This window comes from Pelophylax lessonae (genome assembly GCF_965119305.1).
Source record: "Pelophylax lessonae genome assembly, chromosome: 11".
In the NCBI taxonomy this organism is placed as follows: Eukaryota; Metazoa; Chordata; class Amphibia; order Anura; family Ranidae; genus Pelophylax; species Pelophylax lessonae.
The window spans coordinates 54,420,613-54,492,701 of record NC_138778.1 but is presented as its reverse complement, the minus strand read 5'-3'; the positions used below and the strand labels follow the sequence as shown (position 1 = coordinate 54,492,701).

General features: G+C 42.9%; 1 protein-coding gene across 1 annotated transcript; it reads right to left on the bottom strand.

Moving 5' to 3' along the window:
* Positions 1-14,614: 14,614 nt before the first annotated feature.
* On the bottom strand, positions 14,615-68,410 carry LOC309566716 (protein-glutamine gamma-glutamyltransferase E-like). Its single transcript, XM_082271979.1, has 13 exons — positions 68,282-68,410; positions 61,658-61,831; positions 53,905-54,150; positions 50,552-50,670; positions 48,153-48,281; positions 47,896-48,067; positions 43,433-43,571; positions 38,384-38,487; positions 34,988-35,230; positions 30,002-30,334; positions 24,179-24,336; positions 20,362-20,495; positions 14,615-14,840 (listed from the first exon to the last, which is right to left on the bottom strand). Exons 1-13 carry the CDS (start codon positions 68,286-68,288, stop codon positions 14,690-14,692), a joined length of 2,109 nt encoding a protein of 702 aa, XP_082128105.1. The 5' UTR covers positions 68,289-68,410; the 3' UTR covers positions 14,615-14,689.
* Positions 68,411-72,089: the final 3,679 nt, after the last annotated feature.

The window sequence follows — 72,089 nt, the reverse complement described above, 5'->3', positions numbered from 1 at the left end:
CCACCTAGCCCTGCCCCAGAAGTGGAAGAGATTGAGTGCAGCGATGCCCAACCACTTATTTCTCAAGATGAGTACATGCAAGGACCATCGCAGCACGTCTCCGATGATGACGAAACGCAGGTGCCAACTGCTGCGGCGTTCAGCATTGTGGAGACCGACAAGGAGGGCAAGGGTGAAGACTGGGTGGAAGATGATGTGGAGGACGATGAGGTCCTCGACCCCACATGGAATGAACATCATGCAGGTGACCTGAGTAGTTTGGAGGAAGAGGCGGTGGTCGCACAGAGCCACCAGCACAGCAGATGAGGGAGCAGGGTGCAGAAGCGGAGCGGCCGTGCCCTAGACACTACGCCCGCTACTGCCCAACGCAGCAAGGGAACGAGCGCACCAAAGTCAGCTCAAAGGAGTTCTCTAGCGTGGAAGTTCTTTAGAAAATGTGCTGATGACAGAGCTTGAAGCGAGGCATAAACCTTCTCAACCTGAGCACAACCTGCATGATCAGGCATCTAAGTGCAAAGCACGAGCTGCAGTGGAGTACACACCTTCAAAACCAAGAAACGTCTCTGGCTCATCCTGCTTCCTCTTCTGCTGTAGTCTCGGCCGCTCCAGCCACATCTGTAGTGATACCGGCACCTGCCACCCCGCAAACAGACGATCTGTCAGCAACACCACCACCTGGGTCACCAACAACCATCTCCACAATGTCCCGTGGAAGCGTTCAGCTTTCCATCTCCCAAACACTTGAGAGGAAGAGGAAGTACCCCCCTACCCACCCGCGATCCCTGGCCCTGAATGCCAGCATTTCAAAATTATTGGCCTTTGAAATGCTGTCATTCCGTCTGGTGGAGACGCACAGTTTTAAAAACCTTATGTCGGTGGCTGTCCCACAGTACGTCGTGCCCAGCCGCCACTACTTTTCCAGGCAAGCCATCCCTTCCCTGCACAACCAAGTGGGGGAAAAAAATCAGGTGTGCACTGCGCAACGCCATCTGTGCCAAGGTCCACCTAACTACCGATACGTGGACCAGTAAGCACGGTCAGGGGCGTTATATCTCCCTAACGGCACACTGGGTAAATGCAGTGACGGATGGGCCTGAGGCGGATAGCAATTTGGCGCATGTCCTTCCACCACCGAGGATTGCAGGGCGCTTCAGTTTGCCTCCTGTTCCTAACTCCTCCTACTCCTCTTCCTCATCCTCTACCGCCTCCTCATCTGGACAGCGTAACACCTTCACCACCAACTTCAGCACGGCCAGGGGTAAACGACAGCAGGCAGTTTTACAACTTGCCTGTTTGGGGGACAAACCACACACCGCGCAGGAGTTGTGGAGGAGCATGGAACAGCAGACAAATGAGTGGTTGCTGCCAGCGAGCCTCAAGCCCGGCCTGGTGGTGTGCGATAACGGGCGAAATCTCATAGCAGCTCTGGGCCTAGCCGGTTTGACGCACATCCCTTGCCTGGCGCATGTGCTGAATTTGGTGGTGCAGAGGTTCCTTAAAAACTACCCCGATATGTCAGAGCTGCTGCAGAAAGTGCGGGCCGTTTGTGCGCACTTTCGGCGTTCTCACCCTGCTGCTGCTCGCCTGGCAGCGCTGCAGCGTAACTTCGGCCTTCCCGCTCACCGCCTCATATGTGACGTGCCCACAAGGTGGAACTCCACCTTGCACATGCTGGAAAGACTGTGGAAGCAGCAGCAGGCTATAGTGGAGTTTCAGCTGCAGCACGCACGCGTGAGTCGCTCTGCGGAACAGCACCACTTCACCACCAATAACTGGGCCTCCATGCGAGACCTGTGTGCCTTGTTGCGCTGTTTTGAGTACTCCACCAACATGGCCAGTGGCAATGACGCCGTTCTCAGCTTAACTATCCCACTTCTATGCCTCCTTGAAAAAACAATTCGGGCGATGATGGAAGAGGATGTGGCACAGGATGAGGAGGAGGAGGAGGATGAAGAGGTAACATTTCCAAGGCTTTCAGGGCAGTCATTCGCAAGGGGCTCCGAGGGTGGGTTCCTGCACACACAAACGCCAGGGACACAATTGTCCAGCAGGGGCACAGTTCTGGAGGATGAGGAGGAGGAGGAGCTGGAGGAGGAGATGGAACCATGTTCACAGCAGGGTGGCACCCAGGCCAGCTCATGGCCATCACTGGTGCGTGGCTGGGGGGATACAGAGGACACGGACGATACACCTCCCACAGAGGACAGCCTTTCGTTGCCTCTGGGCAGCCTGGCACACATGAGCGATTACATGCTGCAGTGTCTCCACAACGACTGCCGAGTTGCCCACATTCTAACTTGTGCTGATTACTGGGTGGCCACGCTGCTGGATCCCTGTTACAAGGACAACGTACCATCCTTAATTCACTCACTGGAGCGCGATCGCAAGATGCGCGAGTACAAGCGCACGCTGGTAGACGCCATGCTGCTGGCATTCCCATCTGACAGCGGGGCCGCAGTGGAAGCACAAGGCAGAGGAGGAGGAGGAGGAGGAGGAGGAGGTCGCCAACGCAACCAGGGCACCGCCAGCACCTCAGAAGGCAGGGTTAGCATGGCCGAAATGTGGAAAAGCTTTGTCAGCACGCCACAACAAACAGCAGCACCAGCAGCTCAGATGGAACGTCTTAGCAGGAGGCAGCATTTTACCAACATGGTGGAGCAGTATGTGTGCACACGCCTACATGAAGTGAATGACGGGTCTGCCCCCTTCAACTTCTGGGTCTCCAAATTGGGCACATGGCCTGAGCTTGCCCTTTACGCCTTGGAGGTGCTGGCGTGCCCTGCAGCCAGTGTATTATCTGAACGGGTATTTAGCACGGCTGGGGGCGTTATAACAGACAAGCGCAGCCGCCTGTCCAGAGACAATGTGGACAAGCTCACGTTCATTAAAATGAACCAGGCATGGATCTGTCACGGAACCATGAACCAGACGTACAACAACAGAAGAGTGAAAATAAGAAGGCTTTATTAAAAATCAAGCTGTAAAGCAAAAGTCCAAACGGATGGCGAAACCGAGGCAGAGTCCTTGCGAAGCCAGAGGTCAGGAACCAGGAGGGTAGTCAGACGAAGCCGGGATCAGGAACCAGCAGGGTAGTCAGACGAAGCCAGGATCAGGAACCAGCAGGGTAGTCAGACGAAGCCGGGATCAGGAACCAGCAGGGTAGTCAGACGAAGCCAGGATCAGGAACCAGCAGGGTAGTCAGACGAAGCCAGGATCCGGGACCAGAAGCAGCAGCAGTCTTAGAAGCATGTGAACACAGGAGGACCAAGCAAGGAACTGAAGCCACAGACCTCCTATATATATGAGCTAGGCATCCAGCTCCTCCCAGTGGGAAGGAGGAGCCGCAGGGTGGGAGGCTACAAGAAACCCAGAAACCAAGATGGCCGCCAGCACATGTCAAACGAAGGAGAACAGCAAGAAGGTAAGACCATGACAGTACCTCCCCCTCAAGGGCCCCTCCTCCGCGGAGTAAAGAACGGTTTCTGAGGGAAGCGTGCGTGGAAGGCTCGGAGCAAGGCAGGAGCATGGACATCTGCGGAGGGAACCCAGGAACGCTTCTCTGGACCATAACCACACCAATGAACCAAAAACTGCACCCGACCGCGGACCTGGTGGGAGTCCAGGATATTGCTCACCTCATACTCCTCACGATTGCCCACTTGGACCGGACGAGGCCGAGGAACTGAGGAAGTGAAACGATTACACACCAGTGGCTTCAACAGGGAGACATGAAACACGTTGGAGATCCGCATGCCAGGAGGAAGCGCAAGGGCATAGGCTACCGGGTTTACCCTGCGAAGCACTCGGAAGGGACCAACAAAGCGAGGCGCCAGCTTGGGAGTGGGCACTCGAAGGTTGAGGTTGCGGGTGGACAACCATACACGGTCTCCGGCCTGGTAGGAAGGAGCAGGTGCTCGTCTGCGATCAGCCTGGAGTCTCTGGCGCTGCGCAGAGACCTCAAGGGACTTCTGGATCTGTACCCAAGAAGCACGTAGGACGGAAAGGTGATCCTCCACAGCCGGAATATCCTGGGGAGAGAATACCTCCGGTAACACGGCAGGTTGGAACCCATAATTGGCCATGAAGGGAGACGTCCCAGAGGAAGAGTTCACCGCCGTGTTCCTGGCAAACTCAGCCCAAAGCAGGAGGTCAACCCAATTGTCTTGGTGATCGGAGACATAGCAACGAAGGAATTGCTCCAAGGCCTGATTGGATCGTTCTGCGGCCCCATTGGACTGAGGGTGGTAGGCCGAGGAGAAGGAGAGATGAATCCCCAACTGGGAGCAAAAGGCGCGCCAGAACCTGGACACAAACTGACTCCCCCGATCCGACACAATCTCCTTGGGCAAACCGTGCAACCGGAAGACCTCCCTGGCAAAAATCGTGGCCAACTCCTGTGCAGAGGGTAACTTCTTGAGAGGAACACAGTGGCACATTTTGGAAAATCGATCCACAATCATGAGAATGACCGTATGGCCTCGGGATGCAGGGAGGTCCACAATGAAATCCATCCCCAGGTGTGACCATGGGCGCTCCCCGGTGGCTATGGGTTGCAGAAGGCCCAACGGAAGGTGCCGAGGGGACTTACTCTGGGCACAAACGGAGCATGCCGCTACATATGCGGCGATGTCGGAACGTAGGGAAGGCCACCAGAACAGACGTGAAACAGCCCAGGACAGCTGATTCTTTCCAGGATGCCCCGCGGTCTTGGAGTTATGGTAAGTTCGCAACAACCGAGTGCGCAACTCCTCAGGCACAAAACATCTGCCGTTGGGTCTCCCAGTGGGAGCACCAGATTGAGCCGCCAAAATCTGCTCACCCAGGGGAGAGGTCAGGCTGGTGCGAATGGCGGCCAGGATCTGATTCGGATGTATGACCGAAGTCGGAATCGACTCCTCCCTGGACAGGTCGGAGTACTGCCGTGATAAGGCATCCGCCCTGATGTTCTTGGAACCGGGTAGGTAGGAGACCACGTAATTAAAACGTGACAAGAACAGAGCCCATCTGGCCTGACGTGGTGTCAATCTCTTGGCCTCAGAAAGGTAGGTCAGATTCTTGTGGTCCGTCAGGATGAGGACCGGAACCACCGAACCCTCGAGCAAGTGCCTCCATTCTTTAAGGGCCTGCACGATGGCCAATAACTCCCTGTCACCAATCTGATAGTTGCACTCCGCGGAAGACAGTTTCCGGGAGTAAAACCCACAAGGAAGCAGAGGACCCTCTGGTGTTCTACGCTGGGACAGAAGGGCGCCTACTCCCGTCTCAGACGCATCCACCTCGAGGACAAAGGGCAACCCAGGGTTGGGATGCGACAGAATCGGAGCCGACACAAAGGCGGACTTTAGAGCCTCAAAAGCTCGGATGGCCTCGAGTGGCCAGACCTGGGAATTACTGCCCTTCCTGGTCAGATCCGTGAGAGGCTTGGCTAGCATGGAAAAGTCCCTGATGAACTTCCGATAATAATTGGCGAAGCCCAAAAAGCGCTGCAGGGAGCAAAGACCACTGGGTTGGGGCCACTGTAAGACAGCCGAAACCTTCTCAGGATCCATGGAGAACCCCTCAGCGGAAATGATGTAACCTAAGAAGGTTACCTGGGATCGGTGAAATTCGCATTTCTCAAGCTTACCGAACAGCTTGTTCTCTCGTAACCGTTGCAACACTCGTCTGACATCCAGAATGTGGGTCTCCATGGATTCAGAATATACCAAGATGTCATCCAAATAGACCACCACACACTGCTGCAACAGGTCACGGAAAACATCGTTAATGAATTCCTGAAAGACTGCGGGCGCATTGCACAACCCAAAGGGCATAACCAAGGATTCATAATGACCGGTCCTGGTGTTAAACGCGGTCTTCCACTCATCGCCCGCCTTGATCCTTACGAGGTTATATGCCGCCATCAGGTCGAGTTTGGTAAAGACCGTGGCCCCTTTAAGGCGATCGAACAGCTCGGAAATCAAGGGTATCGGGTAAGCGTTCTTGATCGTGATGCGATTGAGACCCCTGTAATCGATGCAAGGCCTCAACTCACCGCCCTTCTTTTTCACAAAGAAAAATCCAGCCCCTGCCGGGGACAAGGATTTGCGAATGTGTCCGCGTGAAAGCGCCTCCTTCACGTACTCCTCCATGGCCTCATTCTCCGCTACCGACAGTGGATAGACCTTGCCACGAGGAGGAACGGCACCAGGTTGTAACTCGATGGCACAATCGTATGGACGGTGCGGAGGTAGGGCAACCGCGCGCACCTTATCGAATACATCCCGGTACTCCTCGTATTCGGGAGGCAACAGAGAGTCCGAGGAAGTACACAGCAACTTGACAGGCCCATGGATGCAACTAGCCCCACACTGCGGTGACCACGAGAGGATCTCGGCCGATCTCCAATCGAAAGTCGGATTATGCTTCTGGAGCCAGGGGTACCCCAAGACCACCGAGTAGTGTGGAGACGAAATAACCTGGAAGCAGACCGACTCTCTGTGAACGGCACCAATGGCTATCCCCACTGGAAGGGTCTCATGAGTCACGTGTGGCGGCAGAAGGGGTCTGCCGTCTATCGCCTCAAGAGCCAGTGGAGAACCTCGGGCCTGCAGAGGAATGGAATTGGCGGCAGCGAACACACTATCAATGAACAAACCACCAGCACCAGAGTCCACCAACGCCTGGGTCGTCACTGAGCCCCCGACCCAGGAGAGGACAACAGTGATCAGTGGTTTGTCAAAACGGGGAAACCGGGGACGAGGAGACTCCACCCAAGATCTGCCCCCGACAGGATCTCAGGTGCGAGCGTTTCCCGGACGGTTCGGACATGCCAACCGAAAATGCCCACCGAGACTACAGTACATGCATCGACCCTCGCGTCTTCGGAGTACCCTCTCCCCCTCGGACAGGTGAGCAAAGCCCAGCTGCATGGGTTCACCCCCAGCCAAGTCATCCCCAGGAGGCGTGGGAGGAGAAGGAGGCACGGGTGGGACAGCAAAGGTAGGCGCCAATCTGTTAGGAGGCCTCCGCAGACTCTCCTTAAAGGAAGGTCTCTCCCTGAGTCTGGTGTCAATCAAAATCAAGAAAGAAATAAGAGACTCGAGCTCCACTGGTAGGTCCTTAGCTGCAACCTCATCCTTCAAGGCATCCGAGAGACCATGAGAGAAAGCAGCGACCAGAGCCTCATTATTCCAGCCCACCTCTGCTGCCAGGGTACGAAACTCAATGGCGTATTCAGCTACGGATCGTGAACCCTGTCTGATGGACATAAGGAGCTTCGCAGCAGAGGCAGCACGAGCCGGCACATCGAATACCCTCCGAAGAGAAGCAACAAAACCGGAAAACTCGGCAACCACCGGATTGTTGTTCTCCCATAAAGGGCTGGCCCAGGCCAAGACCTTGTCCGAGAGCAGCGAAATTAAGAAGCCCACCTTTGATCTCTCAGTAGGAAAGGCATGTGGCAGCAACTCGAAATAAATGCCCACCTGGTTAAGGAAACCTCGGCACTGAGTTGGCTCTCCCCCAAAGCGCTGTGGAAGGGGGGCAGAACCGGTCATACCCCGAAACACCGCAGGTGCAACAACAGGTGTCGGGGTAGACTCTGGCGCAACAACCGGAGCGGCAGTAGGAGCGGGCCCAGGAGCGACAACCGACCCATCGGCAACGGGAGCGAAATGAGCCGTGCGTTCAAGCAGGGTTTGCAACGCCACGGCGAACCGACCCAACAGGTGATCCTGCTGATCAAGTCTGGCAACCAGCGTGGGTAGCGAGGATAGCCCTGTACCGTCAGAATTCATGGCTTGGTCCTAATGTCACGGAACCATGAACCAGACGTACAACAACAGAAGAGTGAAAATAAGAAGGCTTTATTGAAAATCAAGCTGTAAAGCAAAAGTCCAAACGGATGGCGAAACCGAGGCAGAGTCCTTGCGAAGCCAGAGGTCAGGAACCAGGAGGGTAGTCAGACGAAGCCGGGATCAGGAACCAGCAGGGTAGTAAGACGAAGCCAGGATCAGGAACCAGCAGGGTAGTCAGACGAAGTCGGGATCAGGAACCAGCAGGGTAGTCAGACGAAGCCAGGATCAGGAACCAGCAGGGTAGTCAGACGAAGCCAGGATCAGGGACCAGAAGCAGCAGCAGTCTTAGAAGCATGTGAACACAGGAGGACCAAGCAAGGAACTGAAGCCACAGACCTCCTATATATATGAGCTAGGCATCCAGCTCCTCCCAGTGGGAAGGAGGAGCCGCAGGGTGGGAGGCTACAAGAAACCCAGAAACCAAGATGGCCGCCAGCACATGTCAAACGAAGGAGAACAGCAAGAAGGTAAGACCATGACAGGATCCCACGGGACTTTTCCGTACCTTATGCAGAATAGCAATGGATACCGACCTTACCCACCCATTGTTCCATTTTTGCTCTTTCTCACTCTTTTGGGGTGTACCCTCATTTAAAATTTGTGAAAAGAAGCAGTGTTGGCTACCTCATCCTCCTCCTCAGGGCCAGATTAACGTAGGGGCTATTGGAGCTGCAGCTCCAGGCCCCTACCTTTTATCTAGGCCCCGGGTTGGCCATATTCACTGTTACCGCTCTTCTGTCACTTGTAAACACAGAAGTCTGGCTTCTATGCTCGCTTCCCCAGGCAGCACCCTCAGAACCTTCCCACACATCGCGAAGGCCGGACAAGGAGGGACAGTTGCCGATGCATGGATGTGTTTATGGGCTTCAGAGACAGCATCCCATGTTGAATTAGGCATGCATGGCTGCACCCTTCCTCCTCTGGGTGCATGCCAAGACACGGCCCTTAAGGCCCTTCAAAATCCTCAGCACCAAGCCCATGATGCTCTTAATCCGGCCCTGGTCCTCCTCCACCGGCGCTTCCACCTACACCGCCCATAGGTGTGCGCAGCCTATTGCATTAAGGTGTGCACCCCAAAGTTGAAATACACATGCATGTGTTTGCCTACAGGTACATGGCCCCGATACATTACTCTCCCTGCTGGCAAAGAGAAATAGAGCAGAGCAGGTCCGAGGGAGATCTTTCCCATCTCCTCACTGGCAATGATATGTGCCCTAGGTGATTAGGGTGTGCCCAGGCACACCCGGCACACCCTGTGCGCACGCCTATGTCACCGCCACATCCACCACCACCTCAACCTCCCTCCTACTCCATATGGGCCTCGTCCTTCAGAGATGAAGAAGAACATTGTTTTATTTTTCTGTTTTTTTTTGTTGTTTTAAGTTATTTCCCTATCCACATTTGTTTGCAGAGCACTTGCCATGCTCTTAATTACGTTTTGCTGCCATTTGCAGCACTCTAGCCCTATCCTTTGGTGTTTTAGAGCCATTTTAGTGCCTTAAAGTTCGGGTCCCCATTGACTTTAATGGGGTTCGGTGTCCGGGAAAAGTTCGGTAAAAGTCCGGGACACGGACCCGGACTTTTTTTTAAAGTTCGGCCGAACCCGTCGAACACGGACATCTAGGTGTCCGCTCAACCCTAATTGTGAGTATTTGTAAGTCATTTGTTTTTATGTATCAATAAGAGGGTGTAATATGGTACTGCACTAGACTGGTGGGCTTTTTTTTTTGTTTTGTAGTGCTGAATATGAAGAAATACCCATAGTTCCAAGAGGGCTGCATGGCTTGTGAGCGCTGCAACTAAAAAGAGTGGAGAGCCTGTTAGACTCCTGGTAAAACATTCAAGCACTGGAGATAGCGAGGACAAATAATTTGCTTTGATTTTTAATGGCCATCCTAATTCTAGAGGAGTAACATGGTGGTACTGAGGGAAGGGACTAGGCATTAGCTGTTCTATCATTTATTACTACCTCTCTGTCTCTCTGACAAATATACAACAAGACAACTTATATTACAATGGGCATGCAGTAGCCCAGTAGAGTAGCTCTTGTGATATTTATATATTGTATTTTATGTATTTTAACTGGATAATAATAATTATTTTATGCTGAGTGTTCCATTTGCATGGTATGTCTGAAGTATATGTACAGCCAAAACTTTTTCTTTAAATTGTATTTTTATTAAATTTTACAAAATTTACCAAAGGCACAGGTTTACAATGCCATTTCAACAAAGATAATGATAGGCATAGCAAATCAAGATAAAAGTACATTGAAGCAGAACACTGGAAAAGTATGCAGTGTGCTGGTGAGCAACACTTAAAAGAAACCTAAAAAAGAGTCTGCTCTGGAAGCAATAAAAGTCCAAATGTCAGCTGCAGGATCTTCCCACTATGCGTTCTTCCTTGAGCTGAGATAATAACCTTTAACCAGGGGAAGAAGATAATAAAAGGAGAAGCAAGGAAAAGGGAACAGGTATAAGGGGGGAAAAACTAGGACAGAAAATAACAAGAACAGGAAATAATACAGAGTATGTCAACCTGTAAATCATCAGAAAATATAACAAATTAAGTAGGTTAATTTATTACATTTGGATGGAGTAGGGAAGGATTAGAACCCTATCAAGATTGCTGTCTAGCTCCCCCTGAGAAGATTCACGCCAGGGCCAGATTAACGTAGGGGATATTGGAGCTCCTGCCTTATAGGCCTAGATGTAGGCAATATAGGGAGGATGATCGATACTGAAGCAATTACAGGAATAAAGCCCTGTGTGTCTCTCCCTGCAGCAGCTGAAAGCTGGGTTGTCCCCCTCTTACTCCCACTAGCTTTCAGCTGCTACAGGGATAACACACAGGGCATCATTCCTGAAGTTGGCCAAAGCCCCCCACTCCCCCCGCACACATGGTACCAATCCCTCTCCAGGGCTGGAACAGAAGGGGGCACCTTCTCTGGGGGCAGTGTCATCCTGTAGAGGAGGGAGCACAGAGAACTTGACATCAACCTGTTCTTCATCTTCTGAATGCCAATAGTGACGCTACCACCACTCCTGGGATTTAGAATACATTGAAGAGCTGTGAAAGCTGCTAGGGGGAGGGTTTTCCTCTCTTCTTCCAACAGCATAGGCAGGGCGGGCACTCGCTGAAAAGCCGCCTCCTTCCCGGAGAGGTGAAGAAGATGATGGGTGGGACTTCCTGGCAAACGTCACCCATCATGCAGCTGGTGACATTGGAGAGGCGAGAGATTTAAGAAGGGGAGCTGCTCCTCCTTCTCTAGAAAGACAAGTGTACACAGGACAGAAAATTAAAAAACAAACACAAGGGTGCACCAGCCTAGTGCATTATCCTCTAAAAAAGGTTTATTAAAATAAAAGGTATAAAATACTCACAAACAAGTTCTTGTTAAAAGCATATCAAATGGGTACGTAGTCATCAGCATCAAGATCAAAGTCTGTACCATCCCCTGAAGCTGGAAAGGCTTACGCGTTTCGAGGCTTAACCTCTTCCTCAGAGCTTTATTCGCATGTCTAAGCCTTTGCTTTAAATACTAGACAATGACCTCCTGAACAAGGTACAATTGGGTGTGGACCCTCCCCCACATGGGCATGTATATGAGGTGCCCACCCACATCAGCCTGTCCAAGTTTTTCTTGATTTGTTTGCACCCACTCTGTTTTATGTTTTGGCACAGTTCTGTATATATATTTTTGCTAACAAATACATTTATGTATATCAACACTAGTGTTTATGTGATTTAATTGACCTGTATGCTTTTCTTTTTGCTTTACAATTTATGGTTTTCACAGTTGATTTTATAGAGCCACATTTTTGTTTCCTTTGGTAAGAAATATGCTTGAGAATTATTTTTTTTTTTTTAGGGCTCTTTCAGCTCCGGGGTAATGCTTACTGCTCACTGAAAAGTGATGTGTGGTGGATTGCTTTTTTAGAGGGCAGTAGATTAGTGGCTTACAGGCATTCAAGAGATGGTACTGTCACCTCCTGAATTCATGTGTTGTTTTTTCTTTTTAATTGCTGAATCCCAATTTTACATTGCAGTACCACACCACAACTGTGAGCTAAGCATTAAGCTTGTGGTTGTGGCGTGGCCCAATTCTACACAATGGGCGAGTTTGACAGGTGGAAGTGCCACTCAAACTCTGCACCTCAAGTTCAAAATACTTCAGCCCCAAAGCAAAGCATTGCAATCATGGCATGTGTGCAGCCTTACCCTGTTATGTTCGGGGCAGTAAAACTGCAGCTCAGCTATCCCTTTTTATCCCCCCTGGGTCGCCCCTCTGAAAGAGCCATTACTTAATATTTAGTATCCCAACAGAACTTACCTCCCCACAACATAGGTGTCCTGCCTCCCTTAGAGCTACACAGAGTCCCTTAGTTAAACGCTGTAATGTTCCGGTACCTTTGGTACCCTAAATTACACTTTCCACAAGTGTATGCGCCCTACCATTTACTTTTGGAAAGGTGCGCATACACCTTTAAGACTGGAGCTGTCATCACTCAGCGCCGGACTAGATGGCTATTTAAGGCGTCGGCTCTCACTCACATGTGTTCGTTCAAACACCCTTATCTGGATGCTAACCTTGCTTGAAGCTTCCATGCTTGCAAGCTTACTTCGCTGACGGAACCTCGCTGCGCTGATCCCTGTATCCCGCTACTGGATCATCCGCCTCTCCTGAACCACCCTTCGGCTGTATCGCTAATAGTGCTAAGTACCCCGCAGGGGAATTCTCTATACACTTATACTAAGCTTACACTATCTAGCTCTGCATAGTAGAGACTGTTTATCACATCTGCATAAACTAGATTGCTAGCTCTTGAGACTACTGCTACTTTTCTGCACTGGGTTGATCTCTTTTGTATGTCCACCTGCTATTCTATCATCTGCTATCATACAACATTGTTAAACCTTCCTGCATCCATCTGCTACTGTCTCACCTTCAAGTGTCTATCACCTACCACCTCCACTCAACCTATCCCTCAAACCTTCATCATTGTGTTACCACATATATAAAGTCACTCTAGGAACCAGCTTGCTAATTGTGTGTATTTACTGGCTGAAATAAGACCTTCCACACATGATGAGTCATTGAGGTTGGGAATGGTATCTCAGCATATCTCTTACATGACAACTGACGTGGAACTATTTCTGCAGCTGAAAATCCACACCATATAAGAAACGCAGGAGCGTTACAAACGCACCCCACAGAGTCCCCACCCATTTAGTCTCCCTCCTCCCTTCATAACACCACCAAATCGGTCCTTCTCATATTGACACTGACACAGAGGCATTTTTTCTATCCAGTAACACCATGGACGCAGGGACAGTTTTTCCTTCCAGTGATACCACTGACCTGGGGACAATTTTTTCTCATGTGACACCACAGGCACAGGGGTATATCTCCTTTTAGTGATACCACCGATGCATGGACATTTTTTTCCCACACCAATGTCTGCACATTTTTTTCTACATCAAGGTCAGCCCCATATTTTATTGTGAGATAGAATGTCACAAATGTTTTGGAGCAGCTTGCTGCATTCTTCATCCTACCATGCCTCTATCACCAACTGCCCCCCTCACCTCTCACCCAACTGAAAGGAGTGGGGCCGCAGTTTGGCACCTTCACCCTGGGCACCGGTTGACCTTGTCCTGCCACTGCCCGTCCTTGTTCTGTCCACATCTGATTCCCCTGCAGGCTGCTGTGTTCATTTATAACTGAAGCAAAGTAAACTGTATTTATTATACTTCATTTTCTGAATGAAAAGGAGCATCTGTCTGTAGGCCACAGCACTTATGTGAATAAAACCCCAAAACCTTATTTACACTCAGAACTTTAAGGTAGGCTGTATGTGGCCCCGTGATTTCTAACAGCAGCCCTCCCCTTTCGCACGTACCACATATGCTGGGTGATGGGATTATGAATGGGTGCCATGCAGCCAGTCCTATCGGAAGCTTGGTATTCTGTAGTGTTGTGTTAGGCCTGCAAGTCCTTTCCACCTCACCTCAGGGTTCACCACGCACACTGATGCAGGGCTCATGCAGATGCCTGGGGCTGCAATAGTGTTAGGCTTGCACAGCTGTACCCATTCACCTTAGGTCGCACGCCAACGCACGGCCCTTTTGGAAACTTTTGGAATTTGATTTTGACTGACTTTGGTAGCATTGCGACTGTGTTCTTTCACCTCAGGGCACATGCAGATGCACAGCCCTTAAGGCCCACCAAAATCCTCAGCACCAGGCCTATGATTCTTTTTATCTGGTCCTGGATTCACCATCTCTATCAGTGACAGTGATCATTGTCACTGCCCACAGAATGCTATGGGGAATCTAAAATGTTACAGTAGATGATTAGAAATCTTCCAACTAGAATATCTCTTCTGATGACAATTGTCTAAACAGGAATTTCCTTAACTTTGTAGAGTTTTCATCTTACTTCTCATCTTACTTCTCATACAGGAAGTTAAAGGAAATCTCCCTAATGAAACACAGACAGTAAAAAATAAACTTAAAAAAGGATTTGCTTTACAAACACTAAATACCTTTTAGATGTCTTCCTCAGACTTTGGGACATTCCCTAAATAATACCTCTGTGTTGGGACATTCCAATACATGCCTGCTACCATTCACTTTTAACTTATAGTTATAGAGTCAGCATTCTTACTTTAAAAAAAAATATACAACTTTTTTCTTAATGAATTAAACAGGCTTTCATTTATTTGGAAATAAATGCAAATGACAAAATGTCTAAAAATCTTTTTGCATGGGGATGTTTCTGTGCACCAACAACAAATGAGACTTCTAAATATGGTTTATTTTCTCTTCCCTCGGGCAGGTATGGCTTTTTATGATGAAGCCACTGGAATTGTTTGAAAGCCCTTAACATTTGGAAACATCTTAGAGGAGAAATCCGCTAGCATACTTCTGTCACCTTTTCTGTGTGGGGTCAACTCGCACGTAATTGTAACCCTTTGATTTGGATTCAGACTTGGTACCCTAAAAAAAACAGGATGTTTATTAGTAAGTTGTAGGAAGTATGTAACTGTATACAGAAAGGCATGCAGATGGGTATATGGCTAGCTAGATAGATTAAAAAAACTCAAAATATTGTATAGCAGTAATTCTTTTTCATAAACATGTTTCTCTATTCTTAGGAAGTTTCATGAACGGAATGAAGCCGATTTTGTTAGACGATATCTTGGGTGCTTTTATAATGGATGGAAGATACTTGATACAAGCTTTTCATGACATATGCTGGATGGATAGACAGACAGACACAAAGAGACACTAACACTTAATTCCTACCATAAGGTGCAGTAGCACCCTTTGGCATTCATTGTAAACAGTGTTGGGGGTAACTAGTTACAAAGTAACTGATTACAGTAACTGCATTACTTTTTTTGGTAACAAAGTAATGTAACTAGTTACAATACTAATATTGGTAACTAGACTACTATACTAGGCTATAGGAGGTAACTACACTACTTTAATAGGCTATAGGAATGTGCTTTCCTGCGTTACCCAAGCCGTGCGATACAATCGTTATTTCGAAGAATAGAGAGGGATGAAGTTTATGACTTTTTGTTGCACTTTATGTTTTATTCTGTTTTTTCAGGTTTTGTTCTCATGTTTCCCAAAGCCTGTGTTTATACAATAAACTCTATGCAGAAAAAGTGTCATGTATCTTCTTCTGCACGGTCAATTAAGAAAGAGGAAAGTAAAGTAATAAGTAGTGAAGTTACTTTTCAAATGCATTAACTAGTAAAGTAATCTCGTTACAATTTACAGAAGTAACTAGTAACTAGTAACTAGTTACATTTTTTGAGTAACTACCCCAACACTGATTGTAAAGTACTTCATGTTCAAAGATTTTTGAAGGCTACATGCTCAAGCTGAATTCAGTTGTGTTTCTATGTACTGGTAAATTTTAAAGTATAAATATATGCAAGACTTTTTAAAAAACAAAATTGGATGGAGTGAAGAGGAATTAGAGCCCCTGTCAGTTTTTATTGCTGTCTGTGCCCCCATTAAGGAGATTCACCCTCTCTATTTGTCATTTTTACCATTCTTATTAAAAGAAAACCCTCAATTTTGGGTTGTCTCCAGAAAAGCAATAGAAAATAAATCTTCCAATGGGGACACTAGTTCTGGTGACCTGGGGATCCCCAAGGAATTCCTTTAATTTGCAGGGATTTCCTCTCCCTTCCTGTTTGGCTATGGAACAGGAAGTGAAGGGAAATCTCCACAATGGAACACAGATGGCGGAAAAAAAATCTAACAGGGGTTATAACCTTCCCTTATTCTATCCAAAATGAAAAAAAAAAAATGTTTTGCCCATATTTCTTCTTTAAAGGATAGGTTCACCTTTAGTAACATGTTACACTCAGATTTAGGGTGTACCATATAACATGTTACTAAATTACCAGAAGAAACCCTGACCCTATCCCCCGTTGTGAAAGCAGGTTGTCACAATTCAAAAACAGCGTGGCCCTGCGACGTTCCGCCCAAACAGCTGCGTCATTCATTCACAGAATTCCGTAAATGAATGAACTACAACTACCATCAGCTATCAGCTTGTAGTTCTCAATGAACTATTAGGGTGCTGGTGAGCGCTCTAGTAGTTCACTGATTCTCTTGCAATTCAGAAACTGCTTGCCCGTATCGGAGGTACGGGCAGACAGCTCTACTGACAACCTGCAGGAGCCTGGCATGGCTTTACATGGCACCTAAGAAAAAAAATAAAAATAAAAATGATTTTACCCTACTTATCTTTTAATTACTATAATTCTGGCTAATCTGCCTAACTAGCAATTTTTTAAGGACATATAAAGATTAAATTTGATACAATCAGTGTACTAGTCTGCCCAGTGCACTAGCCTGTCTAGAACATTTTTCAATGTATTATTTTTTCAAAGGGTATAGTTGTTAATTGGTTTGCAGGCTGCCATGGCCAATGTAAATCTTTGTAGCTGACATAATAATCCCATTATGGAGAACCAATTTCATTGGTCCTAGCTAGGTATTGGTGACCAGTGCTGTCAATGGCACGATTCTGACAGCTAGAAACTGTGCAAAGTGACAGTTGCCAACTGTCAAAGGGATAATGTAAATGAACATATCCTCAGCAGGTGAATCATGCAGGGGAATGTTAATCTACAGATTGTGGGCAGAAAGAATACAGGTGAAAGGTCTGGAGCTTGTACCTTTGAAAAACAAGTTAGCATTGCCACTTTAGCGCTAACTTTTCTGCTACTTTTCTTTAAAATGTTTGTTCTTTATTTACTTTTCTTTGCTTTATTTCTTTGTACAGATTTGTTTTGCGGCTTAGAAGTAGGGCCAAAATTATACAATCAGAAAAGGCATTATCATTTTATAGTTCTTTGAATGTATAATATTTTCTGATGTAGTTAGCCAATTTTTATCATCAAACTAAGAAAAGGTAAATTGCTTTCTAGAACATTATCTAATACCTATAACAAAGGAAACTTTCTTTATCGGTCACCATTGTTTTGCTAGTTCCCTGATAGAGAGAAGGTACAGTATTATGAGCAGAATTCCCGTGGGAAAGCCAGCATATTCTTCTTAATATGCTCTTGCAATATGCTCCTCTGGGTTTGACTATATCATTTTGCTTTTTAGAACCTGTTTGTTCTTGTTGGTTACATTTTTCTTCTTTATTAGTCAACTATCACAGCACATTTGCATTTATACTGTATTATCTTGGCAAGGATATCTCGGATATCTCTGTGGCTCAGGTGTATTGTTTTATTGAACTTATCTGTCTTCTTTATCTCATCATTGGGAACGATTTACCTTAAAAACTCTTTTGGCCCTACTTCTCCCCTGGGTCACTGGGGTGCACTTAGTTCTGCACTCCTGTGTCTCAGACTCAGGGAACAGTGGGCTAAAGCCTGCTGTTGACTGATGTCACAGAGCCAGTCCAGACTCTGCGGGGATCCTGACAATAATGTTGGGATCTGCCCAAATTCCTGACCGGCAGCTGGCTCAGCCTCTCAGCATGCCACCAAAAGCCTGAGCTAGTGGCTCCTACCCCCTCTATGGCCTGGCACTCCAATGAGCTGAGTTCTCAGTATAGAGCGCTCAGGGGACTAGGCAGGTGATTATAAATGTTTGTTTTTTGGTTTTCGCACTTCTCTTTTGAAGTAGGACTCCTTACAATCAGCTGAATAATTTGGTAAATTTGAATTCCATCTACTCTGGCTTAATTGTACACTATGATTAAACCATACTAGGAAGCGAAATATGTAATAGAGAAGTATAGCTGCAGTATCTCTATGGCTAGTATTGCGTGTGAATAGAAAGGATGGCTGCACACCATGCTGGGGTCCTTATGATTAAGCACAGGATATTTGTGGGAAACGCGTCAACATTCTACTGTTCATTGTCTCTGTCGTCTGGTGTGTGTCTCATAGTCTTTTAACAATAAATTAACTTGGACCCCAGCATGGTGTGCAGCCATCCTTTCTATTGATTTGGTTCTCGGAAGCGAGCTGGGGATTGCACCCAGAGATGGAGCCACATATTGATTGAATTACTCACCTGGAGCGTCATTGTCTCTTGTTCCTGGTATTGCATATGGAATTAGAAGAAGAAGTGTGTACATGTCCTTTTTTTTTTAGCTTGCAACCAGTGAGAGGTGTCAAGACCTAGAATTGTGCACCCATGGCTTGAAGGATAAGGTCACCTAAGGGAACATGTTGCATCTGTTCTACCCCTTGTTATCAACATGTAACATGTTCCTGATCCTGCAGCTGCTCCCTGATCCCCGCACTCCCTGTGACAGCAGGCCAGGGATCTTCTCCCCGTACCTGGTGTCACTATTTGAAAAGAGCCCGGCCATGCGGGGCTCTGTCCACACGGCCGCATCAATGATTCACTGATCCCTGTGAATCAATCAACTACAAGTACTGACAGGCTTTGCAGCTGTTGGCTTGTAGTTCTCAATGAGCTACCAGGGTGCTGTTGAGCTCTCAAGTAGTTCATTGAGTTTTCCTGTCAGTGTGAAATTTCCTGCAGGTACAATGTACGGGCAGACAGCTTACACTGACAGTCTGTAGGAGCCCTGCATGGCACCCACTATCTGCTGATAGCGGGTGCAATACTTTCCAGGTTTCTACAAAACAAATAGTAAGTGCATATTTTTTTACCTGCAAAAAAATGTGAATTTATGTATTTATTTTTGTAACAGAAACGTATCCTTTAAATGTGTCTTGGGTCCTTTCAGCTGTGAATTTGGCTCAGTAAAGTGGCACTGCAGCAATTTGTTTTTGGTGTAAGTAGGGAAAGGTTAGAAGCAAGCAATGTCAGATTTGTACAGTATTTCTTTCTCTCAGAGTACTCCATACCCGTTCTGATGATCACCTGGCGATAAGAGGAAATTGTCAGAGAAAACACATGTTCTGCTAACAACTTTCCCTTTTGGCAACTCTTCCTGAATTTGGGGAGATTTCCTTTTACTTCCTTTTGTGTTTCTGTGACAAGAGTTGATAAGCAATCTCCCTTTTTAGGAGGCAGACAGCCTGTAATCTTTCTGTACTCTGTCTAAAGCTTGGTTTTAGCTAGAATTCCACTTTATAATATATACAGTATGTTTGAACCAGTTTTCCAGTGAAAGGATTTGCAATTCTGCTGATCCAAGTTTTGTGACCTCCGCTGTGCAGCAAATAGGTAACAGCCAAATTATGTGGACTGCTTTTATAGCTTCCAGAGCAGGGGCTGACTGGCAACTTTCAGCCCAGGGGGAAAGTACAAACCAAAGGCCATTGGTGCAGCGACTCAGCCCCCCTCCAACTCTCTCTCTTCCCAGCCTCCTCCTGACCCCCATTCCAGGCTTAAGCTCAGCTCCAGGTACTCTCTACTGACCGGCCAAATCTGGTTTCCCGACCTGGCAAGCAGGAGCAGTTTGAGGAAGCTGGGACAGCTCGGTAGGGGCTGGCTGGAGGAGGAGAGTCTCCAGTGGGGCATGGATTCGGCCTCTGTTCAGACACAGCTCACACCATCCATGCTGGCGGGGAGGGCTGTGCTCTTTGTTTTTCTTTATCCCGCACTCAGTAGGTCAGCGGTGGGGACTTTTTACTTCTCTTCACCAGGAATCCTTAAGACATGTCTGTGGCAGAAGGGGTGCAGCCTTTTTATGGGGAATCAGAGTGGCCTGGGGGCAATTGCCCTCCTGCCCCCTGGCCCAGTCCTCCCCTGTTCCAGATTTGCCAGCATCCCCAAATGCTAATTTATTTGTTCAGTCAGCAGGAGCGCTGAACCAGCAGGTGGATCTATCTTAGGTATAGCAAAAGCATGTGCAGCACAAAACTAACTGAACAAAATTCTGTTCTGCATATGGTAGACCACTTTTATATTAGGACATGTCTGTAAACTGTCCTGTCCATTCAAAACAGCTTACCATGCCTGGCAATGGTCAAGATATTGAAAAAAGATTGCTTTAAGCTATGATAGTGCATATCACATTTTAAATAATTTTTCAAATAATATTTTTACTCACTTGACAATTACTTGATCTCGGAAAAGGCCGCTCCCCTCTACAATCAAAACACTGTCAGGGACAACTTCTTTGATTGGATTAGTAAATATAACATCCACGCGTGAAGTTTTTTCAAATTTGACGTCTTCAATAGGCTATGAACAAAATACATATACAATCTGTATTATTATTGTAGTAGTATTATTAGTGGTGATGGTAGTCATTTTAAAATACAAAAAAACATATATAAATTAAAGTCTATGTAAACCCTAATAATTAACTTCTCTTTTTTGCTTTCTTTTGGTCTGTTAGATTACCATTCAGAGCTTTTTGTTATATCTGTGGCAGGTGATCCTGCCAGAATCTTGTGAAATGGTAACTTCCTGTGCTGCACTCTTACACTAAGTTTACAGCATCTGCATTTTTGAAGCCTCACAAATGCCTGTCAATGCTCTGTGTTAGTTATGTGCTTTGAAGCGAACAGTGTTGTTTGCATGGTTGCATTTGCTTCAGTTTGCGTTGTGTCGCACCAAAGTTTATCTGACAAGTAGCATTGACCTGACTTTACTGCCTCCATTAATGTCAATGCAAACACTCTGCAAGCGCACTATAAACGCCCCTATGGTGCTTACAGTGCATTTGAGATGCACTTAGAAAGCTTTACTAGCCGAAGTGATAGTAAAAGAATTCATACAAAGCAAAATCAACACAAAAGAGGCACCTGAAAAGTATCTAAAATGCATGCAGAACGCATCACTAATGCATAGTAACATGAAGGGCACATTAATGGTCATCCGTGATATCTAAATTGACAAATCTTATAGATTTTTTTGACTGGGTGACTAAAATAATAGACGGTGGAGGTGCAGTAGACATTGCATATCTAGATTTTAGTAAGGCTTTTGACACTGTCCCACATAGAAGACTTATCAATAAACTGCAGTCATTGAGCATGGACTCCCATATTGTTGAGTGGATTAGGCAGTGGCTGAGTGACAGACAACAGAGGGTTGTAGTCAATGGAGAACATTCAGAACAAGGTCATGTTACCAGTGGGGTACCTCAGGGATCTGTACTGGGACCAATTTTATTTAATATCTTCATAAGTGATATTGCAAAAGGCCTCGATGGTAAGGTTTGTCTTTTTGCTGATGACACAAAGATATGTAACAGGGTCGATGTTCCTGGAGGGAAACGCCAAATGGAAAAGGATTTAGGAAAACTAGAAGAATGGTCAGAACTCTGGCAACTGAAATTTAATGTGGATAAGTGCAAGATAATGCACCTGGGGCATAAAAACCCAAGGGCAGAATATAGAATATTTGACACAGTCCTGACCTCAGTATCTGAGGAAAGGGATTTAGGAGTAATTATTTCAGAAGACTTAAAGGTGGGAAGACAATGTAATAGAGCAGCACGAAATGCCAGCAGAATGCTTGGATGTATAGGGAGAGGTATAAGCAGTAGAAAGAGAGAAGTGCTTATGCCGCTGTACAGAACACTGGTGAGACCTCACTTGGAGTATTGTGCGCAGTACTGGAGGCCATATCTCCAGAAGGATATAGATACTCTAGAGAGAGTTCAGAGAAGAGCTACTAAACTAGTACATGGATTGCAGGAAAAAACTTACCAGGAAAGGTTAAAGGACCTTAACATGTATAGCTTGGAAGAAAGAAGAGACAGAGGGGATATGATAGAAACTTTTAAATACATAAAGGGAATCAACTCGGTAAAGGAGGAGAGCATATTTAAAAGAAGAAAAACTACCACAAGAGGACACAGTTTTAAATTAGAGGGGCAAAGGTTTAAAAGTAATACGAGGAAGTATTACTTTACTGAGAGAGTAGTGGATGCATGGAATAACCTTCCTGCAGAAGTGGTAGCTGCAAATACAGTGAAGGAGTTTAAGCATGCATGGGATAGGCATAAGGCTATCCTTCATATAAGATAGGGCCAGGGACTATTCATAGGATTCAGATATATTGGGCAGACTAGATGGGCCAAATGGTTCTTATCTGCCGACACATTCTATGTTTCTATGTTTCTATGTCTGAATGAGCCCTTATGAGTTACCATTGTTCCCATCTCTCTCTGTGGACTACAATACTCTTTTCCTCTCTGTAACAGAGATGGGGATAGGGAGAAGTTATCAAAGTCCTGTGCAGAGATGTATAGTAACTAAGTAGAACTACTTCACTACTGTACTTAAGTACCGAAAGGCGGTATCTGTACTTTCCTAGAGTAGAATTTTTTTCTCCTACTTCCACTTTTACTTCACTACATTTTTTCATTGATTTCAATACTTCTACTCCGATATTTTTTTTTGTGCTGCATAGTTACTCGTTACAATTCTAAAAATTACCACTGCCAGAATAGTAGATGGCAGATTTCATGAAGCTCAAAACATGTGTATTATCAGCGCATACGAAAATAAATGCTACTGTATGTATAAATAAAAGCTGCATTTGAAATAATAAAAAACAATATGATGTGCAAACTTTTGACTTCTTTCTTTAATAACTACATAACACAGTACTTGTACTTTTACTTTCAGTACTTGAGTTGCAATTTTTTTTTTTCAAAACTACTGGTACTTTTACTTTCAGTACTTGAGTAGCAAAATGTTTAAAAAAACTACTTGCAATACTTAAGTACAAAAAATGTTGAATACTTTAGTACTTCTTCTCAAGTCACTTTTTGATCGAGCACTTCCACTTCTACTCAAGTCACTTTTTGATCGAACACTTGTACTTTTACTCAAGTATGGGTTTCGAGTACTTTATACAACTCTGGTCCTGTGCTAGGGTGACAATGCTGCTACTCCATATATACTAATGTATGATGAATGAGTGTTGTCACCCTAGGACAGTAAGAACTGAATAAGGAATAAGGAAAACCAATGCAGCAACCAAATCTTTGGAAAGGTAGGTTGCAACATATTACATTTTTGCACTTGGGTTTAAATACTCTGTATCAGCTTTTGTCAATCTTTTTACTTCAGAGGAACCTTTGGAATAATTTTCAGATCCTGGGGAACCACCTGCTACAACCAAAGAATGTGAAGAATGCCACCCTTAAAGTGATGATCAAAGTGTCATCTTTACAGATGGTCAAAATTCTACCTGTACAAACAACTTAAAAGGTTAGCGGTGTCACACAGAGGCATTGGCCCCAGAACTATGCAGGCAGTATGAAATAGGAGGTCTGCTGATGCAGCTCGAGGAACCCCTAGCAACCTCTGGAGGTTTAGAATGGCTGCTCTATATGACCTAATCTAACTTTGAGCACTATGTTGGTCTGTATTGGAGCTTACACAGAGTTAAGGACCTCATCCCCTAACAGGGATTTGTTTTTTTTACTGTTTGGGAAAATATGTGGGTATATTGCCTCTTTCCCTTCCTCTCCCAATTTTTCTCTCTCTTCCATCCTTCCTATCAATATGGAAAATTAAGAGGCTAATTTATAAGAGTGAACTGATATGGCTATTTGCGTACTATGGTGTCCAATTTATAAAATGTGGGTCATGGTATGCACCCTGTGGAATCCAATGCAGCAGAGTGAACTATGTGATTAGAGAAGAGCTGATCAGATGAGTAACAGGTCATGTGACTGCGCTCTTCTGCTGGCTTTTTTTTTCTTTCTTCTTCTGTTTAATAATATTGCAGAAGTCGGGAGCCAGAGGAGTGCAATGCACTGTTTTATAAATGCGCAGACGATTGATTTGTTTTTTATTAAAGCAGCGGTATGACCCATGGCATGGCCATACCTCTGTTTTGTAACTAGATCCCTTATTGTACCTATGGACATTGGAGTGCAGTAAGAAGATTGTTAGTCCTACCCTTAACAGCAGTGCTGGATTCTTCAGCGTAGTCACTGTTTGTACTAGTAAGCTGCCTCCCCTTTCATCGGTACACACAGCTACACATTGAATCATGTTGTCCGCAGTTATGGCATCTCTATAAAGAACATACGGTAATTTCATCTCAACACTTTTCTCTGGAAAACAAGGACATAAATAAAGGTTATGAACAGGCACTGAAACACAACAAAATATGGTTTAACATTTAGGCTGAAAAAGTACAGGTTCATCAAGTTCAACAAATTGAAGAAACCCACAATTTATCCAGAGTAAGTCTAAAGACTCATCTAAAGCATGGTCTAGCTTGCTCCAACAAGGGAAAAACATCATTCATGTTCCCTTTATAAAAACATGCTCAACCTGTGGCCGCAGTGATGATCACTCAATCGACATACTACAGCACATGTGTCAAACACAAGACCCAAGGGCCGAATCCACCCCACCAGGTCATTTCATGTGGCCCTCGCACCCATGGCTTTATTTAGACTGGAACGTGGTGGAACAGCATTCCTCCACTTCCATCTCTCACCCTCCACTCACCACCCTCCACTCCCCACTGTTACTTGTAAACAAAGAAGCATTCTGTGTTTACAAGGACAGCATTCTTTTCTGTGGGTCTCACAGATCCCTGCCTGCCCAGTGGGAGCAAGGGAGATGCAGGTGCAGTGTGGGATGGGGTATCCAGAGATGTATAGTAACTAAGTAGAACTACTTCACTACTGTACTTAAGTACCGAAAGGCGGTATCTGTACTTTCCTAGAGTAGAATTTTTTTCTCCTACTTCCACTTTTACTTCACTACATTTTTTCAATGATTTCAATACTTCTACTCCGATATTTTTTTTTTGTGCTGCATAGTTACTCTTTACAATTATAAAAATGACCACTGCCAGAACAGTAGGTGGCAGGTTTCATGAAGCTCAAAACATGTGTATTATCAGCGCATACGAAAATAAATGCTACTGTATGTATAAATAAAAGCTGCATTTGAAATAATAAAAAACAATATGATGTTCAAACTTTTGACTTCTTTCTTTAATAACTACATAACACAGTACTTGTACTTTTACTTTCAGTACTTGAGTAGCATTTTTTTTCAAAACTACTGGTACTTTTACTTTCAGTACTTGAGTAGCAAAATTTAAAAAAAAAACTACTTGCAATACTTAAGTACAAAAAATGTTGAATACTTTAGTACTTCTACTCAAGTCACTTTTTGATCGAGCACTTCCACTTCTACTCAAGTCACTTTTTAAACGAGCACTTGTACTTTTACTCAAGTATGGGTTTCGAGTACTTTATACAACTCTGGGGGTATCACATGGTAAGCTGCAATATGATCTCCATCTGTGCCCAACCAATGATCTCCCTGCAAGTAAGAGAGAGATGGAGCCACCTACACTGCCAAGAGGTACTAGAGCCATGCCAGAAACTGCACTTTAAACATAGCATGTCCCTTAACTCTGCACTCTGTACATAGTGCATCCCTGAACTCTCAATATAACACACTCCTGGTATTTATTTCCCCTTTAAGATCCTCCCACTGTTGCGGCCACACCAACCATTCAATGCAGTTCGGCGAGGGGGGGGGGGGGTGTGGTTGAATTCCTGCATCTATTCTGTGCGGAAAAAAAACTTGCATAAATTTATATATTCTTACAGATACAACCGGATCTTTTGAGGGAAACCATAATGCAGATGCGGCCTGCAATGAAATTGAGTTTGACACCCTTGCATTTAGTACTTATAATAGGAAGTTACATTTAAAAGCACATCCAGCCTTTTTTTTTTTTTTTAAAGCTGAACTCCGGTCATCTGAAACAATCCTTGAGAACGTCTTCCCCCTACACTGCCAGTGTTAAAAGCTAAGTTCATCTTATTATGACATTTTTTTTTTTTACTTTTTTTTTTTTTTTAAACAGTGCATTGCCATGTAATTTATTCACAGATTTCCAAGAATAAGTAAACTACCAACACCATCTTCCACTGCGGCAGATGGACTTGTAGTTTCAGTGGGCTGCAGGGGTGCTAATGACTCATGAGCACTCTCATAGTCCACTGACACATCCTGATACAGAAAGCATGTATGGAAGTATGGTCTAAAAGCCGGAGGACATGTCCTATGTTGCACCTGTAATCTACTGATCATGAGTGCAATGCTTTCCAGGCTCCTGCAGCAAAAAGTTATAAATGCACATTTTTTTGTTTTTGCAAAAATATATGCATTTATTATTTTTTCTGTAAAGGTGAACTTAGCCTTTAATGGCTCCGGGAATTGGAATAAGCACACTATTATTTTATTCCTCACTCCCCCAGCAGCCGTTGCTCTCTAATGTTCCTGGTATGTGGCAGGCCCTTGGAATTCTGGTCCTACAATATACATGATGACGTCACGCTGTGACCGGAAAGAAGTGGCTTTTGGAGACCGGGTGCATAGTAGGGAGGAAGCCTGAAGGAGCCAACAATAATTTCAGTTCTTTGACAATATGAGCAAATAACCTTTACAGTGCAGGGGGAGGGTGATATGTGAGTGTAAGGTGAATTTTAAAGATGCTAGGAATTTAGGTTTAAAATAAAATACAGTATTGGCTAGGTCTACCCAACTTTGGTGAAAATTTTTTTCCCTTAACTAATAAAAAATAGTGCATGGAGTACAGCTTTCAGATAATAGTGTTAAGACTAGTTAAAGTGTTTGTAAACCTCAGACATGAAATATGAACAAAGCATATCCCTCTAGAGCAGGGGTCGGGAACCTTTTTGGCTGAGAGAGTCATGAACACCACATATTTTCAAATGTAATTCCATGAGAGCCATACACTATATTTCAGGGGTCGGGAACCTTTATTTAATATTCATATTCATGGGCCGCAGCTAAACAGTAAGTAGATGGAGCCGTATGAAAGTGCCTGGAGTCCGGACGGGAAGAGAGCAGAGCAGGCAGGTATGCAATGAGGCCGGAGTGGTAAAGCGCCTGCAGGCCTGCGAGTGATGGAGGAGAGTATAGGCCCTGAGAAAATGGCGGATGGCCGCTGAAGGCCTCAGAAGTGGATGTGAGAGGCAGCTCCTGCGGGTCCCCGGTGTCAGAGGGGAAGGAGATCGTGTCTGTTGGGGCACAGGGAGCAGATGGCAGGTCTCCTTATCGGGCGGTGATTGCCAAGGCCCTCAGATGCGCAGCACACAAGCCGGCGGCGGTACGGCGAGTAGGCTGCGGGGTCCATAGCGCGGCAATCCGGTCACCCAGAGACGAACTGAGGGAAGCGGTGGGTAGCCCACAAAGTGTACCGTCGATGGGTGCAGAAATCTCCTTGGCAACGGGCACAGCTACGCGGATGGCACTGGATTGAGTGGTAGATGCGACGGAGCTCTGGCTCACGTCCAGTGCGGCTCACGTCCGGGACACACCCCCCTTTATTACAGATTTGTCTGCAAGTCAGATGCAGCCATCAAAAGAGCCACGTCTGGCTCGCGAGCCCTAGGTTCCCTACCCCTGCTCTAAATTATGTGCCTGCCTTAATCCAGAGCACTAAGTATTATTTCACTCTAATAAAAGGAAATGACCAGCGCTATGGACTAAAGTGCATATGAGGGGGGGGGAGGAGAAAGATATTATAAATAGAAGGTGTAAGCTGCCACCAATCAACCCTTAGATATAAGGGTAAAAGTGCAATAAAAGAATGTGATAATTGGTATCGGCGCTACCTTATTAGTGTGAAGTAAATACCACAAATATCAGAGTGTCACCAATGTATAGTGAATAAACTCCTAAATAAAATAAATATTACATAACCAATGTGTTTAATGAAGTACAAAATTAAAACAACCAATACGGTGATAGGTGTACCATATACAATAATAGTGAACATAAAAGAAAAAAAAGAAAAAAGAAAGAAAAGAGAAGGGGAGTAAACCCCTAACCACAAATGTGTTTATCAGGTATGAATTTCCTGATATATGTGCCCCATATGTGATATAAAAATAGATATAAATACTTGCTGCTGAGTAAAATTATACTTGTCCACTAGGTGGCGTTTCCATTAATAGCTCATGCAGCAGTATATGATAAAAAAGGAAATGAGTGCTGCTAGAAAGATACGTAGAAAAAGCCACTAGGTGGCGTTTTGTAATACAACCTGTGCAGCAAATATGGATGGGGGTCTCTTCTCCGTGATGAAGGAGCAGCTCCGAGCCGGCACTTGTGCCCTAAATGCTCACAACAAGAGAAGGCCCCATAATGAATAGTAAATCCATACAATATGTAAAGAAAGCGCAGTACACTCACTGGTAGATTAGCGATGATCGGGATCAGAATGCAGTCGGTGCGCGCCGGGATGCTTCCGCGTTCCACGGCCGACAACCGGAAGTGACGTAGTACGTAGCAAACTCCGCCCTACGCGTTTCGTCAGAGGGACGTCAACTGGAGCGGCCAGTTGACGTCCCTCTGACGAAACGCGTAGGGCGGAGTTTTGCTACGTACTACGTCACTTCCGGTTGTCGGCCGTGGAACGCGGAAGCATCCCGGCGCGCACCGACTGCATTCTGATCCCGATCATCGCTAATCTACCAGTGAGTGTACTGCGCTTTCTTTACATATTGTATGGATTTACTATTCATTATGGGGCCTTCTCTTGTTGTGAGCATTTAGGGCACAAGTGCTGGCTCGGAGCTGCTCCTTCATCACGGAGAAGAGACCCCCATCCATATTTGCTGCACAGGTTGTATTACAAAACGCCACCTAGTGGCTTTTTCTACGTATCTTTCTAGCAGCACTCATTTCCTTTTTTATCATATACTGCTGCATGAGCTATTAATGGAAACGCCACCTAGTGGACAAGTATAATTTTACTCAGCAGCAAGTATTTATATCTATTTTTATATCACATATGGGGCACATATATCAGGAAATTCATACCTGATAAACACATTTGTGGTTAGGGGTTTACTCCCCTTCTCTTTTCTTTCTTTTTTCTTTTTTTTCTTTTATGTTCACTATTATTGTATATGGTACACCTATCACCGTATTGGTTGTTTTAATTTTGTACTTCATTAAACACATTGGTTATGTAATATTTATTTTATTTAGGAGTTTATTCACTATACATTGGTGACACTCTGATATTTGTGGTATTTACTTCACACTAATAAGGTAGCGCCGATACCAATTATCACATTCTTTTATTATTTCACTCTGCTACACTGTTCCTCTGGTATGTGCATGAGTCACTTTGACAAGTTTCCCTGACACCAAGAGAAAAAAGGTGAGAGGGGAGGGAGCTCCAGTACACAGCCTGTGATTGATAGCCTCGGCTCTCTTCCTGTGTGTTGCATGAAGGGGGAAGGGTCCCTTCCCTGCAATGAACTCTCAGAGCTCCCTTCACTGAGCTCTACAGTGTGCAATTTTAGCTCTCTGCCCTCTGGGGTCCTGGCAATTACCTGCAAGTGCAGTCTTCATCCAAGGCCAATCACTTACAGGTAGCTGCTACATGGTGATTACATGCGAGAAGCATCAACCTTGTGTAGGGTTGGCGACAAAAAGGCGTAAACCGGGCATAAGGTCAGTGACAAAGCACAGTGAATTAGCAACATTGGTGTCAGCCAATCACAGTGGTCATGTGATGAGTCGGGCATTGAAAGGATGCCATATTTGAAGCATACTAACAAATGTTCATCTTCAATGGGAATCTTTTTTTTTTTTTTTTTATTGACCATTAGTAGAACTGTGGCTTAATGAATTCCCTAACAGAAAAAATTCCCTGTGTGAAATATTTACGGTTTATGAATTTACACATACATACATTGTACCTACCTTCATTAGGTCCTAATGAAACAGAATGGGATTCAGTAAGAAAATCTTTAACTGGTTTACTGTTGTATATTATGGAGGTGGCTGTCATTTTGATCTCTATCTTATGGGGGTCAGCCACAGTGTTTTTGAGCATCAACGTGAGTATCAGGTCTTCACCAACTTGTGTTTCAGCGGCCTTTTTAAAACTGCCAGAAAATGAAGGTTTTACAGGAGCAGATTCATCAGCGGCAGTAGCAGCAAAAGCAGATTCCCGCGCAGCCATTCGGGAAAATACTCTGGGTGGCGCTATTATATTTCTTGCTTTTTCAAAAGCCTCTCTTTCCTCAGCAGAACCTGCAACAAAATTGTGATTTAACAGTGAGTAAATGTGAACCTTGACTTTTTTTATCACCTGTTTTTTTGAGCTAAAGAGCAGAAAAACTTGGAATGTGCCTGAACGAGTTTAAACACACATAAACACTAGACACGTCTAGAGTTTGAGTGTTAATGCATTCCAATGGCTAGAAAAAATAATATTCTGGCTAACAGAATGCAAATATGCTCAAACGCTAGACGCGCCTAAACGCATATGTAATATGCGACTTTTAGCACATTTTTTTCCCACTATGAGTTTTGGCATTCAGAGGGGCTTAAACAGATGCCCCATGTGCATGAAAGGTCAATTCGGTAGGACCCTGTCCTACACTTGTGTCAGATCTCTGTACGGGATTGTTTGGAATAAGTAATGTGCAGAGCTTTAATATTTCTTTGATTTCTTTGTGAAAAAAAAAAAGCTTAAGGATAGGTTTAAACATGCAGAAGTGATTGCCACCCTTCTAAAAGGCAGTCTGTGATGGATTGTGATGGAGGAGTTTGGCAGGCAGTGACACTACCTGTTTTAACCCTGTGTTTCAAGAAAGCCTAGAAGCTTCAGAGGAGGCCCTTCTTGTTACTTAAAGAGGAGTTCCGGCCTCAAAAATGACTTTGGGCCATCGGCTTGCTGACATTCACCTGAAAAAGAAATGGATAATGACGATTTTTTTTTCTTTACTTACCTTGTTATAGAAGAAAATATACTAACCTTTCTTCCACTTCCTCCCTCTGCGGCCGCGGCCCGCGCCATCACTTCCTGCTTGCATTGATTCCTGGGAGCTGAAGGTCATCGCTCCCAGGAATCAATGCGCCTGCACCGGCCCCGCTCGTCACTTCCGGGGCAGGCGCGTCATTCCCTGCTAAACAGCTTCTCATGCCCAGAAGCTGTGCAGGGATGACGGGCCTGCCCCGGAACTGACGAGCGGGGCCAGTGCAGTGTATTGTGGGACCGAAGAGGACACCGAAGAGGATGCCGAAGAGTACGCTCCGGCTTCAGCTGCCCACACCTGAGATGGCAGCGCTGGAGAAGACATTTTCAAGGTTAGTATTTCTTCTAAAAGGTTAGGGCAACCTGGGACAGTTCAGAGGCTATCCATTATAAAATGTACTAGCCCTGACTGTCCTGGGGGTATTTTTATTGAAAAATAGTTTCCAAGGCCAGAACTACGCTTTAACAGAAGGGCCAGTAATCTTACTCTTAACCCGTGGAAAGCCCTATTACATCTGCCCATCCCAATTCCTAATAGAAACGAGAGAAAGATGGTTTGGTTTGTGTTCTTGGCAGCCTGGCATACACTAGCTAAAGCTTAGAGATGTTAGCTAAAGGTTAAAGTGATATTAGGCCCCTTTCACACATACAGACCGTTCATTTCATCAGTTCAGTCACGTCAAAATGGATGAAATATTCATCAGTTTTTGATCCATTTTTCATCCATTTTTCATCCGTTATTCATCCATTTTCATCCGTTCTTGATCCATTTTTCATCCGTTTTACATCCGTTTTTCATCCATTTTTTTTTTTTTTACATCCACTACTAATGCAAAAATGGATGAAAAATTAACCGTTTGTCTGTTTACATCCATTTTTCGTCTGATCCGTTTTTGTTTTTTTTAACGGAAGAAAAATAGGGCTTATATCCATTATATTCCCACCATCCCTGCTCTACTGAAAAATTATCTTTTTTTCTGGTTCTGGACATGCTACAGAGCTGAAACTTCGCAGGTACACTTTTTAGACCCCCTAGACACTAAATCACACAAAAGTTCTTAAACATTGTCATTTTTGATAGAGAGACAATTATTGGAAAAATTAAAAAAAAAAAAAACTTCAAAAAAAAAAAAAAAATTTCTTTGGATTTATTGTCTGGGAGGTCTAAAAAGTGTACCTGTGAAGTTTCAGCTCTGTAGCATGTCCAGAACCAGAAAAAAAAGATCATATAGGTGTAAAAGGGGTTCCCAACATCCCTGCTCTACGGAAAAATGATCTTTTTTTCTGGTTCTGGACATACTACAGAGCTGAAACTTCACAGGTACACTTTTTAGACCCCCTAGACACTAAATCACACAAAAAAAGTTCTTAAAAATTGTCATTTTTGATAGAGAGCCAATTATTGGAAAAATTAAAAAAAAAAAAAAAAAAAACAAAAAAAAAAAACATTTCTTTGGATTTATTGTCTGGGGGGTCTATAAAGTGTACCTGTGAAGTTTCAGCTCTGTAGCATGTCCAGAACCAGAAAAAAAATAGAGTTAGGGTTAGGGTTAGAGTTAGGGCTAGGGTTAGGGTCAGGGCTAAGGTTAGGGTTATTTTTAGTGCTTAGGGTTAGAGGGTTAGAGTTAGAGGGGTAGGGCTACTAACTCTAACCCTAAGTATCTCACCGTAACCCTAACCCTAGCCCCTAATACTAAACCTAACCCTAACCCTCTAACCATAACCTTAACCCTCTAACCTTAACCCTAACCCTCTAACCTTAACCCTAACCCTCTAAGCCTAGCCATAAAAATAACCCTAACCCTAAACCTAACCCTAGCCCTAAGCCTAACCCTAGCCCTAAGCCTAACCCTAGCCCTGACCCTAATTTGTAATTTTTTCTGGTTCCGGACATGCTACAGAGCTGAAACTTCACAGGTACACCTTTTAGACCTCCTAGACACAAAATCACACAAAAAAAGTTCTTAAAAATTGTCATTTTTGATAGAGAGACAATTATTGGAAAAATTAAAAAAAAAAAAAACTTAAAAAAAAAAATGCCTTTGGATTTATTGTCTGGGGGGTCTATAAAGTGTACCTGTGAAGTTTCAGCTCTGTAGCATGTCCAGAACCAGAAAACAAATAGAATTAGGGTTAGGGATAGGGTTAGGGTTAGGGTTAGGGTTAGGGTTAGGGCTAGGGCTAGGGTTTGGGTCAGGGCTAAGGTTAGGGTTATTTTTAGTGCTTAGGGTCAGAGGGTTAGAGTTAGAGGGGTAGGGGTAGGGCTACTAACTCTAACCCTAAGTATCTCACCGTAGCCGTAACCCTAGCCTCTAACACTAAACCTAACCCTAACCCTCTAACCATAACCCTAACCCTCTAACCTTAACCCTAACCCTCTAAGCCTAGCCATAAAAATAACCCTAAACCTAACCCTAGCCCTAACCCTAACCCTAGCCCTAACCCTAACCCTAGCCCTAGCCCTAACCCTAATTCGTAATTTTTTCTGGTTCCGGACATGCTACAGAGCTGAAACTTCACAGGTACACTTTTTAGACCCCCCAGATGCTAAATCCAATTTTTTATTTTTTTTTTATTTATTTTTTTTTTTTTATTTTTCCAATAATTGGCTCTCTATCAAAAAAATTACAATTTTTAAGAACTTTTTTTTGTGTGATTCAGTGTCTGGGGGTCTAAAAAGTGTACCTGTGAAGTTTCAGCTCTGTAGCATGTCCAGAACCAGAAAAAAAATTAGAATTAGGGTTAGGGCTAGGGTTATGGTTAGGGTTATTTTTAGTGCTTAGGGTTAGACGGTTAGGGTTAGAGGAGTAGGGGTAGGGTTACTAACTCTAACCCTAAGTATCTCACCGTAACCCTAACCCTAACCCTTAAAGCCCTGTTCCTGTCCCATTTTGGTCGGTTCTGGTCTGTTTGCGGTGGTTTGCGGTGCGTTAAACGGGGAGTTTGGTCTGTCACTGTGAAGCGGGCGTAACCCTTACACTACCTGATCGATACAACATCATACCTGATCGTATACACACACTGGATGTTTTAAAGCACGTTATTCCAAACAATTTAGGAATGTTAGGTGATTTATGCCCTTTATGGAATAAAACCCGACTCTGCGTCAACTACGTAATTTTCCATGGGAGTTTTGCCATGGATCCCCCTCCGGCATGCCACAGTCCAGGTGTTTGTCCCCTTGAAACAACTTTTCCATTACTATTGTGGCCAGAAAGAGTCCCTGTGGGTTTTAAAATTCGCCTGCCTATTAAAGTCTATGGCGGTTCGCAATGTTCGCCGGTTCGCGAACATTCGCCGATGTTCGCGTTCGCCGTTCGCGAACAGCGAATTTTATGTTCGCGACATCACTATTCTCGAGTCCCCCCGCCGGCACTCCTGGTTCCTCCCTCCTACTGAGTGCCCCCAGAGCAAGCAGCTTGCTATAGGGACACCCCAGCAGGCTTACTTCTGGGACACTGCTCTGCATGTCGATCGGTATTCATGTTGGGTCATTTTTTTACATCATTCTTCATTTGTTGTACTTGTGTCCTGTGCAACTGTACATCATAATTATTATTTCAAAAATGCAGTAAAATCTTTTGTGAACTAGATAGGCCTTGCACCACTAACACACACTTCACACACTTGGAAAAAAGAGGGTCAGCATGAGAGCCAGATAGCTAGCACTTTCAGAAGTGGGTCCAAAGCAGCCTCTGTGTCTCTCTCAGAGCAATTTCTTTTTTACTTCTTTACATGCATCATGCATATATAAGGAATAAAAATAGCTCGGCTTGTTGTTGGAATTTTATCCCCCTGACCCATCATATTCATTCCTTGTGCTGCCTGTTTCTTCATCATATGACTAGTATATAACTTATAAGCTTCAAGCAAGATTTGAACACATTATGCTGTCATTAAATGAGCCATAATAAAGTGAAAGATACCTTCAGGATATTTGTAGTCATTGGTTACATCTCTGCGTTCAAAGCGACCAACGGCTTTGGTGCTGGTGAGCCTCCCCACGCCTGCAGAATCAGTGTAAACCTTTCTCTTGGTTCCATCTCTACTTTTTACCCAGGTTACAGAATCTGCATTCACTTCAGCAAACACAAATGGTGTATCATAAGGTTTGTCTACATCTCCTTGTTTCACAGCCTTCAATGAGGTTGGTCCTAATCGGTATATACCTGTAAGAAAACACAATAATGTATTGTTTGTTAGTATAACATGATTAGATTGATAGATTGATTATGATTGGATACTTGTTAAACATGATGCAATGTACTAATTCATAAAAAAAGTTATTTCACCTTAATCTTACATTACATGGCATACATGGGACACAGTAATTCAGGTAAAATACCATGAGGAGATTGGACAAAACACTCCACTCCTAGTATGCCTTGGTTTTATGCTAGTGTCCTAGGAGAACAAGTATCTTCTCTTCTCTGGCAGAAGAAAAAGCTTTACTTTTATCAAGATTTCTTTTTTTCCACCAGCAATTTTCTATAGTTGCTGCAGAACAAGAAGGGGCTTATTTTGCAGCTTTCCTGATCAGCTGATCCTGGGCATTGCCACAGAAGCCATATCTAAACCATGCTGAAAAGAAGATGCTGGGCCAGCTTGCATTAGATGCTCACCTAGGGGCCCATGGTGCAACATGTGGAGTTAGCCGAAGAGTGCCCTATAGCTCCAGGGCTGTTCAGCATCTGCTGATGGAAGTCTGTCCCTAAAGACTCCTATTGGGAGAATGCCTGCCCTAGGGGTGAAGACTATCATCTTGATCCTACCTGCTTCTCTAATGTTATCAGTGGTAACCGCACAACCGTTGTGGCAAGTCAGGGCTTTTCCCTTATGGGAGCCTGAGTGTGATTTGCTTGCTCCCTGAACCCCCTAAGGGGACACTTTAAGTCACTGGCCAGCATCAGGAGGGAAGCTCTTCATCAGATTTGTTTTTTGGGTCTGGTGCTGGCTGCGACAACTTTGTCTCCTGATTGGGCATGGCGCCATTTTTAAAATTGACATCATTATGCTGGGCTTTGGCTGGATGCCCTTTCTGCATTTGAGCCTCCGACCTAAGGTTCACACTGAGCATGTGCACACCATTTCCAGAGTGCGATCGGACCATCACAGTCTCTCCTCCCACCCATTGGGACACTTGCACCTCTGAACATATGGGAGGGGATTTGGGTTATCTTGTTACCTCCAGTGATGAATCACAGAGGGCATAAAGTGTTCCTGCTTCTGCAGCATTATTGTCAGTATCCCTTGTGGCAATACCTAACTTGCATGCTTAACATGCCAGATCACAAGTACAAGGTCAGCAGTCCCATGGGTTTTGCCAGCATGTAATCCTCTAACAATGTTGGTTGGTGGCTTGCAGTGTACCTTTTAAAGGACCTGATGCTGATTGCCCAAATCACTGTCCCCTGCCTGAGTTGCAGCACCCCCCTCTTCTTTCTCCCCTTCAGGGGTTAACCCTGCCTCAATATTGTCTAGTAATGAATTCTCAGCTACGATGTCTGAGTTTATAGACAAAATTGCTGCCATGATAGCTGACTCAGAACATAGGGGCTTCAAGCGGGCTACTATACCCTCTATGCCAGAGTATGTCTCTGAATTCCCTATTGCAATTGCTTCTACACAGTCAGCTGAGGATGAGGCACATTGTACTTTATTTCGGGACACAAAGAGTCGCAGTCCAAAAATATTACTCTAAAACTTAAGAATAACATCTCGGTCCTTATTGGCACTGTCCGCACATGCCTATATTTGGAGTAGCCTGCTACCCTCTTTTGGGTTCTTAAAAGAGCCCACAACGTATTAAGACATTTCCAATGTGTTTCCTATTGCATCTGGTCCTGTATAGTTATTGGCCTAAATGAGAAAAGGTCTTTACTCCTCTATGAATTTTGCCAAACAATACCCTATGGAGAATGGGTTCCTGAAAACAAGGTCTGTCCCTGTTGTGGACCCAGCCATTTCCTCTTTTTGTGAGACTCTGTCTGTCTCTATTGTGGACTTCTAAGAGTTTAAGTATCTGATGAATAAAAGGCTAGAAGCCATTTCTAAGGCCTTATTCTCCCTCACAGGTCCAGCCCTGCAACCTGCTAATTCACGCATATGCATTTGCCAGACCTTAGCTGTCTAGCCCCAGGGTAGGTCTAAGGATCCTGGATCTATCCTGACAGATCCCTCTGTGCTCCAGCAACTCTGGCTCATGCATGCAGCCCTACTCTATTGTGTTGATAGGCTAGCAGATATTCTTTACAAAATATACAGAATGTGCCTTCTTTTGGAACATAAGCGAAGAACCATTACGCTTAAATCTTTATCTGCTGAGCATTAATACAAGAAATGTCTCTTATGTACTGTATGTTTTTTTATTTAAAGAAAAATTAATTAGGAAGAAACTCTCCAGTCAGGTTTCTCCTACATCATAGAACAAGGTCTAGTGACCTTACATTAAAAGGTCTGCTTATTATATCAGGCCTACTCCATTCACAGCAGCATTATACATGTAAAATCAAAAACAAACTGTGGAGAAAAGTTAGAAAAATTACTTGCCTTATGGTGACCATACATGGATCGAAATTCTGCCAGTTCAGTAGGGACTGGTTGAATTTCAATCCATGTATGGGCAGGCTGGTTGTACAGAAGTTGATCAACCGATCGACTTCTGTATAACCAGACTGTCCAGTTTTTCCCAGCCTGTCAGGTTTTTCCAAATGATCAGTGCTGCTGGGAAGTGCCACCTAGGCAGCACTAATCAGTGTATTGTGATGGCGGACGATGGTTGCACGCTGTCAGAATACAATAGCTCAGCAGGAAGGATTCCCTCATCCACATCGAATGTGTGAATGGGAAAATTGGGTCAAAGAATAATGTATAGACTGCTTTATATTTGGCTTCTGTATGACCTTTGGATGAGTTCCTGGGACAGCTGAGGTTCCCAAACCTGCTACACAGCATAAGTGCTTTTTTTTTTAAAGATTTTGGATATTCGGTTTTCCCAGATCAAGCTCGAAGGGCTTGACATCACCCTCTTGAGTTTGGAATTCAGGATGTAGGGTAAGTATATTTTCTAACTTTTTTTCCGCAGGGTTTTTGGCGATAAAACCAGGCTGATAAATAGACCAGGTAGCCCTGATGTAATAAGGGCTTTTACATCACAATACAAAGTATGCTTTAGGCTTTGAAGGTGTAAATCTAACATGCCAAGATTCATATCTGCTGATCCATTCTTGCCTAGCTCCAAAAGGATCAAAAAGAATACTGAATAGAAATATACTTTATGTGTATTTATACAGGGCACATCTATTTTAACCTCAGTTCCATACCTTGGCTTGGTTCTTGTGGAGTTGCATCAAGTATTTGCCATCCACCATATGCAGGCCCAAGATCCTTTCTTGCAAAATAGGCTTCATTCCATGCATGGAAATTCCTAGGAATAGAAAAACATATACATCATTAATAGAAGAAAAAAAAAAAAACCCTACTGAATTACTACAACACAATATTTTGAATGGGCCCTCTAATAATAATCCTATTAAAGGGTTAGTCCATCCAAAAAATGTATATTACAATTTTGGTAGATGCTGAAAAGTAAAACTAATTGACAATTTCTTATAGCTCTTATATTTCTCTTATATATCTCTTAGAGACTCTATTGGTGTCACATCTGCAACGTAGTTCCTAAACACCTACTGTAGTCATTAGAAGTGGGTCACATTCTCCTTGTTGACATACCAGGATGGGACTATTATGGTACTATAAATAAAAACAAGGATTTGTAAGTGCCGGGTCACACTTGTGCGATGCGGTAAGGCTGCGAATTCGCAGCCTGTTCCCGCAACGCAAACGCATATCTGGCAGTTCACACTGCCATATGCGATACGCAGGGGGTGTCAATTAAATGTTAACGACACCCCCAGTTTGATTGCGTATCGCAGTGCGATCTGACAGTTCGCACAGGATCGGATCGCACAAGTGTGAACCACTGTGCGATCCGATCCTGATGCGGCTGAAAAAATGCCTCATGTGCGACTTTTGTGCGGGTGCAGTGCGAATTTAGCCATACAAAGTGTATGGCTGAATTTGCACTGCACATCCGATCGCAAGTAATGAAGAAGCAGTGCGCTCAGATATTACATGCGATCGCCGCACACGCGGAAGTGTGAACCGGCACTAAAGAGAGTAAATAATGGTCAACATTTGCACATCTTATTTAAGGGATGCCATACCACAATGTACAACTATTGTATAGACACATCACGTTACAATATAGGGTTACAGAAAACCTTTAGTGAAACTATGAATATTCAGTACATCAAAAGTATTTGTTTTGCACTTTTATGTTACACCCACTTAAGAGATCCTATGAAGTGCCAACCGCAAACTAAAGACGGCCACCACTAGAACCCGGATGTGTCTTTGGTGGACCGCAGGGGGAGAAAGAAAAAGGGAAGATTACCAGCTCAACAATTATGAAAAATACTGTGTATATACAGTGCCTTGCGAAAGTATTCGGCCCCCTTGAACTTTGCGACCTTTTGCCACATTTCAGGCTTCAAACATAAAGATAAACTGTATTTTTTTGTGAAGAATCAACAACAAGTGGGACACAATCACGGCGCCCTCCGTAGAAGTCCGTGTGACGAAACATGTAAGGGCGCGAGCACGCATCCATCACGTGGACGTCTGTGTTCCGGAGCTCTGGTTCCCTGGTCATCAGAGGTAGCGGTGAGTCACCGGCACACAACAGACTTTGAATTTATTCTACATGCTACTACCAAGTCGCATTTTTTGTGAGTGTATTTTATTGGGGATTGGGAACTTTTAATAAAGTTTATGTTACGGAATTACACGATTGGTCCTCCCCTGTTTTTTCCTCACATGTTCCGAGGATTTTGGCTGTATTTGTCACGTTGAGGTTCTGATTCAATGATCAGCGATTGGTGAATCCGGAGACTAGTTGCCTGTGATCCACATACCATGTCATGGAATTAAATCCTTTTTAAGGCGATTGTTTTCCCAGGTTCTGGTGAGTTCTAATTACCTAGGGGGACACGTTTGGAGGTGTGGTGACGGTGGTTGTATACGGTAGTTATTACCACTGGTAGTCTAGAGATCTCCACTCCAGGATTCAATATATCTTATGAACTTTCAACTTTATACAACATTTGGACTCACTCTGAATGGACATTGGTTTGCATTTTTGAGAGATAATATAAGACACATTATTTCTGCATAACTTTTATATAGGGTATTCTAATTTAATTCAGCGCTGCTAGTGTGTGTGAGCTCATACAGATTCTCATTATACACCATTGTAATAATCATGAAGTGGAACGAAATTTGTTGGATATTTCAAACTTTTTTAACAAATAAAAAACTGAAAAATTGGGCATGCAAAATTATTCAGCCCCATTTAGTTAATACTTTGTAATGCCACCTTTTGCTGCGATTACAGCTGTAAGTCGCTTGGGGTATGTTTCTATCAGTTTTGCACATCGAGAGACTGAAATGTTTGCCCATTCCTCCTTGCAAAACAGCTCGAGCTCAGTGAGGTTAGATGGAGAGCGTTTGTGAACAGCAGTTTTCAGTTCTTTCCACAGATTCTCGATTGTATTCAGGTCTGGACTTTGACTTGGCCATTCTAACACCTGGATATGTTTATTTGTGAACCATTCCATTGTAGATTTTGCTTTATGTTTTGGATCATTGTCTTGTTGGAAGACAAATCTCCGTCCCAGTTTCAGGTCTTTTGCAGACTCCATCAGGTTTTCTTCCAGAATGGTCCTGTATTTGGCTCCATCCATCTTCCCATCAATTTTAACCATCTTCCCTGTCCCTGCTGAAGAAAAGCAGGCCCAAACCATGATGCTGCCACCACCATGTTTGACAGTGGGGATGGTGTGTTCAGGGTGATGAGCTGTGTTGCTTTTACGCCAAACATAACATTTTGCATTGTTGCCAAAAAGTTTGATTTTGGTTTAATCTGACAAGAGCACCTTCTTCCACATGTTTGGTGTGTCTCCCAGGTGGCTTGTGGCAAACTTTAAACGACACTTTTTATGGATATCTTTAAGAAATGGCTTGCTTCTTGCCACTCTTCCATAAAGGCCATATTTGTGCAGTATACGACTGATTGTTATCCTATGGACAGAGTCTCCCACCTCAGCTGTAGATCTCTGCAGTTCATCCAGAGTGATCATGGGCCTCTTGGCTGCATCTCTGATCAGTCTTCTCCTTGTATGAGCTGAAAGTTTAGAGGGACGGCCAGGTCTTCGTAGATTTGCAGTGGTCTGATACTCCTTCCAGTTCAATATTATCGCTTGCACAGTGCTCCTTGGGATGTTTATAGCTTGGGAAATCTTTTTGTATCCAAATCCGGCTTTAAACTTCTCCACAACAGTATCTCGGACCTGCCTGGTGTGTTCCTTGTTCTTCATGATGCTCTCTGCGCTTTAAACGGACCTCTGAGACTATCACAGTGCAGGTGCATTTATACCGAGACTTGATTACACACAGGTGGATTCTATTTATCATCATTAGTCATTTATTTCAACATTGGATCATTCAGAGATCCTCACTGAACTTCTAGAGAGAGTTTGCTGCACTGAAAGTAAAGGGACTGAAAATTTTGCATGCCCAATTTTTCAGTTTTTTATTTGTTAAAAAAGTTTGAAATATCCAATAAATTTTGTTCCACTTCATGATTGTGTCCCACTTGCCGAATACTTTCTCAAGGCACTGTATATATATTGCTATTTGGCATCTTTAAGTGTCTCCACAGATACAAAATTAAATACAGGTTTTAGTGCCTTCAAGGATTGACAACCTTTAATATTTTTCTGTTTTAAAGGCATGTTTGTTATACTTTGTTTTTTTTTTTAATACTTTACAAAGATTTTTATTGATTTCCAAATTGTGTAACAGAAATGTACAGATCGTCAAATACATGAGAGCACAACATTTACAAAAAGGAAAAGAAAAAAAAAATATCCGAGGGGAATATATGAGACCATTCCATTGGGTGAAAATTGTACATGCAAAAGTATTGTCAACTGAACAAAATCACAAACAAGCCCTAGAGTCAGCATTTCAAAAGGTGGACAAGTAAACATGGGTAGTGGATGGAGATAATGGTCTCAGCTAAGGGAAAAGAGAAAAAGTGGATGAAGCCCAAGAGAGAGCTCCAAATCAGAAAAGAGAAAAAATAGGACCTGAGAAATAGCCCCCACCTTAAGGCCTCAGAGAGCAGTAAAGAAAATAAAGTGTTTGTACGTGTGTGTGTGTGTGGGGGGGGGGGGGGGTAATAGAAAGGGTTTGCCGGGGGAGGAAGTGGGGGAGGGGGGTCCTGTGGTTCAGACCATAGCACAGCAAAGTAGTGGGAAATCCAATCCATCAAATGGAGAGTAAGGAGTGGTACAGGTTAAGATGGTCATTGTAGAATATCAATGGGTTGCAAATTTTAAAACATTTAACATTGGAGTCAGTCAGTATAGAAGTGAGGTTTGTTTTTTTATCATGGTTCCTTTTGGTTATATGTTAAAAAATGGCGGCTATGGCCACCTTTCATTCAAGGTTGGTGTGTGGTCTGTGGTTATTAAAAAGATTACATAAAATGGTTGGATGGTGCATAGCAGTCTTTAGTACAAGGGTTTGGTGACATCTGTTCTACCCTAGTCATGTGCTGAAGAATTTCCATAATATACATATGTACACTTACCAAGCAAATTATTAAAACGCTATATTAATCCTGGGTAGGGCCTCTCTTTGCTCTCTAAGCCCCAGATTTTCATCGCATGGATTCTATATTCCACAAACATTCCTTTGAGATTCTGGTTCTTGTTGACAGGATTGCATCACCCAATTACTGCAGATTTATCAGCTTCACATTTATGCTGAAGCTTTCCCTATTTTACCTCCTCCCTAAAGGGGATGGATTCAGAGCTTACCATCAGTATGCCCCAGTAAAAATCTAGGTTTTCACTTTTTCTAGTTTTGGATTTAGTAGGGAAGGTAGAAATTCAGGTTATCATTGCTATTTTGGTCCCTGTTGGGATTTGCCAATATGTTTACTGTTATTAGAACAAAGCATGATAGGAAATTTAAATGTTAGTAGTAGTCACTGGAATAGTAAAGGAAGATCTTCCAATAGTGACAGGCTCAACTTTGAAGGATGGAATTCCCCTGATTTGGTGAGATTTTTACTCACTTCCTGTTATATTTCTGGGACAAGAACAGAAGGGAAATCTTCCCCGTGAGGACGCAGACAGCGATAAAAACCTGACATAGGATCTAAAGTTTTATTTTAAGTCTCATAGTCCAACAACAGTTTTTTTTTTTTTTTTTTTTTTATTAGGTACGTCTGACACACTTACCAAATGCTGTCCTGGGTCTCACTTTCATCCTTTATACCATTTTCATCATAGTACTCATCAACAAAGAGATTTTCATCAGTGTCATGAGCAGACTGGAAATTTATGATTAAACGGGCTGGTATCCCCAAACATCTGAGTACTGGGCAACAAAAAAAATTATTATTGTAAAATTATTCATCGTATATTCATGTCCTATACAGTAGATGTCCATTATAGAACTTTTTTCATAAACTGCAAACTTTCTGTATGGAAGTATATTTATTCAACACTGATCTTATTTGTTATGAATATATTTGTTATGCTTATGTTGATTATGGCTGGTCAACCAAAATAAATAGTAATGCAAATATTTTTTGCACAATTTGGGGGTTGAAAGCCACCCTGTCAGGTCCCTTAAGAAAAGAGGCATTATAATCACCTCTCCAGTGGCCCATATCTCCTACCTCCTCCCATTCCAACTCTCTTTGTCACTCAAAACTGAGAGTTGGTAGATGCCTGTGCCCCCTGCCAGGGGCTGTGATTTCTTTCTCTATCCATTAGGTCAATGCTGAGTCCTTAAGGGCACGTTTACACTAGTGATAAGATCTGTCACTCCTCTGAAAAGCAATCAACACTCAGATCACATTTCAGAGGCATTTGAATGGTGGTTTTAGCCCCGTAAATATGCACAGTTGTGGGGCAGTTCCAGTGCAGTCCCATTTTCTTGAATGGGTCATGTTCAGCTGGTGGTAATGCCCACCAAGCATGATAGGGACTTTAATTCCTGCGGTGGCTGCAGAGCTTTTGCAGATAAAGAGGGAGTGGTTGGGGAGAGGTAAAAACTATGTAGCTTATGGTCCCCTAACCACAAGTGTAAACAAACCCTTAGTGATGTAGGAACCACTCAGACAAGAAATTAGACTTTTGAAGACAAAGTCAAATCTTACACAGTCTAATGGCACTATCTCTCTTTTCCTGATTTGCTGGATCTTTTTTTTTTTAGTTGGAGTTGGGCTTTTTATTTTGTAGAAGGGTAAAAACCTCTGTTGATCCTTTATTGTTTTTTCATCATTTGTGAGATTTCCCCTTACTCTTTATTTGAAGGGTGTCAGATGACTCAGGAATAATGGAAAATCTTAAAGATCCATCATAATATTTTTGTTACAGCCATGTCCCATATTGGTCAAAGTACATGTAGTACTTTTTCCCATGTTGCCAAGTGCTCTCTAACCAACATTTTAGGGTCCTACCTGTCCCCACTGCTTCAGCTTATCTGACAACAGCTTTGAAGGAGATGGCTGTTTCATAAAAGGGCAGCTTATCTTAGCTGTAAGCACTTTCCACAAACAATGCACGTCTGTGGAAACGAGTGGCACGAGGAATGCAGAGACTGACACATCCCCCTTCCCCTGTATTCCTCTTGCTGCTACTCATCTTTGGAAAGCACTTACAGCCAAGACAAGCTTCAGCTATGAAGCAGTCCTCTCCTTTAAAGCTGTTGTCAGACCAGCCATGGCAGGAGGGGAGGGGGAGGGGGGGGGGGCAGTTTGGAACTGGGAATATGGTAAGAAAGCACTTTGTGAAACAAAAAATTACAATGATGGATCTTTTTCAATTTGTGTATATTTAAATGGCTGTGATAAAGAAGAGGAAACACACTTTTTAGTAGTCTGAGAGAGATTTCGAACTTGTGACAGTGCTTTATTGCTTTCCTTGGGCCATAGCTGGTGAGGGATATTTCCAATTTTAGTCTGAAGTATAGACTTCTATAAAATTTAGATTTAATGGTGATACTGTCCGAAGGTCCGATGCTTCTGGATCAGGATGTTCAATCTGGTTTATTCGGGATAGAATTTACCCAGAGGCACCAAAACTGTGCTGTTTGCTGACCTGCCGGAAGAGATCCCCAGACATCTACGAACTCTCATATTTTTAATTTTTATAGCAGCTAAAATAACCATAGCGCGAGTGTGGAAATTACCCATGATTAATGTTACGTTGGTGAAACATAAAATATCCTGGATTATGATTAATGAAAAACTGACCAGTATCCATAGAGATAAGCAAGCTAGGTTTAAAAAGTGTGGAACCCTTGGATTAGGTATCTTCAAGCTCCCTAAATACTGAGTCATTTTGTGAGGGGAGGCCCGGGCTGAGGGGACCTACTCTACTCTGTTTCTTTCTCTTACTTTTCTCTCTTTCTCATTTCTCACTTTTCTTATTAGTGGTTCTGTTATACCATAACAATAATGTTGGGTAGGATGCTATTGGGGGACTGTAAAGTCTCCCCAATTGTTCAATTTTTTAGAGATCGAGACCACATGGCTTAAGGTATCGAGACCAGTTCTAGATAACAAAGCTCTTATATCTCACTATGTTCTAGAGATATGTGTGATCACCAGCTTACTGTACTGTTACTTGATACTTATTTCTATCCGTTGATTTCTCTTGGTGCCTAGTTGCTTATGCCTATGGGCTCATAGCCTTAGACAAATGGTCGTGCTAATGAGTAGACCCGGATTGTTAGGCCTAAAACCTTTTGATGTCATTTTTATATGTTTAACTAGTCAGGGCCTCTGAGCATTTTGATAAATGCATCCTTGTTCTGACAACTATCTGACATTGCTTAAGCATAAGCATCTGTACGATGCTTACATTTTGTATTAAAAATTATTGAAAATAAACTTTTAGATTTAAAGTGACTATAATAAATTATCAAGAGTGTTATGCTGTACTATACTTATCTGACCTTTGAATTATTTAATTTGTTATTTTGATACAGTATAGAAAACATATTATAGAAGTACTTGTACATATATACAAGTATAGAAGTGTAGACTTCACCTCCGTAACATCTCCAAAATACGCCCCACTTTAACCGTTGTAACCACTAAGCAACTTATTCACTCCCTTGTTGTCTCTCGCCTTGACTATTGTAACTCCCTCTTTATTTGCTTACCTCTCTGCAGGCTATCCCCTCTTCAGTCTATCATGAATGCTGCTGCCAGACTCATCCACCTTACCAACCATTCAGTGTCTGCCACCCCTCTCTGCCGATCCCTCCAATGGCTTCCCATTGCCCAACAAATAAAATTCAAAACACTAACAATAACATACAAAGTCATTTACAACTCATGCTCAAAGCTACATTACCAATCTTGTCTCCAAATCTCACCCAAACCGTCCTCTCCACTCCTCCCAAGACCTCCTGCTCTCTAGTTCTCTTGTCTCCTCCTCCATGCTCATCTACAGGACCTCTCCAGAGACTCTCCCATCCTTTGAAACTCCCTACCCCAATCTGTCCAGCTATCTCCTACTCTGTTCACTTCAAGATGATCCCTGGAAACTCATCTCTTCGGGGAAGCCTATCCTGCCTTCAGCTAATAACAAAATCTTCTATCTATCCCATCAGTTCATCCCTCACAGTAATTACTGTATTTATCGGCGTAAACAAGCACTTTTTCATTCTAATAATGGAGGGCAAAACAGCAGTGCGTGTTATATGCCGATATATAAAAAAAAAAAAAGGGCCAGGCAGCGCTGAGAGGCAGAGGGGGGCGGGCCGAGCCGAAGGAAGGACGAGCGGTTGCTGTCATAGGAAGTCCCGCCTCCTATTATAGACAGTACAGTGGCCCAATTCCGAGATGTGTGACATCTATCATAGGCGCAGGGACTTCAGATGACAGCGGCTGCTCGTCCTCCCTTTTCCTCGGCCCGGCCCGCCCCCTCTGCCTCTCAGCACTGTCTGGCCTTTTTTTTATCATATAGCCGCTCTGTGCAATTGCGCTGGCGAGGCTGCATTGGTGGACACTGCGCTGGCGAGGCTGCATTGGTGGACTCTGCGCTGGCGAGGCTGCATTGGTGGACACTGCGCTGGCGAGACTGCATTGCTGGACACTGTGCTGGCGAGCCTGCATTGCTGGACACTTCGCTGGCGAGGCTGTATTTATGGACACTGCGCTGATGAGGCTGCATTCATGGGCACTGGTAAGGATGCATTTGATTAAAAAAAAAGTTCTGAGTTCAAAGCTGTTTATTTCAAATTTAAGCTTTTTTCTTAAAATTTCCATCCTAAAATTGAGGTGCGTGTTATACGCCGATGCGTGTTATACGCCGTTAAATGCTGTACCTTTTTGGTCCACCAATTCCTCCCTATTAGATTGTAAGCTTGCAGGAGCAGGGCTCTCCTGACCCTCTTGTATTGAATTGTATTGTAGCTGTACTGTCTCCCTTTATATTGTAAAGCGCTGCGCAAACTGTTGGCGCTATATAAATCCTGTATAGTGATAATAATGATAATAGAAAAAAGTGGTGAACTAGCACTGGAGGGTTTACCCAATCATTTGCACATTAACTGGGGGGCATGGCGGAGCATGGCTAAATACTTTCTCATCTCTGAAAGTTGGTGCCTCTTATCTCAACCTTTCCCAGTTCTACTAAAAAAGGATTATACTGTTAGTCATAATAATTTTGAAAAGCTGCACCTGTACAAAGTACTCCTGCATACACCCAGCACTGCCCAAACTTGACCGGTCCGCTCCGCATCCACTGGCGGAGAATGGCAGCACTTCCATTCCATGTTGTTGGGCTCACTCCACCACTATAGTCTCCGCTCCAATTCCCACTAACGATTCCATTGTCATTATTGCTGTTCACCTAAAGAATATATTCAAATAAGTTTGTTGACTTTTTCAGAGTTAAATCTTTTTGAATTATGGCAAAATAAATTTATTTTACTCACCATAGCACTTAGTACTCTTCCCACGTAAGCGGGATCATTTCTGCGAGACACATCTGTAGCTGGGTTCCTCCTGTAGTCTAGACTCTTGTCAAGAATGGTGAGGGTGATGTTCAATATGTCTTGTTCAAACTGTGTGATAGTGATTAAAACAAAATATATATATATATATCTCAACCAAAGTCATGACTAAAACAGTTATGTCATAAATAAATGAAGGCGTATAGTATAGTATATACTCACAAATATGTTATATCTAGACAAGAAAGCTACTTAGGGCTAGTCTTAGGACAAAGCTTTAGCAAGAAGGAGGACTCCACCATGCTCACTACATGTTTAATATGTACATATTCACATGTACATTTTAAATTAGAACACAACTTTTAACTGGACAGAAATTTGTTTTCGAAATTATGTGTAGCATAAAAAATTACCATTTTTTATTTAACAAAATATTGTCTTCACATTTTTTAAATCCTCTTTTGCATCTCAGTGCATCTGATCTCCTCCAGCCTCTTTCAGCTATTTCCCGCCTATATACATTTGCATCAGCATTGGCTGCACATCATTGCTCAGAAGCTTCTTGATAGTGACAACGGTGGATCAGGCCTGCACTATGCGTGACAGTACAGCTGTTTGTAGGCACTGCCAGAGAAGCATGGCAGGGTCACCAGGTAATACGTTAATGAGAGCTTTAGATTTAAAGAGGCCAAACAACTTTTGGAATTACATTACCAGGTAAAGCTTATATGAGATTTTGGTGACTGAGTTTAGATCCAGTTTAAATTTCAAATATTTGGGGTTAATAAAGAGTGTTATCAGAAAGACCTGCTTTCATAAACGACACAACTATAAAAGTGGTCAACTAACAGAGACCTAGTCATGGTCATTTTAAAATTAGGGACCCATAAAAGATGGATGCTGATTATGCTGAGGTCATTCTAATTTACGGTCTTAGAAATTGTGGGAAAACCTAGGGCTCTTTTCAGGCCAAACGGAGTTCTGCCACCTCCGACAGTGGCCCTGTGCACACCGTAATTTGCTGTCACTTGTAAAAACAGAAGCCTGGCTTCTGGGACAGCACACCTTTCATGGGAGCTCCCACAGAACCCTCCCTGCCCTGCACTCAGGGAGGGTACAAGGGAGGGACAGCTACCAGGATGCAGTGTGTTTATGGTCTGCGGGGAGGGCAATTCATGCTCAGCTACAGCTTGGTGCTCGGATAGCAACACCCCCTTTTGGATGATCTCGTTGCCGCTGCTGGCCACTGAGAGGGGGAGGCGGAGTCGCAAACGAGTGTGCACTGTGTGGGAAAAGTAGACAGGGTGGCTGCTGAGAGGTGAGCAGATGATGACAGTTTTCTGTGTACAAAAGTGAGGGCTGTGGAGGTGCAGAGGTCAGAGCTGAAGATGATGCCTGCAGAGCTTAGCTGTTGAGGAGGAAGGGTTTGGGAAGGAGGGGGGGGGGGTTGCAAATATAAGCTGTAAAAGAAGGCTGCAGAGGTGACCTTTGGATGATGAGGTGCACTTGCTGTATAATGCGCTTGTGAACCCTGCATTCTGTGTGCCACGCACTCCTGAACCCTGCATTTTATGCATAATACACTCCTAAACCCTGCATTTTGTCCCAAACCCTGCACTGTACGTAACTCCTTTCTGAACCCTGGATTCTGTGAGTGATGCACTCTCAAACTCTGCACTCTGTACGTAGTGTACTCCTGAACCCTGCATGTTGTGTATAATGCACTCCTGGACCCTACATTCTGTTGTCAACACCCACCCTATGGTGCAACGTGCACAAAGCACCTTATCGCTACTGTCCTCCATGGGATGGGGGGGGGGGGAAGTGCCTGCGCCAATCTCTGAGAAAATAATTCCTGGGAAAGCAAATAGTCCTGGGAAAAGCAAATATACTATGGCTGTCCTTCTGTACCCCATGTAACGTAAAATATTTAAGAAGTTATGTTTTAGGGCTTTCTTTACAATGGTGAATAGATGATATTTCTCGCAGAACATCAAATGGTTTCTACACCGAACCTACAGTACATTTGCAACGTAGGGAATAATATGGGATAGGAGGAGATCCTGGTCATATTACCTGTTAAATTATTTGAGTATTAAAGTGTAGGTGCAACTAAAACATTTATTCTTTGGACAGAGTGAAGGAGGTTTAGATGTCAAGGTTTTACTGCAAAATGGGGCTCTATTGGAGAGATTTGTCTTCTCCTATACTGCGGACATCTTTATACTAGGTAGGAAATTAGTAAAACTCTCCAAAAGCAACCCAAACATAAATGAAAATGCTTCAGACTTGTAGGCCATCATGTTGGCCATTATTAGTGCATTGCATTGAAACAGATAATTATACTAATTATAAGCCCAATATTTAGGAATGGTAATCACCTGTGCATAATCCCATCTTCTAGATCCATAGCTGTTCACATTTCCAAACCAGTAGAGTCCAGTCTCATTCAGAACGTACTCTGTTTTCTCCGCTTCATTACTCATGTATACCTCGTCACCTGAGGAGAGAGGGGAACCTTTAATTATGTATTCATTAAGCAGGAATAGGTGGAGTAGGGCATGGTGAGTATAGCATGTAAAAAAAAAAAGCAAATGTCCCATCCACCCATTTAAAACATTGAACCTCAACATCTGAAAATGTTAGCCTGAACTCTGTCCAGGGATAAAACTCAATTTGCTTGCTCCAAGGCATCCGATAACTTTATAAATAAAAATAGTTTCTAAGACCTATAAACTTTATACTAACCTTAATCAGTGGTCCAATGATTTTTTGCAATGATAGTTCTTGTTATCGCAACTGGCCATGTAGATATCATCATAGCAGCTCGTTTAGACATGTGTTGATTATAAAGAATGAAGAACACATTTATGATGTCTTTTTGTTGTGTTTTTGTATCATTGAAAAAACTTCAAGAATGCTTGATAAATGTCCAAGAAAGTATTGTTTTTCTAGTGCAGGGGTCTCCAAACTTTTCACACAAAGGGCCAGTTCACTGTCCTTCAGACTTTAGGGGATGCCAGATTGTGGCCAATGAGGTTAAAAAATGGTCTTGGTCCAAGCATCGGTGAAAATAAATATGTCCTCAGAGTTGGTGGTCAGTAGGAGGAGGAATAGTGCCCTATTACTGGCATCAGTGAAAGAAATAGTTACCCATTGTTGGTGTCAGTGGGAGGAATAGTGCCCCATCATTGATGCTAGTGGGAGGAATAGTGCCCCATCATTAGTGTCATTGGCAGGTATTATGCCCCAAGGGCCAGGTAAAGTCTACCACATTCGCCCCTCGGGCCACAGTTTGGAGACCACTTTTGTAGTCTTAAAAGAGAGGTGATGTAGAGGAAAGGATCTACTTTATTAGTTGGTGGTGTGATAGAAAACATTTTTGTGAATTCTCTGAATGATAGATTTGTATACTTTGATCTCTTTGACACTTGGCTTGGTCCAGCTCGACTTTGCTGACACAAAAAGCTTAGCCACTAGCAATACTACTCAATGCCTCTGCTCCTGCCTGGCACTTTCAGTATTGCTGGATGGCTTGATGATTCTGCCTGCACACAGAAGTAAGCAAGTACGTTTTGTCACCACTTGGCTGCTCTGTACAAACAGGAAGTGGCTGGAGCTGCTCTGTCCTAGTTCTCTATTATTTCACAGTGCATCCTGGGATACAGGAACCTTAACTGCTTCCCCCCCCCCCTACCTCCAGCGCCCAGCTAACACTTTATAAATGTGTCACTAATACTCCATAAATGCTATGGGTGCTGTTACAGAACATTTCCATTGAAATCAATGGAGGTAGCTGACAAACGTCGATGACTCATGAAAGCAAAATGCTGCTTAGTTTTTAACACAACACAATTGCACAGCAACTCTGTGAACAGCCATTGTAATGTCCATGGCAGGCATTGTAGGGTAGTTATGAGGCTTTAAAGCTGCTGAATAAATGCAGCTTAAACACATGGTATTGACACATGTGTGAACAAGCCCTTAGTGCAAGACTATTTTGAGTGATTGCTTGCAGGCATTAGGAAACGACATGGATGTTGCCAGTGGAATGCACTGCAGTGCTTAAGATCAGAGAACATAGGGACTGGCTGTCATGGACCACAGATTAAGATAAGTATATGTAGGCCTTAGAAAATTTATTTTAAACTAAAACCTATAAAATGCCAATGAAGGAGTGGATTAGTAATTACTGGTAATTTGTTTTGTTCCCAGCCAGAGTTTGTATTTAAAGTATATTTAACAAGTTACCGACTGCCTACCACAGATTTACTGTAGGTATACATCGCTTGCTCTCAGGAGGCTAGGGGGCGAGGAACCCCAGGCAGGAACCCTTTCTCAAGATTACACACCATATCACCGGTAGGCATGCACTCCCCATCAGTGACTTTCAGGGTTAGGTACTGGTTGGATTTGTATACAGGGTTTAACTACCATCTGTGATGATGATACAGGGATTTACTCTCTAACTCAAGATTTGTGTGTGTGGGTATGTGCTATTGATGACTAGTGAGTGTTTCTTTTTTTTTTTTTTTCCAAATATTTTTTATTGAATTCTTCAACAAACAAGAACATACAAACAATGTGCTTAACAGTTGCTCACTCAACAAGAAGAATACATTGGATAGAGAATATCAATAGGGTTTACAGAAGCTACATTGCATAAAGAGAACATAACCTTCGTTTCAAGGGTGAACATCAAAGAATACAGCAACATTACATCTATTGTGTGGGGTACCATGAAATCCATGCCACCCATTGATTGTCAAAGGATGTCATTGACGTGGCAGTTCTGGAATACAGTAAACGTTCGTATTGGTAATTGAGATTTACTTGGGTCAGTACTTCCCTGTGACCGGGGGCCGAGTCATCTTTCCAATGTCACGCTATGATGAGCTTAGCCGCCAGTAAAAGGTGAGTTATTATAGTCTGGTACTCTTTCGGGTAGTCATGACTTCCTATATGAAGGAGAGCGAGAGCGAGGTCTGGTTTTTTAAGCATGCCAGTGATCTCCGCCATGATTTGGAAGATTTTCCTCCAAAAACTTGAGATGCCAACGCAGGCCCAAAATACAAGATAGATATTGGCCATTTGTCCACAGTTCCTCCAGCATTGGGGGGAATACGTCGGGATAAACTTCGCCAGTATTACTGGGGTTTTATACCACCTCGCAACTATCTTCTGGGAGAGATCCCAGTGGTTTGTACAGTGTGACATGGATGATACGGCTTCAAATGCTCCTGTCCATTGGATCTGTGAGAACTGCCTATTAAGGTCCTGTTCCCAACGCTCAATCGGGGGTGTTTTGGTAAAGAAGTTTTTATAAATATTATTATATTATAAAATTATAATATAATTTTTATAAATATTATTATAAAATAGGGATATGCCCTATGCCCTGAGGAATACTCGGATTCGTTCTTCCATCCGTATACTTGGAAGAGGGTATTTCTTTAGAAAAGTACTTATCTGCAAGTAAGCGTACCTTGCCGATTGGGGGAGCAGATATCTGTCGACAAGGTCCACCCACGGAGTGATCAACTGGTTAGACAGCAATTTGTCTACCCAGTGGATACCGTGTTCGACTAGCGTGCAAGTTTTAAGATAGGGGATGAGAATTTCTAGGGTCTGGATGGGGATACGGAGTTAGTGAGTTAAGTTGGTCCTTAACATGCTAATCATACTATCAAGTAAACAAGTAAAACATGCTTTCACCGCACTTTAGATAACCTACCTGATGCCCATGGGTTAAACAGCACAATGAAGCTTCCCACTCTTGAGACAGTTGGCCTTCCTCCACTGGTAGCCTCTAGACTCATTTTATATCGGCCAATAGCTGCATTAACTGGAACATTCATTGTAACGTCCATGACGTTGTTGCTGCTGCTTGATCCACGTACTGCACTCCAGGATGTCGCACTGCCAGAGCTCGAAACTTGCATTTCTGCCCTTGTATTTGTCTGCACTGATGGAGAGGGGCCTGACAATAAAAGTCATTATTTGTTATAATGGGAATTCCATACTTTTTATATACCATTTTCTTAGATACATGCGATGAAACCAGTTACATGTTATTCATTGCAATTTAATAAGTCAAACTGTTTTGGTGTGACTAAGGGTGGCTGTGTAAAGCTTTTGACAACCAATCAACACCTGATGTAAACATCTGATAAGTTCTCATGGCATTGCCTTTTTTTCTTTCTTTAGTTTTAAAGCTGAACTAAACCAATTGATTAAATAGTTTCAAAAAAGTTACATTTGCCCCATTTGCCAGGAATGTACCGGAACTGCTCTCAACCACACTGTCAAATAATCAAATGGCTGGTATCACAAATGTTCACATGTGAATCATTATAGCAGTTGAAGATCAAACAGGGCCACGTTGGCAGCTTCCTTGGCTAAAAAGGATTGGAGGGATTAGTTCCGCTTTAATAAAAATAATTTCACATTTCTACTGTAAGTGATACATGTAATTTTTATGAGCATAAAGTGAATAGTGGCAAAGCATGGGTGATCTAATACATACATTTTTTAGCTACTTACTATCTAAAGCTGAACTCCAAACTGTTGCATAGTTGATGTACATGGCACAAGAGCAGTCGAGAGCCACAAGTGCGAAAAGTCACCAGCTGCTTCCTAGTTGACATAACAATGCCTATACACGCTGTCCTCTTCTAGTACTTACACTTCTCTTACTGTGGCTGTCATATCCTCTACTGTGTACGTTCCACTGCCTTCCAGCAGATTCCTGCTTGCTATATTATCACCTACACACAGAGTAGGAGATACTGCTGTTTTGTGCTGTGAGCATCATTATGCAAACAAGAAAGCAGCTTGGCGGCCACAAGCTGGAAGTGAAAGGAAGCTAGGTGCTAATGGAACATAGTGTGTGTGGGCATCAATATGGAACCAGGAAGGAAGCAGCTGTGGCACCAACGTACACTTTCACATTTATTGCCACTGCTTTATTTGGAGATACCCTACCTGCTGCGATGCATACTTCTGCACTTGCTGCCATTTTACCAACATACATGATCCCATTCAAGCCAATGCACTGATCCCATTCAGGCCAATGCATTCAGGCCAATGCACCTTTGGATTTACTGCCACTGCACCATTGTGCAGGACCCTACTAACTGCCACTGCAGTGATCTGATGTTACAGTCTCTCTGCCACTGCACTAATGTGCAATGCTCCAGTTGTTGCCATTGCACCAATGCATCTTCATTTACTGCCACAGCATTTATGTGAGCTACTCCACTTGCTACCACTGCCTATGTGCACCACTCCACTTGCTGCCTTTTTTCACTATGTGCACTGCTTCATATGCTGCCCCTAAACAAAAAACACACTACACCACTCCCAACCATTGTAAACACATGTCCATGCACCAATGCTCTGTATCAAACTCACCATCATTTCACAAATGTGTACTTCTGCTTATGCCAACATTCACTATGTGATTGCTTACCACTAACACTAAACAATTCTCTGCTTGGCACCACTGCACCATTGCACATAACTTCACTCTTCACCGCTAAACTGAAATTCACTACTCTTGACCGCTGCACAAACGTACACTTCTGTGTTAATTTTGTTCAATGACCAACACAGTGGGGGTTATTTACTAAAACTGCATAGTGCAAAATCTGGTTTCCATGCAGAGCTGCACCAATCCGCTTACAGGTTTTATTGTTAAACCTTAATTGAAATAACTGAAGTTCGAGGCTATTTGGCCACCATGCACAGCTGCACCAAATTCTGAGTGAACCACTTTTAGTAAATCTCCCCCAGTGCGGCTTGTATGGAAAACTTTAACACATAGGGGTTGATTTACTAAAGGCAAATAGACTGTGCACTTTTGAAAGTACAGTTGCTCCAGAGCTTTGTAAATGAGGGAGAGTTCTGCTGGCTTCCATTATCCAATCATGTGCAAGCATTTTTCCTTGCATGTGACTGGTGATTCTTTGTAAAGGGAAGCTTTACCTCATTTACTAAGCTTTGGAGCAACTGCACTTGCAAAAGTGCAAAGTCTGTTTGCCTTTAGTGACTCAACCCCATAATTTCCACTGAATGCTACTTTGTCATTTGTTATTTCTCATATTTAGCTGATTTGTCTGCTCTATCCCTATCTCTGCTATCAAATGTTAAATAATTTTCTTTTGTGCAATGTATCAAGTTAATTGAAGAAAATGTTCTTACTTTTGTAAATATGCCCTTGAATGTCCAAATATGTCCCTAATTGCTTTGGTTGTAGATCCACATCTAGTGAGATGCATATAACTACGTGACCGTTACTAGCTGCTCATTCATCACAAACAAACTCATCAGGTATGCCTGATGTGTCAATGTCTTCTTCTGAAAAACTGGGGGTAATCCCACCCCCCTAAGTTGCATTTAAACTTCAGTTTGATTGAAAATTGTTGGGAAATAGCTACAAAAAGATGCATCTGACCTAAATGTGTACTCTAATGTTAATGGAATATGACATTTGACAAATCTTATGTTGGCCATACACTAAATGAAAAATTGTTCAATATATTTTTCGAAAAATGAACACTCGTTAATGAGAGCAGACGATCGTGCCATCATGTAATGACCAATAAATAAATCAATGGACATAAATGAATCCGTTTTTTTGGTCCTTTTTTCACATATACATAGTGCAAACAATTTGGACGAGAAACACATTAACCTTTCAATTTATCAATCGTTCGGCAGAAAATTTCCAAACTTGTCCTTTATTTTTTTTGGCTCAAAAAACGCCACAGCTGATTACCCATTTCTGCCCACTACCTGACCGAAAAACGAACAAACTTTCCAAATGACCAAATTTCGGCCGATTTTTTGTATACTGTATGACCACCACTAGGTGAGACAGGGAGAGAAAAAATTCTAGAAAGACCAGTTTTGAATCTGTGAGAAAATGTAATTTTCAGACACCGTTCACATAAGGATAGGGTTAGTAGTAAGTTCTTGTAATTTTTAACCATGGATATACTTTTAAAAAGAATTGCTAAAAACTGGGTCTAAAAAAAACTGAATATTTTTGCTTTAACTAAAACTCTGGGTCTTTCTCGTTTGAAGCATTTATTTGTCCTTCGTTAAGTTTACTGACTTTGCCCAAACCTGACTCTTCAGTTTCAGAGTCAGAATTGGCAAGTGCCCCAGAAGTCTATGTGATTGCTGATAAGCTCCTGAAAATGAATACCAGGGTCAATTAACACAGTCTAGTAGTTAAATGGCATCTAAAGCAATTTATGTTACTTGTAGTTTTGCATAGAGTGCAAAAGGGTGAGAACCCTGTAGCGCCTCCTTCCATCTGCACCCCCTCCCCTTTGTTGCCAACCCCCACCTCTGTTGCTCATTCAGTTCAGACATTATTTTCTTGCACTGATATACAAGTATACAAGTGTACTGCTTATCTCCCTTACAAAACAGAGATCTGCTGATGACTATCTCATCGACATGTTTGAATGTGCCCCCTGTATTCGGTCATGTGTCATCACAAATCTCTTGACCAAGCACAAGGGGTGGATAGGGTAGCATCACTGTGCCAGCTATTGGCAGCTTATTTGCTTTGACCTGACAAGTAAGTTTTTGACATTTGATGTAGTAGCAGTAGGGTGGAGCCACGACCCTTTAAAACAGAGCCCCACCCATGCTCATCAATGCTGAAACACTTTTTTTGCATCACATCCAATATTCTTGTTCAACAGAAAATAATCTGCGTCATTGACTCCCAATTAGTACAGAATGTTGCAACATGCAATTTAGTGTAATAGAATGTTCACAGTGTTTCATAAACTGAGATTAGTGAGACTTACATTTGACAATTCAAAAGAAAGGGGACCATAATTATATTGTCAGTTATCCTTATGCTGTAATATTAATGACAGGCGTTTTAATGTTGCATCACAGGTCTACTTGCTTAGCGCAGGAATTCAAAAATAGCACTCAATTATTATGATGTTCTAAATATCTTTTGTGTGTAAAAAGTAATAACATACACTATACATTATATTTTGTAATCATATTACTCTTCTTTCCTTAATCAAGGGTAGATCAATTTAAACAATGCTTTGATTCACCCAGTCAAATCCATGTAGGAGGATTTTTTCACGATAAATGAAAAGTGAAACCTCTCTGTGAATATCTGATGACCATAGATACAAAATAATCTATTCTGCAAGTGGGGATTTCACTAGAAAGAAAAATTATAAACCATATATAATTGCTACATAAGCCATATTGCAAATAAAGGCGACCAATCCCATTCCTCTTGTTATCCCATTTTCAACTCCTGTAAATAGATAGCAGCTGTGAAAGTGCAAATATTTTTTTTTTGCCAGGGCAGGATTACATCATCCCTTCTTTCACGATTAGCTGGAATTATATTTTTCCTTATTGGATGAGGTCAGCCCAAAAGAAAAGAAAAATTATTCCATCTAATCAGGAAATACTTTTTACATTGTATCTGTAGCCAAAATGTATTTTGTCTGTTTAGGATAGGGCAGTTAAAACCTCTATCAGAGATTACTAAACAGGCTATCGCCAAAGCGCTATTTTAAGCTAGGAAACTGATACTGCGTCACTGTATTTTTCCCTGACCCCCCTACTGTCAAGGAATGGATTGCCCAGATGGGAGACATGCTAAGATTGAAGAAATACATCTATCAGCATGGGGGCAACCCGAGTAAATTTGATAAATTATGGGCTCCATGGTTGACGGTGCCAGGTCTGGCCCCGGTAGACCTGGTCCTGGATAGATTGGTGGCTGGTGGGATGTGAGGGATGGTGACTATCTCCTTCTGAAGTGAATAAACTATAGGGAGTGGAATATAAATGCTACATACTCTGCTGGTTTGAATTGTTGGCCTTGCTGGTTTCAGGGTTATTTGTCTTAATGCTTTTCAGTATTGTACCAAGACCCCATCTTTAAGAATTCTGTATAATGTGGGCACTTCTGCTCTGGACTCTGTAATGTTTGTGCACAATGTTCAATAAAGTTCTTTTGATATAAAAAAAAACCTCTATCAGGTTATTTTTTGCTATCTACGTCCTGCTGGGGGGACTTTACAAAAAGTAATAGGAAATCTCACAAAAATCTCGGTTGACATTGGAAATATTTTTCCCTATTGTAATTTCCCCTTTCACTCTGATAACAACTTTAACATTTTTGGACTTCTCCTCATTTTCTCTCAGTGACAATGACCACCAAGATATAGAGACATGACTCTCTCAGCAGGGACACAGAAAGCAATACAAATATAACATTGGGTCTAACCCTTCGCAAAACTAAAAAAACGTTTTGCCTTATACAAACTTTATTGCCACTGTAGCTGGACAGACTTTTTGAACACAGATATTGTAATAAAGGCAAAGTCAAAAATGATAGCGTTTTCACATGGGAGAGGGTGCTATGAAGAGCTTACAACACCCTCTAGGCACAAATATTAGATGGTAAATCAAGAGGAATAGTACGGTTCATTTTAATCCTTTTAAGGTTACCTTTCCATTTAAACCTGCAGACAACATAATTTTTAAACATGCCAAAAATTCAAATGCGAGGATATTGCAATGCCAACATCCTGAAGGCATTCTGTACATTGTTTGAAGTCAGAGTGCCCCCCAGAAATTAAATTTCCTGTTTGCACATTTGCTTTTTTCATAAGTCTGACTAGGCCGGCCATAGACAGAGCAAATTTCTTTCCTGCACCACAGACGGTGTTGAGAGGGAAACCCCTCCTGCCAAGCCATTGTGTTTGCAATGGCAGCCCCCTGTCGGGACAATAAAGTGGTTATTTCTAGCGGCTATAATAGCCGCTTGCAATAATCACATGTAAAATTATGGTTGTACCCAAATGGATCGATTGATCAAGTTGGCTACATTCAGCCTGCTCATACAGGATTTGAATCTCGGCCATTTACTGGTGATCCGGCCAGGATGCCGAAATTTTGGACATACCCATATACTGTATTTTCTAGCGTATAAGACTACTTTTGAACATTAAAAAAATCCCCCAAAAATGGGGGGTCGTCTTATACGCCGAGTATAATATCTCCAAGGTAACCTAAGTATAAGTATTACTGGTAGATGAAAATTAGGGGGTCGTCTTATACGCCCAGTCGTCTTATACGCCGGAAAATACGGGTATTTAATTTTCAGTAAAAAACAGGGTTTTTCCTTATGTTTTTTTTTTTAACACTTAGATTGCTAGAGTTAAAATGCAAACAGAACTTCCCAGTTAGCAGTGAGTTTAAGAAGGAACATAGTAGGATTATGGTCAGCATTTAAAATCTTATATTCTTTTCCACATTGTAAATCAATTATTTCAAGCCTACTCTTATTAATCTGAATCTTGACATTTGTAAATGTACTTTGTAAAGATCCTGACAGATTTACTTCCTTTAATTCTGTGACAGGTATCCACTATGCCCTGTGAGTAGGCACTGCTTTGTCACACATCTCACAGAGCTTTCTATCTGAACTACAGAGGTGCTGAGAGGAGAAATTTCAAGAGGCGGAATCAGTACAGGAATCACTGCTTGCAGGAAGCAAGGTACCATGGGATATGTAGTGCTTAGAAATTGTAAGTAAATGGATAAGATGCTGAGAAACATGCAGGGCATCCAGCAAGTTGTGAAAAGAGTTGGCCAACAGACAGGCAGAACTCACAACGCAAAAGGAGATTTTTCAATTAAGCTTAAATTGCATTGTCAAAAATAGCTATTGTTTGTATTGCTATTACCTACTACTCTTCTTTCCTTAATGGAAGGGAGATCAAGTCAAACGACACTTTAATTCACCCAGTCAAATCCATGTAAGACAATGCTGATGTTATAAAATGAAAGTTTATGTTTGACAGTAGATCTCATTTAAGCAGGCTTATGCAAAATGTAAGTTTTCTAATTTTAATATATAATTTTCTAACAGACCATTTTTCATGGTGGGCTTTGTAATGTATGTGAGGGGGTAGAGGTAGACTTTATGGTGGGTAGGTCTGTAATGGTTTGACATTTGAAGGGTTCTAGGAGTGGGTATCTTCAAGCATGTGAGAATTGTGGAGGTGGCTGAGGAGCCCTATCCATAAACAGAAAGTCAGAGAAACTCCAGCTGGTTCGAACAAAAAAGATCACTGTTGATGTATGATAAAATTTAGCCAATATGTTTAAGAAGATTGGGACTCTAACTTCTTTAAAGCTTTGGCAGTGTTGATCGTGAGCGCTGTCCTAACAATGCATCTGCATGAGTCTCTGTACACAGACTCTACCAAAGGCCTTAAAAAGGGTGAGCCCCAGTCTCCAGAAATGCATAGGCTGGATTTGATATCATACATGAATAAAATGATTTTTTTTTTACTCCTAGCGGTTCCAATATTTTCTGTTAATGCAACTCCTCGCCTACTTCTACAACCTTTTTTATAATAGGAGTTGGGAGTCTTCTTGAGAATTAACAGAATGGTCACTTTAGAAAACCATATTACCTGTTTCTGCAATTATTTTAAGCGCATCTCTTGATGTTATTTGTCTGTTGAATCTTAAAGATATTTGAAATGGCTGTCCCCTTCTGATCACTATTTCACTGGTGTCGTAGTCTAGGGTCCTGTGAGCTGTGGCATTTCTGACTTTTCTGAAGTCAGTGTTGGTCACCAATAGATCTGAAACAAAGAATCATTTATGTTATAACCAAATAAAAACACATTTGCAATGTTAGGCCTGATCTGTATAAAGTAGAAATGCATGCACTGCTTTGAAAAGCATAGTGTTCACTGTCATTGCATTATTAAGAATAATTATAGTAAACTGAGCGAGCAACTCCTAATTTGAATTATCAGATTCAGTTGAGTAGGTTGGGAAAAATTCTGGGAAAGATTTTACTGTATTTGGCAACTTCAAGCAATCAAGGTGTGGTGGCCTTTATATATTCTATGGCCTAGTTTTCACAGTGTAATCACAGCAGTATTGAATATATTAGAAAAATATCACTCGTGCCAACCAAACTTTCCTGTGGAAAAATTAATGCTCAAAACCTAAAATTAATGTTAAGGACTGCCGCTACTACAACCCCAAAGGGTAAGGAATAAAGAGATATATAGTCAAGCAACTATTAGCAGTGCAATTCCTCAATAAATAGACATAATTAACCACTTTAAGACCGGAAGGATTTGCCCCCTTAATGACCAGGCTATTTTTTGCGATTCGGCACTGTGTTATTTTAACAAGCAATTCGTGCGACGATGTACAAAATAAAATTGATGTCCTTTTTTTCCCACAAATAGAGCTTTCTTTTGATCACCTGTGCGATTTTTTTTTTTTTGCACTATCAACAAAAAAAGAGCGACAATTTAAAAAAAAAAATATATACAGTGGGTACGGAAAGTATTCAGACCCCCTTAAAAATTTCACTCTTTGTTATATTGCAGCCATTTGCTAAAATCATTTAGGTTCATTCTTCTTCCTCATGACTGTACACATAGCACCCCATACTGACAGAAGAACACAGAATTGTTGACATTGTTGCAGATTTATTAAAAAAGAAAAACTGAAATATCACCTGGTCCTAAGTATTCAGACCCTTTGCTGTGACACTCATTTATTTAACTCAGGTGCTTTCCATTTCTTCTGATCATCCTTGAGATGGTTCTACACCTTAATTTGAGTCCAGCTGTGTTTGATTATACTGATTGGACTTGATTAGGAAAGCCACACACCTGTCTATATAAGACCTTCCAGATCACAATGCATGTCAGAGCAAATGAGAATCATGAGGTCAAAGGAACTGCCTGAAGAGCTCAGAGACAGAATTGTGGCAAGGCATAGATCTGGCCAAGGTTACAAAAAGATTTCTGCTGCACTTAAGGTTCCTAAGAGCACAGTGGCCTCCATAATTCTCAAATGGAAGATGTTTGGGACGACCAGAACCCTTCCTAGAGCTGGCCGTCCGGCCAAACTGAGCTATCGGGGGAGAAGAGCCTTGGTGAGAGAGGTAAAGAAGAACCCAAAGATCACTGTGGCTGAGCTCCAGAGATGCAGTCAGGAGATGGGAGAAAGTTGTAGAAAGTCAACCATCACTGCAGCCCTCCACCAGTCCGGGCTTTATGGCAAGGTGGCCCGACAGAAGCCTCTCCTCAGTGTAAGACACATGAAAGCCCACATGGAGTTTGCTAAAAAAACACCTGAAGGACTCCAAGATGGTGAGAAATAGGATTCTCTGGTCTGATGAGACCAAAATATAACTTTTTGGCCTTAATTCTAAGCGGTATGTGTGGAGAAAACCAGGCACTGCTCATCACCTATCCAATACAGTCCCAACAGTGAAGCATGGTGGTGGCAGCATCATGCTGTGGGGGTGTTTTTCAGCTGCAGGGACGGGACGACTGGTTGCAATCGAGGGAATGATGAATGCGGCCAAGTACAGGGATATCCTGGACAAAAACCTTCTCCAGAGTGCTCTGGACCTCAGACTGGGCCGAAGGTTTACCTTCCAACAAGACAATGACCCTAAGCACACAGCTAAAATAACGAAGGAGTGGCTTCACAACAACTCTGTGACTGTTCTTGAATGGCCCAGCCAGAGCCCTGACTTAAACCCAATTGAGCATCTCTGGAGAGACCTAAAAATGGCTGTCCACCAACGTTTACCATCCAACCTGACAGAACTGGAGAGGATCTGCAAGGAGGAATGGCAGAGGATCCCCAAATCCAGGTGTGAAAGACTTGTTGCATCTTTCCCAAAAAGACTCCTGGCTGTATTAGATCAAAAGGGGGCTTCTACTAAATACTGAGCAAAGGGTCTGAATACTTAGGACCATGTGATATTTCAGTTTTTCTTTTTTAATAAATCTGCAACAATGTCAACAATTCTGTGTTTTTCTGTCAGTATGGGGTGCTATGTGTACATTCATGAGGAAGAAGAATGAACTTAAATGATTTTAGCAAATGGCTGCAATATAACAAAGAGTGAAAAATTTAAGGGGGTCTGAATACTTTCCGTACCCACTGTATATATTATTCACATTCTGCTATATGACATTCTCAAAAAAAATTATTTAAAAATCAAAATTTTTTAACATTTTAGGCCAATTTGTTTTATGCTACATATTCTAAAAAAAATCGCAATAGGCGTATTTCCATTGGTTTGCGCAAAAGTTATCGTGTCTACTAACTATGGGAAAGATTTATGTCATTTTTATTTATTTATTTATTTTTTACTAGTAATAGCGGCGATTTGCGATTTTTTGTGGGACTGCGACATTGCAGCAGACAGATCGGATCCCTAACTGACATTTTTGACACTTTTCGGGGTACCAGTGACATTACTACAGTAATCAGTGCTAAAAATATGCACTGTTACTGTAATAATGACACTGGCAGTTAAAACTATGGGTGATCCGTGGGTTAAATGTGAGCCTAGGGGAGTGATTCTAACTGTGGAGGGGCATGGATTGTGAAATGACCATAGAGACATGTGATCCTATATAGAAGGATCACAGGAGCTCTGCGATCATTTCAGGGAGAATAGCAGTCGGCTGTGTTTACAACAGCCGAACGTACTTCTCCCTCAGCGGGGAGCAATCGCGGGTGTCAGGTGGCAATCAAAGCTGCCTGTCCCGTGCATCGGCTTCCCCGCTGCCGAATGGGGGCAGGAGTGCCGTGCGCGCTCACCCCCTAGCTTCCCACACGTGATCGACGTAGACCTACGTCGGTTTGCGCAGGAGAGCCACCCTGCCGCAGTAAATAGGCGGCGAGTGGTCGGGAAGTGGTTAAAGTGATAAAAAATTCATACCATAAACAAAGTGCTCAGATGCAATCAATACTATAGGAATACGCTTACCCTCACAGAGTGGCACGTTCATTTGGCACAGAACACTCGTTGTACACTCCACAACTTTGAGAGACTTGTGTTTTTTATTCTTTGGTTATTTATTCACCAACACAGATTTATTCACAAGATTGTATATGTAATTTACATATCTATTTGGATATGTGCTAATCATGACATGTTATGTTCATTGATTTTTATTTATATATTAGGTTAGCGCACTACATACTTTTTTCACTAGGTTATAAATAAAAAGATGTGCTATCCCACTACAGCATGGTGCGTTTGGGCACCATTCATTGGGAATGCAATAGTGTCCCGGTGCACATTGCAAATAGACACAGTATTTTTAGGGTCATTGATTCTGAACAAGCATGCGGTAAAGAATGTCAGCAATATGTCAGAGATAATCTGTAAACTAGTTATTGGATCAGCATGACAGCCAGGCAAATAGCATTTTCAGAAAGAAAGGTTAGCCGTGGCACCTACATGTTCCCTTAGTGCAGGTTTCCACTGTGCTAAGATGAGTGGAATGTGTAGGTGATCCAAGGTACTCTCGACTCTATTTTTTTATTATTATATGAATATACTGTACATTGCTTGAAAAGAGCTTATCTATGCGATGACCGCAACATCATTTTTCTTTTATCCATTAAAAGAGCACATAAACAGATAAGCCTGTAATCTTATATCGGTTTTAAACCCAAATGCAAACATTTATTATATTGAAGCTTACAAATTCTTAGATGTGATGACTACATTTGTTTTTTTTTTTTTAGGCTTCCTTTCTTTTATTATAATCTGGTGATCCAGTCAGTTAGTCTGTTGTTTTTATAATGGACAAGCTCTCTTGCAGATGTATCAGTTACAGGGATGAGGCAAACCATTTGCCACTGACAGGGGTGCTTACAATGTTCAGCTTCTATTTATTTATGTAAAGCCTTTATCCAAAAAGGAAAAAAAATGTTTGCTGTCACAGCTTATAAAGTGTTAGCTGGAGTTTGGCTTCAATTTGTTAGTGTAATTAATTCTGCCTCATGTGCTTTTATCCAGAGTTGGGACACTCTAATACAGGAGGTGTGTTGTTGGCCAGATCACAAGGAGGAAACGGAAGAAAAAAGCCTAATAAAGAAAACCACCACTTCTCATGACACGTAAGCTGCAGTATATTACAGTTTTGGTTTCAGATTTAAGATTACTTTAAAATTGATCTTTACCTTCCTTTCCCCTAATTTTTAAACCCCCTCCTTACCTGGTGTCTGGTCCTACACAGTTAGGATACTCACCCAGCAGATCCAGCGTTGTCCTGCTGAGATCCACTTTTCTTTGACCCCCTGCTCGGTCCCGCTCCGCCATCTTCTTGGGTGATGTCATCGGGAAGCTGCAGACTCTTCCAGGTTCAACTGATGGCTCTCAAGATGACAAGCCACTAGGTATGTCCCGGTCCCTCTTTTTAAGTGAAGGACTATGCCTCCTGGGATATGTGATGTACGTTTCCCAGGAGGCACTGTGGGCAAAGTGTACATCATTCGCCTAGGCAAGTGACATACCTAAGGGTGGGCCAGAAGTTTTTTATTAACCACTTGCCGACCGCCCGCCGGCTTTTTACTGCGGTAGGGCGGCACGGCTGCGTCCAGTCACATAGTACTACGTGACTGGAGTGCATGTGTGTTTAGATTGCCGCCTTCCTCCCATGATCATTCGGGAAATGGAGAGAAGACCCACCGGCTTATGTAAACAAAGCAGGCGGATCTTCTCTCAGACAGGCAGGGAGAGATCAGCAGTTTCAGCTAAGCCAGTGTCATTTATACAGCAACAGTGCAAATTATTTAGCACTGATTACTGTATTAGTGTCACTGGTCCCCAAAAAGTATCACAAATGTCAGTTAGGGGTCCGATCTGTCCGCCGCAATGTCGCAGTCCCGCTAAAAATCGCAGATCCCCGCCATTACTAATAAAAATGAATAAATAAAAAGTCCAAAAATCTATTCCGTAGTTTGTAAACGCTATAACTTCTGTGCAAACTAATTAAAATACGCTTTTTGATATTTTTTTTTTAACCAAAAATATGTAGCAGAATACAAATTGGCCTAAACTGATAAAAAAATTAGATTTTTAATATTTTTTTATTGGGAATGTTTTATAGCAGAAAGTAAAAATGATGGCGTTTTTTTCAAAATTGTCGCTCTTTTTTTGTTTATAGCGCAAAATCTAAAAACCGCAGAGGTGATCAAATACCACCAAAAGAAAGCTCTATTTGTGGGAAAAAAAAGGACATCAATTTTCTTGGGGTACAGCATTGCATGACTGCGTTAAAGTAAAGCAGTGCCGAATCGCAAAAAATGGCCTGGTCATTAAGGGGGCAAATCCTTCCGGGGCTGAGGTGGTTAAAAAAAAGTAAAAAAAGCCCTATTTGCACAGTGGAGGGAAGGAGGGATGAAGAGGAGGCAGCATCAAATTGAGGGTGAAGATCCGCTTTAACATTGCACTAGTCTAGGTTTATAGGACACATCCTCAGCATCACCTTTTTTTTTACACTGCAACAGGCTATTAACTGAAAATGTTCAAATTATTCAATAGTCTTTTCTTTTAAGTTATGTCTGCCAGGAATGCTGGCTGAGATTTCTGGTACCCAAGGATCCGCATTCCATGCTTCAGACCATATAACCAATTTGCTTATCAAGTAATCAGACATTAATAAATATATTAAGCATATACCTATATAAATGCATTATGGCAGGAGTCTCCAAACTATGGCCCTCCAGTTGTTCATGAACTACAACTCCCATCATGCCTAGTCACGAATGTCAGAGTTTTGCAGTGCCTCAGGGGACGTACAGTTCTGCAACAGCTGAAGGGCCGTCGTTTGGAGATCCCTGCAATATGCGGTCATGGACCATGGACCCATTGGACCCCCTGAAGACATTAACATTGCTACTGTACTAACAAATTTATGGTAACAATTATGTCTTGCCATCAAGACATACCCCTGGGCTAAAACTCAGCAAAAATGTCTTTTTGATAGTTCAGTCGATAATGTTTTGCAAAATTTAACTGAGGATTGTAATATTGATAGCATTTTCAGTATTTAAAATATTGAGCTATATAGTTTGTTAGATTTTTTATATTTTAGATCATTTCTATGATAGAAAACTTCTATTATAAAAAATATTTAAAATGCCTAAATAGTATAAATAATTATATTGCTCAGCCAGTCACTTAATAATTTACTGTATACAACATTCAGTAGGCTACCAGATACACACACCCATATATACACACTTACTTGACATCTTGCTTGTTTTATCTCCGTGTATCAGTCAGTCTTTGGTATACTTGTATCCAACATTGTTGTTGTGTGTTCTTATATTGTCTTCAGTATGCAAAACATCTGGGTGAGGTTTTTCCTCCTTTTTTTTTTACTGCTGTACACACATATTGGCATTGCTCAATGCTAAATATGTAATTACTGAAGTCTCATAGTCATGATGGGAAGATCTTGTCTGGGGACATGCCAATCAGAGCTACTCATACATATATGAATGTACCTATAGCTTCAGTAAGCAAATTCCACATACAGCTTGATCACACGTTTTATATTTACTGTAATTGAGAATTGGAGGATTTTGTATTACTTGTCTGGTTACCATTTGCTAAAGCAAACTAGTGCTAATAGAAAAAATAAAATAGCCATCATGACATTACTGCCCCGCCTCTCTACCTCCTCCAATCATAGAGCGTTTTGCATTCACTGAGAAAAATGTGAAGCATGCTCAGGACTTGGAAAACTGCAGTAATCACTATAATAGCAGTGAAGTCTACAGTGGTCTCCAGCTTCCACAGGGATCCCAAGGGTATGTACAGGGGCTATAACAAGACAAAAAGATTTCCAAGCTCTCCTTACCGACCAATCTGCGACCAACCGAATTGACCTGTCCAACAGTACGTGTTAAAAACAGAATTTAGAGTTAGGACCACAGATAATGGGGTGCCTTGACGGGGCTCTGTGGCTTACGCATGTATTTGAAAATGTGTGCAACTAAACCCCTGTTTTTAACACGTACAGTTGGACAGGTCAATTCAGTTGGTCGCAGATTGGTCGGTAAGGAGAGCTTGGAAATCTGTTTGTCTTGTTATATGCATTGCCCTTCCAATGCTCCTTGCTGCAGAGACCAGTTACAGGTGTGGACAGTAACCAGTTGTTTTTGTTATAGATTATATTGACCAGGCAACGCACTGACATCTTTGCTGCCATTGTGCTATAGGCAGGATGTTCAGTGTGCCCCTGTGCCTTTAAGAAGGGGTGGGCTCCCTTCAGGTAGATCTGTCCTGCACCTGTCCATTAAATGCATGTGCTTCCATTGTTGGAGACTCACAGAATTTAGAGTTAGGACCACAGATAATGGGGTGCCTTGACGGGGCTCTGTGGCTTACGCATGTATTTGAAAATGTGTGCAACTAAACCCCTGTTTTTAACACGTACTGTTGGACAGGTCAATCCGGTTGGTCGCAGATTGGTCGGTAAGGAGAGGTTGGAAATCTGTTTGTCTTGTTATATGCATTGCCCTTCCAATGCTCCTTGCTGCAGAGACCAGTTACAGGTGTGGACAGTAACCAGTTGTTTTTGTTATGTACAGGTGCTGACTGGCACCTTTGTGCCCAGGGGGCCCATGGTGCAGTGACTCAGCCCCCCTCCCACTCTCCCTCTTCCTGGCCCCCTCCTGACCCCCATTCCAGGCTGAAGCTCCGCTTCAGGTACTCTCTGCTGATTGAATCCAGGTTCCCCACCTGGCCAGCAGGGGGCACTTGGGGGTAGCTGGGACAGCTCAGTCAGCGCTGGCTGGGGGAGGAGAGTCTCCAGTGGGGCATGGAACTGGCCTCTGCTCAGACACAGTTTACACCATCCATGCTGGGGGTGGGGGTCTGCGCTTTTTCCTTGTGTCACCCCACACTCAGTAGGTCAGTGGTGGGGATTTTTTTACTTCTCTTCGCCAGTAATCTTTTAGGCATGTCTGTGGCAGAAGCGGTGCAGCCATTTTACGGGCATCAGAGCAGCCTGGGGGGCAATTGCCCCCCTTCCCCCTGGGCCAGTCCTCCCCTTGGTATGTATGAAATGCATACATATGCATATGCAAATTCATACATACATCGGTCAAAGCCTAGGCCAATGTAACTATGTGATACAAACCATACCTGGATATATCAGTTATAAATAATCTTTGATAGGAAATAAAAAAATTGTATCTAAGGGATAGTGTCAATATACTTTGGGCTTGTGTTTACAGCGTCAATTTTTTATCAGTTCCAGACGCTTCTGAGCTTATTGAGAATATACTGACAGGTGTATTTGACCTGCAATTATCCTCCTTCTGACCTCCATTTGACCTGCTTAAAGCACCCAATAAACTTAAAGAAACAAAAGCCCATTGACGCAGACCTTATGGGTAGAGTTATGCAGCCCATAGATGATTTGGTTTTCTTTTCTTCGGCCATTGGTGGAAGGAAAGAAAACTGCTTGATTCCCCTATCCACTTGCCGACCGCAATACGTACAGTATCTCACAAAAGTGAGTACACCCTCACATTTTTGTAAATATTTTATTATAGGTTTTCATGTGACAACACTGAAGAAATGACACTTTGCTACAATGTAAAGTAGTGAGTGTACAGTTTGTATAACAGTGTAAATTTGATGTCCCCTTAAAATAACTCAACACACAGCCATTAATGTCTAAACCGCTGGCAACAAAAGTGAGTACACCCCTAAGTAGAGATGGACGAACATCGGCCGGGGCGGTTCGCGAACGTCAGCCGCAAATTTTCTCAAAAGTCCGCGAACCACAAGTTCGCGGCGGGCCCCATTGACTTTAATGGGAGGCGAACTTTGCAGCCACAAATGATGTACTAGCTGTGCACAAATAGTCCCAGCACATGGACAATGTCATAACAGAAGTATTGCAATTGGAAAAGTTGCCCTAAATTTTTACAGCAAATTTTTTTTTTTAATAAATCAGCCAGAACTGACAGCAGCCGGTAAATACATGTCTAATACATATATGGTCCATTCACACATCTGTAAAATGGGTCCGCATCCATTCCACAATTTGGCTGAACCTTTACAGACCCATTGATTTTCAATTCCAGTCTGAAAAATTAGGCATTCACAGGATACAAAAGTAAGTGTCGGCCATTCCAGGCCCCAAATATTAGCCCACATACCTTTACCTGACAGCTAAGAATGTAGTATTCTGTGGCTGAAGGTACATTAGGCATTCACAGGATACAGAAGTAGGTGTCGGCGAGTATTGGCCCCAAAAATTAGCCCACATGGGTTTACCTGACAGCTAAGAACGTAATATTCTGTGGCTGAAGGTACATTAGGCATTCACAGAATACAAAAGTAAGTGTCGGCCAGTATTGGCCCCAAAAATTAGCCCACATGCGTTTACCTGACAGTTAAGTACGTAGTATTCTGTGGCTGAAGGTACATTAGGCATTCACAGGATACAGAAGTAAGTGTCGGCCAGTATAGGCCCCAAAAATTAGCCCACATGGGTTTACCTGACAGCTAAGAACGTTGTATTCTGTGGCTGAAGGTACATTAGGTATACACAGGATAAATAAGTAAGTGTCGGCCATAAAAGGCCCCAAAAATTAGCCCACATGGGTTTATCTGACAGCTAAGAACGTAGTATTTGATGGCTGGAGGTACATTAGGCATTCACAGGATAAAGAAGTAAGTGTCGGCCAGTATAGGCCCCAAAAATTAGCCCACATAGGTTTACCTGACAGCTAAGAACGTAGTATTTGGTGGCTGGAGGTACATTAGGCATTCACACAGTATACAGAAGTAAGTGTCGGCCAGTATTGGCCCCAAAAATTAGCCCACATGGATTTACCTGACAGCTAAGAACGTAATATTTGGTGGGTAATGGTACATTAGGCATTCACAATATACAGAAGTAAGTGTCGGCCTGTATAGGGCGCAAAAATTAGCCCACATGGGTTTAACTGACAGCAAAGAACGTAGTATTTGATGGGTAGAGGTACATTAGGCATTCACAGTATACAGAAGTAAGTGTCAGCCTGTATAGG

Bases quoted from the DNA above. Each gene is read 5' to 3' on its own strand.
- LOC309566716 (XM_082271979.1), bottom strand. The intron at 50,671-53,904 runs GTAGGTTATCTA...CTCTCTCCTCAG, and splicing joins GTTTAACCCATGGGCATCAG to GTGACGAGGTATACATGAGT. The intron at 20,496-24,178 runs GTAGGACTAACA...TTTTGTTCATAG, and splicing joins ATCCAGCACTGCTGTTAAGG to CCTATTGAAGACGTCAAATT.